This window comes from Dicentrarchus labrax, unplaced genomic scaffold, assembly GCF_905237075.1.
Source record: "Dicentrarchus labrax unplaced genomic scaffold, dlabrax2021, whole genome shotgun sequence".
NCBI lineage: Eukaryota > Metazoa > Chordata > Actinopteri > Moronidae > Dicentrarchus > Dicentrarchus labrax.
The window spans coordinates 4759882-4831970 of NW_026136713.1; the positions used below are offsets into that span (position 1 = coordinate 4759882).

At 39.2% G+C, this 72089-nt stretch overlaps 1 protein-coding gene across 2 annotated transcripts; it reads right to left on the reverse strand.

Moving 5' to 3' along the window:
- Positions 1 to 3811: 3811 nt before the first annotated feature.
- glra4a (glycine receptor, alpha 4a) lies at positions 3812 to 47291 on the reverse strand. Of its 2 annotated transcripts, XM_051420635.1 has the most exons (10): positions 46941 to 47291; positions 22302 to 22432; positions 20812 to 20879; positions 19175 to 19398; positions 17770 to 17852; positions 14327 to 14464; positions 13761 to 13975; positions 10814 to 10963; positions 7873 to 7983; positions 3812 to 4828 (listed from the first exon to the last, which is right to left on the reverse strand). In XM_051420635.1, the coding sequence occupies exons 1-10, from the start codon at positions 47006 to 47008 to the stop codon at positions 4532 to 4534; spliced, it is 1485 nt and encodes a 494-aa protein (XP_051276595.1). In that variant the 5' UTR covers positions 47009 to 47291; the 3' UTR covers positions 3812 to 4531. The 2 variants fall into 2 exon arrangements, with proteins under 2 accessions (XP_051276595.1, XP_051276594.1); XM_051420634.1 differs by lacking the exon at positions 7873 to 7983 and having other exon boundaries at positions 46941 to 47023.
- Positions 47292 to 72089: the final 24798 nt, after the last annotated feature.

Here is a 72089-nt window from a genome sequence, read left to right on the forward strand (position 1 = left end):
GTTTTCTGTTTTGGAAGGATCTCCTCGCTGACACTGGTGCACTTGTGTTTGTTTTTGCAACTTTTTCCTGCATATTTGCTGTTGACCAATCAGAAATCATGATGCACTGGAGAAATCACATTCCAGCAATGTGCCACCACCTTGTTTGAGACAAGGTACAAGACTACAAACTCCAGCATTGCTCTCATTGCACTGTTTACAATTTGTCATCACGCTTTTCAGTATTTACAGCCCACATCAGACCTGTGACATCACATCTTTTTTGGGGCTGAGTGTGGAGCGATTTCATTGAACATTAGGCTTATGTGTACATTAAGCTGCATCCATATGTTGAAATGCAAATGTTGGTGCTGCCATTTGAAAATAGCTAAGGGACCAAACATGGGGCCAATATAAATAGTCATCCAAATGGTAATCTGATTCTTAAAAGGTTTACAGACAATACCAAGAAGATTTAAAAATATGTACATGAACTCTAATAAGACTAGTTATTTATTAAGTTACTGCGCTGAAGACCAGTACTGACGTTGGATCATTTAGCACGGGATAGACAAGAAATTTGCATTAAACCTTTACGCCACCCATGTGGTAGAAAAATGTGTATTTAGAGTGCAAGGATATCCGTTTTCACATGCTGGGTGACATTCACAAGGTTTGCATCCATAATGCTGTGTGGAGCAAGCAGTTTCCTCTGTTTACACTCATATATTTAAAGGTGACATGTGTAACATCGTCTCATTAATACATCACTGTCAGAAGAAACCAGTATTTTCCCCTTGGCTGCTATTTCTTCATCCAGCACTCGTACCAGGCTACACGGATTCGATGCAGGGACATTTCTAATATGTGGTACTACAGATTTTATTCTACAATTCTAATATTTTTCGAGTTTTACCTGTTAATGCTTCTGGGTAGTCTTGTAAATGCCATGAATGTTAATTTGTTGTTAAATGATAGTTAAAAAAAAAAATTGTGTTCACATTACAGTTGCTAAGATGCTAAAGAACTACAATTTCCATGATAGACATAAGAAATGGTTTTCACTATAAACGGATCAGAAAAAAATCAACAAAGCAACCAAGGAGAAAAGCCAACCACTGAAACTGGACAATGTAGCACTGATTGCTGTTTTCATTAAGTGTGAAAATCTTACCCATATGAGTAATGTTTTTGTGTCTATGTGTGTGAAAGGGTAAGAAGCTGGTGCTCTAAGGGACAGTAGTATTGATTGCAGGTCTTGAGCTGCTCTCTCAAAGCTCACACATCAGTTTTAGCTCTGGCACCATTGACATTCAGCTGAAATGAGGAGGGGGGAAAGCATGTTGATTACCCCCGAGGGAGACAGCAAAGGCATGCCTTGGACATGATGACCAGGAGCTACATCAAATGTGCATTCCTATCTCTCCTGCTCATTGTATGTTCATTTCAATGTGATGATTTATATGTGTGTCATTCATCAGCAAAGCGTTCCTTAGAGGAGGTCTTCAAATAAGCAGCTACACACAACACAACGTCAGAGGTGTTAAAAGCTTGTGGGACAATGCATATTTAATGTTCCCATTTGGGTCCATCCTTCTGTTGGAGGATTGCTTTAGAGATGAGACCGTTTGATAGAATTGGTTATCTTTTTTTGGTGCTTTGTGACAGGAGACAGGCTGAGCATAGCGGGGGAGTGTCATCACATTTTTGGGATTTTGTGCGTGAATCCGGTCGGCCGAATGCAGAATCCTACGTTATTGGAATCCATCAGTCTTCCAGTGTGCTTGAAATAATATGCATTCTGAGGGGGCATGTTTTCTGGAGGAGCCGATGAAGCGTAATGTGCCAGAAATTGTGGGCCTATTTTGCGTGTGTCAGTCAGGGTTTGTGGATTTAGAAAAGCTTCTTATATTGCCACAAACGTGCTGTTTTTTGTCGTCATGACTGAAACGATCTCATCACTGAGTTAGTCACAGGATAGTTGCTAAGGCGATGTTACAACTAATGATACTACTTTTTTTGTGTTTTAAGTTGAAACATGTAAAACTCTAAATAGAAAAAAAAAAGTAACACTTGAGACATTTTTCTAAAGAAAACATGAAAATTTTAAGTTTTAAATTCTTAGTTGCAAAAACAAAACACCTGAAGATCTGAAGATAGAGCACGAAGACATTTTAGCTTTGACATTTTCCACAATTTACCGACATTTTAAAAATGTATCTATCAATTAATCAATCAAACTTTTATTTATACAGCACTGTTCAAACAAATCAAATGCAATTCCAAATGCTTTAAAAGCAATTTGGTTTCTTTTTGGTAATAATGAAATCATAATTTTTGGTAATCCAATAAGCCATCTGGTTAACTGCTATACATGCCAATAAGTCATTTATAATGCTCTTTTCCAGAAGATAAGTGGTCAAAAGATCCATTGGAAGTGTCTTCATGATGAACTAAAGAGATAGTAAGGTAAAGAAAGTGTCATGCTGGAGGAGGTTAGACACCACTAGATTTTTCAGAACCTAGCGACCCAAATGTTGCTGGTGTTAATGGATTATAAATGATAATCAATAAGATAATAAATGATTTATTAACAATTGCTGAAGTCATTAGTTATAACTTAAATCAACGAGTATTGGTATTGTTTTTTTACATTTGCATACAGATGTCATGTATGGTTTTTAGTGTTCTCTATGACAAGAAATGTCTCCAATCCAAGGTTTGGAGCTGTTATTTTTTTACAGTAGGGACTGGGAAAGCAGTGACTAGCAACAACCAATCTTTGACATTTGCATGCCCTCACATTCTGTTTTATAAATCTACATAAGCTGTCAGTGTGAGGGATTTCAGTGAATATATCAAGCTACTCCTTCGTTATCTGTGACAATAAGTGGGCTCGTCTTGTCTTTATTATTATTATTATTATGTCTTTATTTATGCTCCAAAGATATACCACCAACCCTTTCTGCAACAGAGCCCCCTTATTTCAGCTTTTACTCCAGTGCAATAGGCTGTGATTGAAAAAGATAATATGGAACACTGGATACATTTTAAAAATCTATATCAATATAACAGAGAGGATAAAATAGAAACAAAGGCATGCTTGAGAACACACATACACACCACACACACACACACACACACACACACACACACACTCTTTTTCATTACCTGGGGAACCATACAATACAGAGGGGTTGATTAGGATTGCCGACAAACGGACAGTAGGCTCCAGCTGCCTCTTTGAATTCATTGTCATTAGCAGTGGAACACCAAGCCCTTTTCAAACTCATTAGTTGATAAAACAACCCTCTGATTTCCCATTAAAAAACTCATTCGTCCTCCCTCGCCGGCGATGCCCCCCCCGCCCCCCCTCCACTGCAGCCCTGCATTTCCACACCTTCAAATCCACTCTTGAGACTGGGAAAGAAATGGCAGCTCTTATGTAATTTTCTCAAGAAGTTTGTCCAGATTGCTCCCAGTTTGATAATGCAAGTATGGTTTTACAGCAGACAATTATAGTCATGATCGAAGAAAAGAAGAAAGAAGAACCACTGATATGAACAGATTACTTATTTTGCATCTGCAGCTGTTACAATTTGCTTTATTGAAGAATTTGATTAATTCCACCTTCGGTTTAAGGTTTTGACTTTCCCCCTTGGGATTTGGACCTGATGGAGTCTATTAAAGGACTGAAATAGAAAAGTAATTGTGTTTAATGCAGTTATTCTGACTGAATTTCTTAAACACTTAAAAAGCATTCCTTTGCACGACCCCTGCATCCTTTTTCAAAGTAATAAACTGAATCTTCAGCTTAAAGAGGAACAAATCATTTCTGGTTTCCTGGCAGAATAACAATTTATTTAAATTTAGACAAAAGGAAATACATATTTGTGCTTTGTGCAATTTAATGAACAGCTTGTTTATATACACTTTATACACATGTATGTATGTATGTGTGTGTGTGTATATATATATATATATATATATTTGTTTTTAATTTTCTTTCTAAATTGAATTATCACCACCTATTGAATATTAATAAATATCAAAGACCCATTCCTCCCCCTGCACCCATAGGTACCTATCTGATAATCTAAAGGTGTAAAAAAACAACCCATTATCTTTTGAATTTTCAAAAACATTCATTCAAAGATGCGTAGTAAATTCAAGTCAGTATGTCTCATCCAGCCAGGATCAACATCGACTTCTCTGAACTCTCATCATCTCAAACAAAGGTCATAAACTCACAAGAACCAGCAGTGTTTTGTCTCTGTTGTAATCCAGACGAATCAAACCAAGAGAGAAACTAGAGGGCAATCACTAACAACACCAGCCTGAATCCATGCAGCTTAACCTTGTCTTTCTGCTTAATCATTCTTCGTCTGAGATCCTGAAGACGCACCTGAGCACAAAGTTTTTAGCAATGGTTTTAAGAAGCTGATATGCCTCTTGACAACATTTCTTCATTGTAATGTAGATCTGACAGGCAGTTTTGGTTCTGAGAAACAAAAACCTAAAATGTAGTAACTAGGGTTTGCAGAGAGCATTTTTACAAATTTGCATGAATGTCCTCGTGTCGCAGCACTTTATAGGTGATCCAGTAGAAGATGTTGAATATGAGGAAGCTCAAGGGAAAGACTGCTCTGGATATGGTGTCAATGCGTTTGGCCCGGTCCACAAAACGCTTATGAAGTACCTCTCCGTCGTACAAGGAAACTGGAGGAGGTGGTGGGGGGGCGAACACAGTGGCTGCTTCCACAGCATTTCCATCTTTGGTCTGCAGGCAGTGACCCAGTCCATAACCCCGGAAGTAAAAACCACGGCTCTCCCTCACCAGTTCCTCCTCCTGTGGAGTCAAGCATAGGGGAAACAGATTGGCCTCTTGCTGTCAACAAGAATTGGCTTACAGCTTTTTACGTCTCCATTTCCTTTAGTGGCGGATTCCTGAATGCATTTTGGACTGTAGCAGCACAAAAGGGCCACAGAGTGCAACATATTGAGAACATCCACAGAAGAAATACATTGAATTCAGGGATGAAGCCTATAAAATACAATAGATTTGTCGGTGATTGTGTGTTAAAACGAGCACTAGCCCCATTTTGTGCCTTTTGCGTTTTCATTAGAGTACATTAAAGTCACAGAGGTAAGCATTTGTTTTTTGGAAAAATAAATACCTGGCAATATTTGAAAAGCCCAGATGGTGTTTTAACAACACTTAGCGCTGTTCTAAAGGTATTTCCAAAAATTTCTAACCATCTGGATAAAATATTCTGTCCAGTGCACAAAAGATTTTTGACCTGTTTCTCAATATTTTCTAATCCAGATAGCTGGAAATCTGTCCTTGCTTTTTACAAAACAAGAAAATGTTACCACATTTTTTCATTAAACACATATGGATTGTTTATTATTTTTTTGTCGTACAGCTGAGGATTTTAGTAATCATAACCATAAGCATTGTTAAGCAACCATCAAACATCACTGTGTTTTTATTTTTAAGAGAACCGGCTGCTTACCTCTGTGATTGTAATAGTAACACATGATAGGCACAAACTGGGGCTAAAACAGGCACTAGCCTCAGATAAACTTTCTTTAATCAATCAAGCTTTTTGAAAGTGACACAAAGAGGGGAATCGGAGGGCATCATCATTAGAAGGAAGAAAGGAAATTATAATTCTTAAAGTTAATCAAAAAATTAACCTCCATCTCTCCTTTCCGGCTCTTTTCAAAGTTGCAGAATGATAGACCTTTCAAAATGCCTATTAATAAAAAGTCATGATCTCAACCCCACCAAAAAAAAGCTTGCACTTGGCATTATGCTTTGATGAATGGCGGGGGACTTTTTTTTTTTTCTTTTTTACAGTGAATGAGACACTGTTCCTGCCCTCTGAAGAGAATATTAATAGACATGCAGCTTAACTCTGACAGCCCTCTGACACTTTGAGAGATTCACTTTAGCAGGGGAAAGTGAAGACGTGGGATCTAAATTGGATGATTAGTAGTCAGTGTGAAGTGCCCTGAAAACTCTGATCCTTGTGTCCCCCCTTCTCTCTGTTTCTCTCTCACTGACCCTGGCAGCTCTCTGGTACTCTGCCGAACTTCACATCTCTGTGCTGGACAGACTTGGCTGTGAGACCTCACCAGCTCCTGTCAAAGGTTCAAAGCTACTAATGTATTTCACACCTGTCGCCACCTGTCTCTTACTGTTAAATTTCTCTTGCACAGTATATTCATTTAAACTTCCCCTACCTCTGATCTCTGCCAATTGCCCTTTGTTTGCACCTTCACCGTTTAGCTAAAGACTAAGCCACTGACTTCACTTACTGCAAACTTCCTCCCTCATACATTTGCCTGTTTGTGAGTAACTTTATGGTTAATACAGTATGTGTTCCCAATGACAAATCGCACCATACAAAAGGGACACAGGGAGTTGTAGCTCTTCTAGCACAGCTTAATTATCCCTCCTACTCCTTCCTGAACGATACAGTACATCATGTGCTAAAGTCTAATGGTGCGTTTCTCTAAAGATAATAGGTGTTCATCGTTTGTGCTCTGTGCTGCCAGCAGCAGCTACATACTGTGATTTGTTGGAATAAGATCAGTTGAGACTGCTCTGATTATCACTGTTGAGAATAAGTTACTGTGGAGGTGGCTGTTTTCAGGGAGTGATCAGTGACAGTCGAAGAATTTTGGTGAAGGCTAAACTAAAACAACTGTAAAAACTAGAAGTAATAATTTGACATTTTGGAAAATGTGCATGTTCTACTTCTTGCTGAGAGTTGTATCAGAAGATTGATACAACATTTTATGTTTGGAAAATATGAGGCTATTACCAGCATCCATTTAGTTTAGCTTAGCTTAGCATTAAGACTGTAGACAGTTGTCAGTCTTAATGCTAAGCTAAGCTAATTGGCTACCAACTGTGTCCTGTAGCTCCATATTCATGCACAGACATGAAAGATATCAATCTATATCCCTCAAGAAAGCAAACTAGTTCTCTTTATTAGACGTTTTCACAGCAGCTATTTTGAAATAGAATAGTAGGATAAACACAGATGTTACTGATGATACTACTTAAGGTTCTGTTCCATTCGGGTCAAACCGAGTCAAAGTGCTGCTTATGTGCATGTTGGCTTACTGGGAAGTCTCTGCTGTACTAAATGGAACCTTAGTGTCACTGGTAACTGCTGTGTTTACCCTACTATTTCAGCATACAATATGTAATTTCAGGATGTTTCTAAAAAGTCTATCATAAAATGTGGCTTAAAACTAGATAAAAAGTCAACTTATGACAGCTTTTGGCAAACAACCACAACGCTGATGCATGCTCAAAGCCGTCGACAGGCAACTGGTAAAACCTGAATAAAGATTTCTTTGGGTTTGAACATTGATGGAAACCTTTTGTATAAAGTAAGTACAACACTCAATAAAATACAGATAACTAGTGTTTATAGACTTTTTAACGTGAAAATGTGACATAGCTTTCCTGTCAAAATGGCTGCTGTGAAAAAGGTCTATTAGATGATTGATAGCTAGCTAGATGATGAAAATTAAAAACAAAACTATTTCTCTTCCTTTAGTAAATTCCTGGGGGAAAAAAAGGAACTAAAAAATTGGATGATGAGGAGAGAACAAGGGGGAAATGTATGTTGAATTTAAATTAGCCTTTAAAAACACATTGGGAAAGGACAAAGAGCAAGAATTTCAAGTTAGGTATAAAGGGGCAGAAGGGCAGAAAGAGAGGGCTCTAGTGATGGAGCAAGATCAGCACGAAGCGGGTTGCGTTGTGGGAGAGATGCCGGGATGTATTCAGGTTTGAAGGACGGGTAGGGGGAGGGGCCTGGACAAAAACTGTGTTTGAAGGTCAGGGTTGACATAGGGTTCAGTTTTTACCCTGGCACAGGCGCTGCAGTGCTGATTCAGATTCCTGTAGGTTGAGATGTTACCAGGGATGTCATTCACTTTCCGCAACGACTCAACACTCCCAGGCTGACTGGCAAACACCTCCAGTGGAAAGGAAGGTAGACAAATTGAAAAAAACCATTATTGCTCCTTATTTTATCTTCTGTTGTAGAACAAGATATTGGTTGTCTTTTGTAAGAGAAATTCCTTAGTGCTGAATTCATAATTAGTTTTGGACATGGGCCTTCACATTTAGCTGGGAACAAGAATTCCCTGTGTTTCATTTACATGAAAAATCTACCTGTGCTGTGCCAAAAATAAAGTGATTAAAGATGCAAACTTCATATTTGAACAACAAACTCAGGCAGACGTTCTCAGCTTTTAATTAAAGAGGAACTGTGAGTGTGATAATACAGGACATTTTCTACGGCTGTTAGTTTAGGGAACTGGCTTTGAAGATGAATGAAGGATCCTCAAGGAGCCTGTTCAAGTTATTTCTGTAAAGACTATAAATGGAAGCTCGAATTTTTATTTTTGTATTTTTTAGGCTGTCTTGATATACATGCATATAGCTGTTTGGCTAACACAAAGCTGATAAAGTGGAATGATTAAAGCTGCTCAGTCTGGGATTTGTACTCTCCATCAGATTGCAAACCTCTAGTACAACACATCAGTTCATGCATCGATACCTCTCAAAAGGATAGTTTGCAACCTCAAACTCCCCAATTGTGCAACTGATGTGGACAGGGAAAGTCCTTTCCTCTACAGACCATCATTTTCTCTGTCTTGTATTGATGTAGGAAGGCAGACTGCCCAGTAAATCTGCTGGACTATTCTGCCTTTTCAGGGAACTTTGCCATGAGTCTGGGAAGCTGCCCAGCCTGTGAGCTGTTTAATGGGATTTTCAAGATGTGCCGTCTGTTTCTCTTGAGACAAACCTCTCTGTGTCACAAATGATCTCACACCTTTCTGTAAACACTTTTTCAACTTACAAGTGTGTTTCCTTGATAATTGTTGCTCAAGATAGGATCCAAATTAGGGGATATTTGTTTGGAAGACAAATAATGCCAAGATAAAAAACAACAAAACCCTTGATTCAGATAAGGCAAAAACTCTCCCTAAAAACACTTTTAATGGGAAAGAAAATGGAAGAAACCTGCGGAGGAGCAGGAATGGAAAAAATTATAGGTAGGTTGTAAACATATATGAAAAATCTGGATCTGGGAAGATGTCAAGAAATTCCAGGGGCCGCCAAACGGATAGAACCTGAAATACACAACCTCCTCTAATGTTCCTGAAAGTCAGGGTGAAATAATGTTAATACAAAATGTATTAATGCTTTATATATCCGTAATAAGACATTGATAAGAACCACTTTTGGGTTGACAGGATGTGAAAAATCTTTCCCTTTCCAGACGTGGAATATGTAGCATTATTAGCGTCATCTATCTGTTAAAGTGATGACTTTTTGTCTTTCAGACATGACAGCGTGACTTTTACATTCATGTTTCTCCCAGCTTCATTCAGACATGACAGCAGATTTACGGAAAGAGCTGCATGCTGACGTGATATCTGCCACCTGGTGTACAAGAGGGAGTGGGAAGCAGAGGGTAAAGGGGGGAGAGACAGTAGAGTTGAAAATTTTAGGATATCAGGGCAGAAGAGCGCTCTCTGTTGTACATGCTGCATCACTCTGCCCAAAGTGGAACAGTATTGGTTATTTTATATAAATTTTCTTTCTGTGCTGTTTTTGTCTTTGCTCTTCTCTTAAAGTGGACAAGGCTCTGTTGGAAAAAAAAACGGTCATACAGTCATATGCACCAATCAAGCTTTTGCAATGTAGGAATCAGGGTGCAGACCACAGGGGAGCCAGCGGGAGCTTGGTTCCTCTTAATGACCATGAGCTCCCCTTAAAATGTGATTTGGGAAATTTCTGGGGATCTCTAAAATATTGAAAATATACTATTTTTGCCATGCATTCTATTTTTCTCTATCTTTATGGATCATGCGTAAAATTAGGCTATTATTGACGTATGATTCATGCATGAGGGTGAGCTAAATCACTTTAAAAAAAGAAAGCAGCATACATGCTATTCCTGCCTTCGCCACTAAAGTTTAACAGTGCAATATCATTAACTTCACTCACTTTAACTCAGAAAAGATTAAAAAAAAATAACTTTCCTACTCTCACTCAGTCTGCATGCTGAATCACCATTATTCTTTTCTCTGTTTTACATTTGGCATACTGTGAGTAACAGTCAGTGACCTCCCCCCATTGTAGAAATAAGAGCTCCCCATGAAAGCCATAGTAGGCAATGAATATTCAATATTACAAAGAAAGATTCTTAATCAAGTTTTTGTAAGTACATTAATGCATATCTTATTTAAATATGTTACACATTAAAGATATCCCCATATTTACTAATCAAAATGGATATGTTATGGGTAAGTTATGTTATACAACAGCAGTGACCAGTGCAGTCCAAGTGTCTCACGCTGCCCACAACAGGTCAGAATACAGAAATGTATCAGTGTTGCAGTCTGAATGCAGGGTTAGGTATCCCACTCCCACAGGCTTTTGCTCTGTGTCAAATGTAGTGACAGAGGGAAAGGATCAGAAAGGCTCTTCACAGGTCAGTGCACAGCATGGAAACGAGCTGAACTGAAATGAGCAGATCTCCCTCATCTAATATGACAGCCAGCTGTAGCGTGTTGATGTTGTCAGGTCCTGAATATACAGCATCCCACAATAACAAGAGGCGTAAGTCAATGTTATAGAGGCTGACAAGGACTGAAGTGGAGTATGTGCGCTCCCTGTGCTTACTTTTTTAGAAACTGCTACACACAATGTGGCACAATGTGTGAGTGTGTGTATGTTTAAGTGCATATATGTATATAAGCATGCTTTAGCTCGTGTGTGATTTATACTTACTATCCTTTGCTGCCGCTGCTTTTTCCTCAGCCTGATGAACTCCTTGTGTTGCCTTGAGACAAAGTTAACTGCTGCGTATTCCAGCAGGGCAGCAAACACAAACAGGAGACATACTGCCATCCAAATATCAATGGCCTTCACATAGGACACCTGGGAACAGACAAGGTCACAGTCATCAATGGCCAATCAATGAAGCTAATGGTTAATCCGTGGGTTGCTCACAAACTACACATCCCTCAGCTTCCTCTGGCACATAATGACACACATCTTTGGGATGGCCAAGATTTATAATGAGTCAGTGGGATGTGGGCAGTTGACACATAGCCATGAGACAGGTCATGGCTAAGACTTGAGGAGAGCCCTGGCCGGGTCGTTCATGAGAGAGGATATGTCACAGCAAATCAACAACGCCCACTGAGCAAGCATTGTGTGGAAACTGTACTCAATTGAGCAGCAGTTTGCTGACTGTTACCGCTGTATCTATAACAGTCGTCAAACTGCAGGGGAAAAAAACAGGATACAACACATCAGTAGGGTACAAACTCGTACCTCTTGTGAACACTGGAAGCCATCTTTTAATCAACACTTCATTACAGTCTCATACTCCAGCTGTAACACATCGTAGTCAGTTTTCACCGTCTTAACATGCAATTTAACACCCACTGACTAGGTTTTCTAATAAGCTTAATAAAAGTATTTAAATTAAATGAAAATATCAAATCTAATACCCATTTCCCCCATGGTTATCCTTTTTTATTTTTCATATTTCAGGCAATTACTTCATTTTTGGCAATCACGGGTGCAATCAAGGTGAATTTCATATACAACTTTATTTGAAGTACATTTGTAGTATTTATATATACTGCAGCAGGAAAGGCCAAGTTCAAGCCATGGTTAAACAAGGGCTATTGAAGCCTTTGTAGCCTTAAAGGACCAGTGTGCAGGATTTTTTTTAGCATCTTGCGATTAAGTCGTCTCAGTTTCAGGTGATTATACAGTAACAAAAACATGTCTATGTATGAATATTACGTGTATTCCTTTTCTGATGGTATATTCTCCTAAATCTTACAAACTGGACCTTTTTTTTTAAAGGTTTTATGTTATCATGGCTACATGATTAAGCATAAAATCAATGCGTATTGACTGCATCTTGCCAGTGGTGACTCAACAAAGTGGAACCCCAATGGGTCCCCAAGAAAAGTAAATCTAGAAAATAAATATACATTTATTTGCTTCCAATATTCCAAAATATTTAGGCACTCCAATTCTGGAAGCAAGTTGATATCTATGCCTCTTCGGGCCTCCAAAAAGGGGTAGGCTATAAGTCACACCCACATTAAGGCACAAACTGTGACCATGGCTCTGGTTCTCAAACCAAAAGATTCAGGAACCATTACTTAAATCTGTGTGGAAACAGTGAAAGAACACCCCCCCCCCCAGTTACCACCACTTAGTTGTCCTAGAGCAAGGCACTTAACCCCCAACTTCTTCAGTGGAGCTGCTCAGTAGCAGATAAGACTGGTTGCAGTGGGCAGAATGTGTGTAGAATGTGTTCAGCTGTGTGACTGTGAGCTGGGCGTTCCTGAATAAGAGTCTGGCTCTCAGCGATTATTCCCCAGCTAAATTAAGTTTAAAATTTTTTTTAAAAATTCTTCCTCAGGGTCAAAATGTAGTCTCTACAACCATCAGTGAACGTTAACACCAGCTGAAGTCCTGTTGCTATGGTTACCAGTAATTTTAATATACCTTGTGCACTGATTTAGAACGTCTGTTAAACTGTATGCTGGAACTATCATCATGGTATTTTAAAACACATTTTTAATGGACACCTGCCAACCAATCAGGAAAAAAGTATTTACCGTCATGATGGTATAATGCAATATGTCTCTCCCCTGCTCCCTCACCTTCTCCCCAGGTATGGTGTGCCCATGTCTTTCACATGCGAGTGTCCTCACCCGACCTGGCCCTTGTTTGTCTGCTCCCAAGTGAGTCTCTAAATCAGGACATGCCTTGTGCAAAGTCAGCATTTCATGACTAAGTACGCTGTAGTAGGTCGTCCCATTCCAAAACCCCCTCCAAATGCCTCTATTACCCAACTTTAGTAAAAGTACACACTTTGCAGTCCAAAAATCCATTGTGCGCCTGCCACTTTTTTCATAGAGGATTTTGGTCGGGCTTGTCAGCTTGTCTGGAAATATCAGATATAAAAGGTAATGGTATTTCTAAATCATGTATCACTTTTTTTGGGGATATGTCAGAGAAAAATGTTTCAGGCCATCTGTTTATTAGATTTTTTTTTCTTTCCCTGACCTTTCTTTTGGAGCTGATAACAATAAGTCCCTTTTCCATTTCCTCTCATACACATTGCTTATTGAAGGGAAAAAAGCATACAGTATGATTACAGTTACAAAATATATTGTTTTCTGTGACCAATATTTCAAGTTCTATAGCAGAGAACTTGTTTTATTTGCTTCCCATTGATTTTCAGACATACAGTAAGCAGGACATGTCTTAAAGGACCAGTGTGTAAGATTTAGTGGCAGACTGCAACTCTCTCACTTCTCCCTCCCCAATCTAGAGCCAGTGTTTGGTTTGTCCGTTCTGGGCTACTGTAGAAATAAATGGTAGTTCAACATGGCGGCATCCATAGAAGAGGACCTGCTCCCTCTGTAGGTAGAACCAGCTCATCATAAGGTAACAAAAACACAATGATTCTTATTTTCTGGTGATTATACACAAATATAAACATACCTATAAGTATTATATTACAATAGATCCTCCTAAATGTTACAAACTGGACCTTTAGTCCAACATCAGATTTTAATACTATAACTGTATAAACTAAACACACTTGTTGATCAGTTTGCTCAGTAAATAGTCCACCTACAACAGAATCCACCTTCCCCTACAAACATCATACATTTTGGTCTCTAGTCTCCAGACCTACCTTGGGCAGTGAGGCTCTTGAACCAGAACTCTGTGTGGTCATCGTCAGAACAGTAGTGATGCCCAGACCCACTCTGGCTGGTGCAGCGTCCATGTTAATCCAGAAAGACACCCATGAAAGGATGACAATGAGAAGGGAAGGGATGTACATCTGGATCAAGTAGTATCCCATCTGACGTTCCAGGTGGAACTTCACCTCAATGCATGTGAATTTACCTGCAGACACATTAAAGGTACATTCAATTATCTTGCTCTAAAACATTTTTTTAATTACACTGTGGGGATAATGAATAAAAACTGTAGATGTATGATAAAAAGTTCAATAAAGGTGTATTGAAATTCCATTTTGGTGAAAACAACTCTTCTTTTAACCTTCCAGCAAGTCATATGTATATTAAATCAAGAACCAACAGGATTCAGTGTTGTAGTTGTTGAATCTCTATCGTATAACAAACTCATTTTACATTCCTCTGGAGAAGAAATCAGCTGAACCAGTCAATTACAATTTAGATTTCCAAAGTGGGAGTTCCTGGTTTCTCTACACCTTAAATGGAATTCATTATGTACCCGTGTTGTAATGCTTAGTGCAGTAGCCCAAATCCTTCTCCTCTTTTAGCACAAACTGGGGGAGGGTGAGATCGTCAGCCACCTGAACGGGGTTCTCAGACAGCCACTCAAAGATCAAATCGTTCATGGTGTAACCAACTGTGAAAGGAGAAAAGAGGGGAGAGAGATGATATTTAAATAAGGGAGAAATGGTAAGAAATGTGTCACTTTAGCTCTGATTATACTGAACAGAATCAACCATGAACACTATTCCTTCCATACATCTGTCACATCATTACAGACTAATTCTGGCAAACTTTGGCAAGATATTATTCATCTCGTTATTTCATCATGGCATACTAGTTTACATTTTCTGAATTACATTAACTTGATAAAGAGGAGGATATCTTACTCATTTCTGCCTAGACAGTCTCTAATGTACAATATCTCAGACATGTCAAATCCTCATAAAACTGTGTAAAATTAACTTATCACCAATGTATTTGATGAGGAAGAAAAAAAATGACCATACTATGTATGTAGTACAAAGGCAATGCAGTTTATTGTATATTAAAAAAAAACTTTAGAAGAACAAGTGCATCTCTGCACAAGCTGTTAAATATTCTTTTCTTGTTATCACTATTGTTGTGATAATCACCCCCTTCCTCCTTCTTAACCTAATTTCTTTCCAACACCCCAACTCTAACTGGGATCTTGTTACCATGGTATATCTGTGCATGAGAAACACAAGAAACCTTGGCAAATGAGACGAGAGCGAGAGAGAAAGAGAGAGAGAGAATGAAACTTGGACAATTGTGGTGATGTAATGTCGCTTTTGCCCATCTGTCCAGCTACCAGCTACCCTCTGCCATCATGTTTGTCACAGTAAAGGTCACCCACCACAGCTACATTCATGTTGTTGTGGTTGCTTGAAGGTTACAGAATAAGGGGGGGACATGAGGGGCATATCTGCCTATGACAGTGGGAGATACTGTGCTAACACAGACTGAGCCGATTAGTATATGTAATCTTTCCAATGCACACTACCATCCATGCGCACCAGTAGTGATATACAAACTGTATCATAATGGAATATATACTTATTTGCAAGTGAATATACAGTTTAGTAAAGCACACTCACAGCAGCTAATAATTATTTAGCGTCCACATAGTTGATTTGCCTGCTCCTTTTTGACAGTTGCACTCCTTCACCCAGCTGTGCGATCATAGATGTATTAAAAATGCATGACACATACAACAACACAGGATTCCTTTCACATCTGAAAAACACTGGTGTCTACTGGGACCCTTTAGGGTCTGAGTTACAAAGATATCAATTATTCAAGATGTTATTACCTATCACCGTACCACATGCCTGAAAAATAACACCACCAAAACACGTATCTTCTTCATGAGGGGAATTCACTGTCATTCACACATCCCACTCTAACAAGCAAGGGGAATACCAATGCTTTCTTAAGATAATTAAATATTCTACTGCCAGCTACAGCAAAGAGTCAAACCATCAATGACAGTGTTCAAGGTGCAATAAAATAAATTGAATTCATGAGGCAAAATACCTTTGTAAGGCAGAGTAATGACTGTTACATGCTGTCTTCTTTTCCATGTTAAAAGCGGTGCACCTAATGAAAGCCATTATCTTAATGCAGCTACAGTTATGCTTTAGATTTGCTGTCTTAGTCTTGCTTTGCACTTGCAGTTCAAGTTACAAAGTAGATTTGAGGTTACTGGACACTAATGGCTCATGGCAAAGCGAAGTGGTATAAGCTGCATATATAGGACTTTGATGTGTCAGAATAAGGCAGAATCTTATGGTTGGTTCTATTTATATATCTATATAAGCCTGTGGCATGAAAGGCCAGAAAAGAAGATTGGCCTTGGCTCTCTCAAACCCCAAAGATAACTCTTCTCTTTCTTTTATCGCCCGCTTCTCTCTCGCTTTCTCATGTTGAGCAGACGGTGTTTCCACAGCTCCAGCAGTGGCAGTAAAACCTATGATGTCCGCTGATGTACACTTAACATCGAGCTGTAGCCAAGGTGATCACACCCTTGGGTGTTGTACTAGCACTTGTCAACACAAGGCCAAGTATCCTCACCAGGCCTTTAATCAGAAATGATTACATCTCCTCTAATGGGAGTGTGTTGTGATACACTTCCCCAAACACAAACACTGTGCTGCTTTAAGCACACATTTATCCTCCCTTACACACCTAAAGGGGGAAATGTCTTTTATATTTTTGTTTTCATGCTGGCTGACGCTCTAAATGTATTGGATCGGTTTGTCCCTGTATTAATTTGCAGAAATATATCATGCTGCCTCCTGTACAAAGAGGGAGTAACTAGTTCTATACAAACAATACATTTTGTTCTTACTGAATGAGATAAGGGTGCAGGTAGAGATACCAGCATTCAGCTTCACTTATTTATTTGTGAGAAATGCTTCTGAAAAGGTGCAGAGACTTCATGGTACAAGTGCTCCTTCTGTTCCCTCCCTCTTGCTAGACTTAAATTCTTTTGTCCCTTTGACAGGAAATTAGGTCACCTCTAGGCACAAGGGGTGGGTCACATATAATAAAAGGGACAGAAAATTAAAGTTTTATTATTTATATCCTGGAAATTGGTTTCATGAGGACAGATAGGCCTCTGCTAAAGGCGAGGCAAGACTGAAAGGGGAGAATATTATTCTTCTCCTACGTTTTATCAATGTACGAACATTTTTAAAAGGTTTCAAATGAATTTTGTACATTTCTTGCACTTTCTTTTACAGACAACTCATTTTAAAACAAGAACTGGGTAAATCAGTATTAAATATTAAATATGGTTCACTGTTAACGTTACATGAGAAAAACATTTTTAGAATGTGGACTAACCAAAGTGTTTGGCAAAAGCTGCTAATGTTAGCTTAAACTCTGATCTTGTAACATCCATGACTGGCTGCTAGTAGGGCAGTATGTTCTTGTCGTGGATGTAGGCTTCTTTATTGTAGCTTGTAATCAGACACAATAATGGCTGTGGCATTGGAAGTCATGTCAAGAGTTGTCAAGACATGCTAATGTTTGCAGCTTTCGTCGGAGCAGACAGACACACTGTTTAGTCCATCCACTTTTTCACTTGTAGTTTTTTTTCCCTTTCTATTACAGTAACGCTCTTACTACACCACCTTTGATTGGATAATTGCTGTTCGGGGGAAAAGTTTAGCAAGTGCAACAAATAACCACCAACACATGAGATGCAATTAGAGAAGATAAGGATCCATTTTCCACATTGACTGAATATAATCCCAATAATGAGACAAATGTATAATTCAGATACAATTCCTATCTCTTGGAATATAGCAAGGTTAGACACTTTACAAGCCAGGCATAAGGTAGGAAATCAGGAAGAGGGGGAAATAAAAAGAGGAAAGTGAGATAAAAGGAGAGGAAGACAAGAAGAAGACTCACAGCTTTCAAGCTGCATGGTACAGGTCTGAATGTCCATTGGGAAATTCTTCAAGTCCATAGGGCAGGACAGGGTAAGAGTCAGCCTGAGATAGAAAAACAGATTGGGAAAGAGAAGAGGAGCAATAGGGGATTTCAAAAAGCACAAAAGGGCTCAAGGAAAAGACACCAAACACAAGGAGAAACGATTTAACAGATTAAAAGAGCAGTGAAATAGTGAGAAACTGCTTTAATTTGCAAATTATGAAACAGGAGGATTATACAATAAAATTGGACAAATGAAAAAACTAAGCAGGTTTTCCTTCAAAAAAACAGACTGGGAAACATATTGAGTTACTCTGACATTTGATTACTTGTCGCACCACATTAATGGCAAACTAATTGGTGTAGGCATCCCTACTTTTATTTGTTGTGGTGTTGATGCATTAAGCCTTCAAGAATCCTCAAAGAAGAGAGAGAAAGAGCTATTTGGGAGTCTGTCTGGAGGAAAGCTGTGTAATTACCTGCTGTAATACATCGCCCAGAGGCGAGACAAGAGCCGCCAGCAGTATACACACAGGCACCCATTTGCTACTGTTATGATGACACAATATCTTTTTCACCAGCTGAAGAACAAATTACAAATACCCAAGTGATCGACTCTCCGAACATTGCCTAAATTGTGTCATGTATTTAGAGCCATAATGACAAAACATAGTAAGTAAATCTAGAGGACACAGCAAATCAGTGGAATAAGGTGGTGATTATTTGTATTTGCAATACTCTGAGTGTGAGTAACACATATGTCTCTCCCTCTTCCAAAAGCTATCGCCATTTTTAGTAAAGCAAACAGAAAAATAATAAAATCCTATTTAATTTTCATAGGCAAAATTACCAGTTTGGAACCACAAAGTGTGTTCCTCTTACTTTCATCCCTGAAATGTGCAGACTTACTCAACTGCAGTTGTGCCTTCCCAAGTTGATTTATTTACATTTCCACAATCAATCAGTAAAATGGGAACTCGTGTCATGCAAGCACGGACTAAAAAGGTGTTGTCTCCTCCTATGTTATGGTTTAATAAGTCATCTGCAAATTTCCCATCTAGTGTAAAGTGTCATGAAACAAACAGACTTTAAATTCGCAAACTTGGCACTTCACATTTTTGTACGCCTGCAGTATGTTGGAGACTTGCTGTCCACTGAAGTTTAGGTATGATTGGGATTTGTTTGCCATCTGCTTGATTGTACCAGAACAAGTTGCACTCATTTTCTTCACTTTATAATGTATTTGTTATTTATTATGGAGAGAATTGTACACACCATACTGTAGCTACATCTTTATTAAGCCCCTGATATCATTCTCCAACTGGCCATATTGGTACCAAATGGCTCCAATCTTTGAGTTTTGGGAGTGTTATTTTTTTGTTACCTGATGCTGTACAGAACGCTGCCATCTTGGAAAATCCTTAGCAGCTTGTTATCGGTAGTGACCTCGTGGAAATTGGCTCCTTTCTCGTTTGCAAAGAATAAATCAGGTTTCCAGATAGAGTCCAGCATGGATGGATCCAGATCAAGAGAGTCATCTGGGTATTCGCTGTACGCCAGGCGAGGGTCATTCCATTTTTGCCGTAGAAATACATTGAGCCTGTAGTCCTGTGGAAGAACTCGGGCTAGTTAATGGAACATGTATCACCAGTGAAAGTTATAGTATAGATGGCGAGCTTGGATCATTCTGCAGTACTGATTTCATGGGAATGTTCTATTACTGGTCACTATTGGAGTGCACTGATCATGCATTTAAGCTGATCAAAGCTGTTGTGCTCTATGAAAAATTAAACTATTATGAAACCTCCCCTTTCTTTCTACATCTATAATACATGAACATGTACATAATACTTGTGAATTATATCATTGCATGTGAAACAAAGAAATAGACTATGTTGTACAGTCCATTATGCTTTACCAAACACTCAGTTCCAGTTTAGCCTGGCAGCATCATGATGTAGGATTTAGTGTTCACAGTGAACAATTGGTCTTGGAGGATTTGAAACCAAAATATTCCTGATTTTGTAAAATGGCATTTTCTTAGACAATAAGTGCAGTACTTGACAAATGTTTCTGTATATAAAAAATAATGTTAACAGATCTCCAAATCATAATGAGAGTTTTTATGGCTGATGCATCTCTGTATAACTTCAGTGGTTGAGTTTAATAAAGGCATCACTCTTGTTGAAACACCCCTCGCTTCAACATATTCATCAGATTTTATTAAAGTAACTGATTGAATAAGATGGTGTTATGTTTGTTCAACCATTGCAGCCATTTGCTGCTGGTGAGTAGAGGGTTGGCAATGCAAGCCAGGCCAAGGACAAGTACTGAACACATCCACTCCTGCCTGCAGCCAGCATACATGAGTAATTAAATTAGAATTCTAATCTGCGCAATTAATTCAGAATCCATCTTTTGGCATTGTAGATTCTTGCTTTTCACTTCATTTATCAGAATAAAAAATATGCTTCACCGGTGCATACAATGACATCATTAGTGTTGGCGTTCTCTGGGCTGACCTGACTGGAGGTCTGACCCTCTGGCCCTCCCTCAGACACCCTTAAACACTCAACTGCTATATTGTGCTGACCCAGCAGCTATAACACTGTAAAAGCGGACTTGAGGACAGACATTTCTCCCTGAACCCCTCGTCCTCTCTCTCATACCCATTTTCATTCACTTTCTCAATTTTTCATTTTAATTGCAGAGTGGACAGTTCATTATCAGCACTTCAGTGACCCACTGGTGTCTGAAGGTTGCACTGTTATGCTCCAGGAAACCCAGAAATGAGGGAATAGCTTCAGCACTGAGTGGATTAGCAAATAAGTTGGTAGGAAAGAAAGAGGATGGAGTGTTTCATTTCTATGTGGGGATACAAGTAGATCATGCTTCATAATCATGTCTAGAAACAAATAAACTACATTCAGATTTTTACACATAATAATGTTGTTATAATGTAAAGACATTTTGCCTCTTTAACATATTTAAAACTTTTTTATATCTCTAAGGTCTACTTACCATTGTGGTTTCTGTGATGGACCCAAAGCTGTTGATGAAAATATTACAAGTGACATTCACAGGTGGGCCTGGGGGAAGAAAAACAGGATTAACACATCTTTCCCCATCAAATGAGATTCATGAGATCACACTGCTGTTCACATAAAACAATACCTATTATTATTATTATTATTATTATTATTATTATTATTATTATTATTTATTATTATATAAATCCTATGGCTTTTTAGGTTTTACAAAAGTTTCCTTATTACTTTTTATCCTTGTGCAGTAACTGTGATTGAAAATGTTGCTACAACGGAAGTCATGCGAGCGCCACTTCGGTTGTCGAAGAGCCTGCTGTTTAAAGGCACTAGGAGAAATTATGTTTTTTCAGGCTTGTCACTTCAAGTGTAATTACAGCCAACAAAATCTCATTTACTGAAACAGACTTAAAGAAGAAGAAGGAAAAAAAACTGGGGAATCTAGGGAAATGTTGGCATTGTTAAAAATAAGAGCAAAGAACACAATAGAGGGGCGTCTGCCCACATTTTGGGGTCATTAGCATGAAACCCTTTTGAAATTATGTTGACACCATGTTCATATGCTTCTATGTGTACATAGCAACATTTAAGGAGAAACATCACCTAAATTATGTTTTTATCAACATAATGAGGAAGCTTTTTTTATTTGTTTTCCCTACACTATCTTGGAAGCATCTGATTATTAGCAACTACAGCATGGCTAATGTTTTTTATGGTTATGTGTAGGCACTTAAAGGACATGGTTATGGTAAGGAAAGATTGTGGATTTTGTTTAATATTGAAAAAGTAAATGCTGACTTTTTATTGCTTTTAACATTTAACCAAAACCACGATCTTATAACCAGAGTGCTTTTGTTTCCGAAACCCAGAGATTTCTCGACTGTCAGGGAAAAAATACTGCTTGAGGTGAAGGGGACAGGTGTCTGCCAGTGTTCTACAAACAACAGGAAATTAGTTGTTGTACTTTGGCTCATTGATTTTGCATGCTTATCAACATGGTCAGCATTTGGTGCAGCAGCAGCAGCTGTGACACACAGCTCATGGAGGCAATTAAGGTACTTTAAAGCCCTTGGCACCCGACTGTTGCAATTTGCGTCAAAAATCATACTTGGAGTCATAACTCAGTCAAATCTAAACACACAGACGTGATGCACATAATTATAGATCCAACCTTACATACACATTCAGATTATATCATTATTGCTGATTTCCATCTTGCATGAATGTACATAAATCCGCCTGGAAATCATGGAAAAAATACAATATTTATGAGACAAACAGAGAATCATTTTTCAGTTTTTAAAGCCCAACTGAAATCATACCACAGTTTCTGACGGAGCAACATACAGCACATATAAGAATGGTACAGCACATATCCACTGGTCTTGTTTTGTTTTCTAGTTTTTGTGCTTTCTACTGGATTTTCTTGAGGGCTACTGTGATGGTCTGACTTGGCATATACTGTACCTTTGAAGTTGGGTCTGATGCGGGCATCATATCCTGACGTTCTCCCCATGAGCTTGTCCAGGAAGTCAGAAGGCGACAGCTGTGGTCCTGCCCTGCCGGGGGGCTTTATCTCCTCCTTACAGGAGCTCAGTCTGACATTACCCAGGGAGGGAGGGAGAGTGGGAACAAATACAAAGAGAAAGAAAAGGGAGAATATTTGGGAAACAGCAGTGGTGAGGTGTGTGTGTGTGTGTGTGTGTGTGTGTGTGTGTGTGTGTGTGTGTGTGTGTGTGTGTGTGTGTGTGTGTGTGTGTGTGTGTGTGTGTGTGTGTGTGTGTGTGTGTGTGTGTGTGTGTGTGTGTGTGTGTGTGTGTGGTGCTGGGAAAAAAATAATGAGAAGCCAACAGCTAACACCAAGTCAGTCATCAGCAAAAAAATACCCAGCGGTGGATGGGGAAATGAGGGTGAAAAATGATGACTGAATGGCTTGCCTCAGCTGGCAACTAAAAGCTTATCTATTTCACATCATGTTTGAGACTTATTGTGTTTGTTGGGCCCTAACTACAGAGAAGCAAAACAGACACAGAGGTAAACTTGTCCCTCTCCTGTGCTTCCCACTGCTCATGGCTTGGGGGGGTGGGGGGTAAGGCTTGACAGATTGATGGCTCAATTGTAATGCTATGAATGTCACACTGGGGAGAGGAAGGAGTTGATACAAGCTCGAGTGAGGCTCAGGCAGCCACTGACAGGAATAATCAACAGGACCAGGTGAAAGTAAAGAGAGGGAGAGAAACAGAGAAAATCTTAGAGAAAAGGCAAAGAAAGATGGAAGGAAACATGAGAAGAACACTATTTAAGCCAGGAAACCCTAGTTTATAATAGATTTGATTTCTTACTGGACCTGCTACAATTGTTAACAGTTCACCATCTGTCATGATCTGAAACTCCGGAGTACAGAGGACGGGTTCAATACCCTCCGAGGCACAGCTTTTGCTGATGCCCTGTGTTCCCATGAGTGTGTGTAGCCGGTCACTGATCCCCCAATCTTACGGCCTCTTAGCTGTATTTAGAGTCATATTAACGGCCTCGTCTGGGGCTGCAAGATTGAGGATATTTTTGGGACTTTGAGAGTAAAGCTGAGCTAATCCTGAGAGATCTTTCACTTGTGTGAAGTCACTAATGTAGGCAACAATTATGAATTGTTTCGACAATTTCACTGTTATAATTATAAAGCTATGGGAAAATATGCTGTTGTATGTTACAGTAAAATATCCCAATATGGGTCTCAGGTCCTACCAGCTAATTTCACAATAATAGCCCCAGTGGGGATCAGTGGTTCTGCTCCACTATCTGAGCCAAGACCTCCATTTGGCCATTCCCTGTTTGCTCAGATTACTAACTGACAAGCCTACATTACACCTTACTTACACAGACAAGAGGACAAAGAAGAGGGTCTGGAAATGAAACAGAAGGCCATGGTATTGTTTGGAATCAGTAATGTTTGTAACTTTGCGTTCACTCTGACAATGGCCAGTTACGGACAATGGGATGTTGACATTTTTATTCTGGCAGAAGCCTATAGCAGTTTCAGTTTAACTGACATTGGTAATTTGAAACAATTCAATCAGTTTAATCAGTGGCTGTCTGAGGCTAACGTGCTGCTACAGTAATACATGTTCAAGTAAGTAAGTAAGTGCGCACATATCTCAGTCAGATCAACTCTCACTTGTCCCCTGACTCCACTTCACTGCTTCTGGCTGAAGTCCACTCTGTAGTGTTGCTGATTTTATGGTATATTGGTACCCTTTTCATCCTTCTTTCTCTCCCCCTCTCACACCCAGTTACAAACTCACACAGGTACACAGAGAGAAGGATTTATGGTCAGACTCTTACACTAAGCCATTGATAACAAACTGTCTGTCTTGGGTTGTGCTTGTTTTACGGATCTAAACAAAACAATAAAATATCCTGTTAGGTCTCAAGTGAGATTTTCTCTGACAGGTGGTCACAGGCGTTCAGAGACAAATGATTTAGACAATAAACTCTGTAGTTTTCAAGAAATGTTGATGGAAAAAGAATGGGTCTCTGACACAACTGCACATACTAGCAGAGATTTATGAATGCATTTTGACTCAGACGGATCATAAAGGGGTTCACTGCAGTCAAAGAACTCAGTCATCCCAAGACAAAGCAAGTCTAGCATACAAGAAAGGGTTCACCCTTACGCTGTACGTTCACAAGTCAGTACTTGTCAGAAGTCAAAACTGTTAACCGACACTTGGTGTCCCAACCTTGGGGTCAGGACCCCCACTAGGGGTCGCCAATACTTCATGGGGGGTCATGAGGCCTTCTTGATTTTAAGGCGTGCTAAAAAATGTAAAAAAATATATACAGTAGGCCTATATGTCAGCATTTGGTACACTTCAGGGAAAGAAAAAAGTAAATTGTTTAAGTAAAAGAGCAATGGCCAAATGTCCTGGACAATAAAACAATGAATTAGAGACAAAAGAAGCCTTTTAAAGTACGTATGATTGTTAAACAAGTTATAAGACACATGAATAAATACATGACACATGACAGAGAATTGTATAAAAAGTTTCCTATAGAAGAAATAATTTGCTCAAAATTCATCCAAATCACTCGTTTTACACAAACGTCTTACAGTTACCAAGTTCACTATTATTTAGGTTCATTGTACAGTTTTAAATATAACATAAACTTACTCACTTAGTCAGGGGTCATCAGTTTACTCAATGATATAAAGAGGGATCCACTGATTGACAGTTCATGATTGGATATGGTTTTAAGGTTCCAGTGACAAAATATACTGTATACCTGCACCATTTTTTTGTGGTTCTGGGTGGGTTAAGATACTAAAGTTTGCACTAATCGTAATAACATTTACATCATAAATAAAACCTTTATCTTTAAATTCTTTATTTGAGAGCACTCTAATATTTTCCATGGCATTTTGAGGATGAGTTGGAAAATCTTTGTCAGTTGTAATTCTAATCAGTCTAAAGTGATCAAATTCAGCAACAGTTAGCATTAAGTGTCTGATACATCTTGGAGTATGAGGGTGAGCTGTGGGAGGAGCTGTGGATTTCTGCCCTTGGGGCCTACATCACCCGTCCGTCATCCCTCATGCATTTCTAATTGTACTCCTTACTATTGTATATGGTGTCATTGGTGCTTTAATACTGGCTACATTATATCATGGAGAGGGTGACTATTTTAATGTTTAATGGGGACCTATTATGGTCTTTGTCATATATATCATGTTACAGTTTCGGATGTTGATAATAAATGAGGCCAATGTCTCAAATAATGAGATAAACATATGAAGAAAGTGAGATTTCAGACTGCTCTGCTACTTTACCTTACTAACTGCTATAAGATTGTCACAGGGGTTAATAAATAAGATTTTTTCTGAAAAGTGAATCATGCAAGGTTTTTCTAGTGGAGTCTCCGACTAAGAATATATAGCTGGAAATTAGCATAATAATTCACCTTAAGGCACAAACATGTCTGAAATGTTTTCATCCAGAGTGATGTCCCTTAACGGAGGGTTTAAAGAAAGTGCAGCAGCCAAAAAAAAGCAACCCCCCCCCCTTATCAAAAATGGATGCATAATATATGTCTTATGCATTTGGATGATACTTTTTTTTAGGTTAACGTGCTGTAAAACAGTCAGTCTAAGAATTATATCTACAGCGTAGTGACTATAAACCTGGAACTGCAAGTGGCTCCTCAGAACCCTTCAAAGCTAAATTATGTGGTTCTTTGTCTGGATGATTCAATTATTAAGATGCTCTTTGCTGACATTTAATGAGCCTGACCTTTTGCTTCCCTCTACGTCCCTTTCATTTGAGCATCCGTGCCAGACTGCTGTTGAGAATACTCTCTCACACTTTCCTTCCATTACAGAGCAAGTTTGGCTGTCACTTGCTTGTTAGTAAGTGAGTTTATTTAGCTTTTGAAAGCAAAGCTGAAACGCAATTGTATACACACACTTTTATGTACTAGAAAAACAGAGATGGTTATACAAACGTGGAATTCAAACAGCTGCTCAGAAATGATTTGGTCTTCCTTTGAAATTTCAGTATGCCAGCCAGTACTAGTGCACATCTCTTCTTTCGCGTTAATTAATTTTTTATTTCGTCTTTCTGAGGAGAGGCCTAAAAACACCATTGAAAACATGGTTTTAATCTTGGCATCCTTTCAGATATAGACCTGCAAAGTAATCACACTGATTAAAAGATTCAGTACTTCTACTCTGGATGAAGTTTGTATGGCAGTTTGTAGTCTACAGCTATGAGAGGGGAAACACTGTTACGACAAACAGCAGTTCAACCACTGGAAGCCACTGTATGTGCAACTCATTTGAAGAGCTACTCTGCATTTCATTGCTGTTCCACCCCACCAGGCCTTAAGCAAACGTTTCAGTCAGCCATTCATTTTAATCAAAGTATGTAACACATGACCAAAACCGCATGTAGTCATTTTCTGCAAACCTGGATGCATTGGCCAATGTTGGTCATGGTTGCCTTGTTTTCCAATTTTTCTCACAGAAAAATGCTACTCCAGCGAGCTTTGTCCATCAATCTATCAGTCTAGTTTATAATAGGTGTTATTATGTCGAAAGTCCCAATTATGGTGGGTCCAGACACACCATGCATGTTTTTGACCCAATCCAATCACCAGACAAGAAGTCAATGACAACTTTATTTTTTTTAAATTCTCACTTTATACAATATCTGTGCATGGAAATTACTGTGTGGTGAAAGTTGGGGAAAAGACCATCGCAAATCAACTACAGTATCAGTTCTCAGCAAAAATATGTTTTCATTATAACGGTAGGTAGAGAGGGGTAGATATAGGTATATGTATATGGATACTGTTGCAGCTAGTGTTTGAGATGCATGTTGAGTTCCATGTTGATATAACGTTGCAAAGTGGGTAAATGGATCCCGTAAGTCAATTTGAGCAGTCAGAAGATTCAGTGAAGGTATAAAAAGTAGAAAATCCTGTAAACAATATCTAGTGTTGAATTTCAGTGACAAGACAGCTCAGATCCAGAATGAGAGGCTAGACTAAAGAACATTTTTTCCAGTGCACTGCATCATTTAGTTACAAGGAATATATAACCATACACAAAAGAAGCTGGAGCTGTCACTCTGTATACAGTACATGAGGGTCAGATGTATGAGGACATAAATGGACTGGGGAGTGGGGTGTAGGGAGGGTTAGCAAGAGACAAACATATCTTTACATCTGCAAAATTTACCACATAAAGCCTCAGTATAGACAACAAACATGGACAGACATAAATGTTGAATGCTTGCCTTTGGATGTACATAATAAACAATATATTCAATTCAGAAAACTGGTTGATTGGTTTTCACTTAGAAACAACAAGAAGCATTTTTGTCTGCAAGTCATTATCTTATTCTGTATGGCTTAAACCTTGTTGAGCCTCAAATTTGGAAAGTAACTGATAAAAATTATCTCTAATTAGATGGGATGGGATTCTGCCCATGGAGTGCAGACATATTCTGTTAATTGCTTTTTCATTAAGAAGCTGGTGATCGGAAGAACACATCATATCGCAGTATGGCTGTTCCCTGGTTTCCTACAAGGAAGCACTGGGGGATATCAGGGCCATTAGACATCCATGCATGAACATCCTAACTTTTTAGTCCCATTAGTATAATGGTGAAACAGAACAAAACTGCTCTCTCCGCCTGTTGAAACACATTGCTCTAATTTCCTACTTGTCTAATTGCCCTTGACGTCCACTTGAGCCTTAGGTATTGCTCTCACTGAAGGGCTCTCAATTTGAGGTTGAATGCAGGGCTTTCAGACAATCAACACAACTTTCTGTCAGTCACACCTAACCATACGAATTGACTCATCCCAGTGACAGGCCTTTGATCAAAATATAACCACATGCACAGCATGCTTTATGGTAATACAATGTCACGTCATTTTTTTTTTGTCTTTAATGACCTGTGTAGCTCTTCACACTATACTGTATATGATGGCCCATGGCTACTGCAGTCCCCTTTTGATCAATAGGCTCATTGGGGAATGGGATTTGGAGCACACTGCAATTTACCCTTTTACATTTATCTTCAATGACATAAACACTGCCACTCCTGCACAATGACACCTCTAGTCATAGAAACATATAGACAGAGCTTCCAGCAGTAGAAACCTTCTGACTGGCTTACATTAACTAGAAAACCATCTGGATGTCCAGTGATAAGTGGAGACAGGGATCACAACTTAAACTTTGTGAAATAAACGCAGTCAGAATGTAAGATTTGGTGACAAAATACATACTGGGATACTACAATATACTTTTTGTGCATCAGTAATAAGCCAGAGTTTAGTAGGACTGAGGTGAAATGAAAAACCATGGGCAGATTAAGCATTCAGCACAGAGGTCCCCTTTACAAGGCAGATTACAAGAAATAGATCCAATGGGTTTATGATGTCATGGGAAAAACCTACAGGCCATACATGCATATTCAATCTACAGTAGATACAATATATGATGGATGGATTTGAAATGACTCCTGAATTTTTCAGACAGATAATTTTTGCGTATGACCTCCATCTGTAGAGCAATACCTGTCATTATGCAGGAAGAGGTTGATGAACAAAAGACTGTTAAAATATTGTCTGCAGTTAAAAAAGACAATTGGGCCACATGCCATTAAGTTGCTTTTGTCAAAGGATAAGGCAGCCAAAACTATACACAACAATAATAAATAAATACAATAGGATACAAAAATCTTTTCCCAGTTTTGTCTCCTGTTTTGTAATGTGATTTTTATTGTAAGTATGGTAATGACATGAGCAAAATTAACTTCTCTTTGGGGACTATAAAGAACATATGATTGAATCCAATGTAATCAAATACTACTGACTTACTGTACGCAAATGTATTTTGCACATATTTTACAAAAAGACTAAAACATCTGGGCACTGCAGTGTTTTGCAACTGTTAGTATTTATGGCACCAGTATGATGAATGTGGAATCAATTCAAAATAAATCACAGCACCCATGTTCGTTGTAATGAAGGAACATGTCAGCCTGTGTGGCTCATTAATGTGTTTTTAACAGTGGAGTTAACAATGGATGTCTAGAGTATAGAGAAATACATTTCAGGCTTTGGTTATACATGCAGTACTAATTAGTGGGATCACTTGGTGTCTTTTCAAGGTTTTATTGACAATTAGACAAATGTAGAATGTTATAAGGCTTGTCCTCCGTATACATAAAAGATATAGCATATTGTAATGTATATTACATTGCTTCAGCAAACTTATCAGTATTTTTATACTCCCAAGTATAGATAGAGGGGTTATACATTTGAAAGAACAGAGGAACAATGCAGATTAAGCAGGACTTATTCCCATTAGATTTTGTGGTGTTTACTGGGCTTGCTTTAAATTCCATCCCTATCTTTGAACTATTTCTATTTTCCTCAGTGTTATCTTTGATCTTTTGTTTAGTAGTAAAGCATAATTAGTTCAGCCATGAGCCAATTCTAATGGTAGATTCTATTTCTTGTTGAAATATATTTAGCTGTCTCAGTGCAAACCCCAGGGTTTAATGATTTAGATTAAGCCATGCTAACCAAGAGTAAATCGCAACTCTGTGCCATTGCTCATGCGTACTAATTTGTAATGCAATCTTTAATCTTGTGGGAGTGAGACTTGACATCTCTGGAGTACCCAGCAGAAATGATGTTTCTACAGTAATGACAAGGGCACAATGAGCTGCGGCTTGATGACAGATTTATGTTCACGATGGCCGGTTTCTACTACGCTGAACTCAAACTACCACCCCAGGCTTTTCCCATGCAGCCTAAACTAATCTTCAGCACTCTACTATATTCTTGTCCAGTGACTTAAAATTCATATTTGTGTGAAATATAATATCCCTCTCTTTCTGATTGAATTCTTCCGCTGGGTTTCTCAACACTGCGTGATTAAGACTGACGAAAATGGTCCTTCACTTTCTCCAACTCCTAATTGCTACATCTGCTGTCAAAATGTCATGACAGAATGAATTGTTCAGCCCACACACATTATCTAGCAAATATTCTTTTTTGAGCTCATCTCAGAAAATATTTTTTCAGTTATAACTTGAGGAACATTAGGAGCCAAATTGCAGCTTATAATAGACACATGTTAAAGATCAAAGATCCATGAGAGTTCTGCAATTAAACTGTATGTTTACTTTAGATTACACCGAATGGGAACTGTCAAACAATACTGATACCAGGGACGTGCTGGTGCTGCTCACAGCAACTCAAACACTCAAAAAACTCCCAGCTGGGCGACATGGGGAAGTTCAGAAACGTTTTGACATCCTCATGAAACAGAATCAATTAGCTGTGTTCTCCTCCACTCAGCTTTGAAAAAGAAGAAAAAGATGATTATCATTGTCAACAGCTTCCCAATTCTTTACGATGTAACTTTAACAAGCTACTGAGAGTGGAATAAAAACCGTGCATGGAAACGCATCACTCAGGGAATGAGCTAATTGATTGGGCACTGGTAAAGAAGAAAGAAAAATGGGTATATGTGAATAAGGAGTTATGGTAACTTGGTTGGCTAACCACATACTAGTCTTGGAGAGGAATCCTTCTTGTTTAGCCCTTTTGTCCCTCTTAAATGTGTATTATTATTACTATGCTACACAATCTGATATCAGATTCTTAACTAAAACTTGCAGTCATCAGTGACATTTGAATCAATTGTGACTCAACCAAGGCTGTCCCCTTTCCAACTGTCCATTAGCATTAAGCTTTTAAGGAAAAATATGTATTTAACTGCATATGAAGTGTTCAGGATTACATCCTCTAGCTCTCCCCGAAGCTAAATCAAACAAACATGAGGTTTCCAGCAGTGACAGTTTAAATGACAATCTCTGTGATAAACCTGAGGAACTGACCTTTCCCCACCAAGAGAGATGAATCTAGCATAGAGCATCCTCAGACCTACCCATCCTCCAGATGTCTCTCCAATCCTCTCTGTATTCAGGCCACCTTCTCAACGTCTAAGATCTGATATCAGCACGGATTGCATCCTGTCAGTCTGTGAAACAGAGCTAGCAGGATTTCTGATAGAGAAGGGACGATACTGACTGCAAAAGATTGCTTTGATGTGTCTGCTTAGGGCTTGAGATGGACTGCAGCTTTATCCTCATACAGTAGCCAGCTCCGCACCACATAAGCTTTAGGTTTGTTTTGTCATGTTTCTGGGCACTGTAAAGCGCTAAAATAACTGTCCATTTTGTACTCTTGGATCAAATTCAAAATACAGCACATCTAGAGTCATGCAAATGGAACCAAGCCTATATATACACATCCCTCTCCTTATCATCTGCACATTCAACTTGTGGTTTCTTTAAGGTATCATAGCTGAAGCATGCCTGTATGCCAATTTATGCTGGCTGTGTTCACATGCGAGGGGGTATAAACATCATGATCAAAGCAGGATGTTTGTCTCTCTCATCCTCCCCATGTACTGTAGTCAAGGTAATAAAATGCAGTGATTAAAGAAGAAATATTTGATTTTTTGATGCAACCTAACAAGGATGGTAATTGCATGAGATAATGAAGCAGTATGGAGTTTGTGTGTGTGCGTGTGTGTGCATGAGCATTTTCAGTACATATTTTTTTAAAAAAAGGGTCTCACCAGCTGTATGCCTCCAAATGTTGGATTCTGCATCCCCCATCCCTCCCATCCTTTTTTACTTTTAAAGGCCACTGGGAAATCTCTGCAGCTGGATTCTTAGAGGTATAGTCAACCTTCTGTGTACAGTGAACATGTAATTAGAAGCCATACACTACTTGACTGTCATGATTAATGTCTTACATTTGCTACATGCACCTATATGAATATGGATACAGGTGTCAGATCCCATCAGTCGTGGTATAAATCATATTTTCTAATGGCATATGCTTGTTTTCCTGTTACCTGCAGATACCATAATGCATGTTCTATTACCCATTTGCGAAGTGCTTTAAGCGGCTTATGGTATGTATGGTATTAGCCCTTGGTTAGTCTTCCACAGCTCTGACTTTCCTCTGGCTACTTCCTCATGGCTATTAACTGCTAACGTTTGCTTCTTATGGAGGAAGTAAGGTTTGGTGGCTTTCTCATGTTGCCCCGGGGATCGTAGCACCATAGCAGTTACCGCTTTAAAAAGAGCGACACGAGAAACCCATGGTCGAGTGGCTGAGTCAGTGTGCGCTTGGCCCCAGTTATGGTCCACCTGTGCCTTAAACCAAAGAATAAAAGCTTCTGGGGTTTAACTGTCAGTCTGTACAGTGAAGTGAAGTTTCCGCCCAGCAGAAGTAAAACATATAGACAGTTTCCACAAACACACACACACACACACACACACACACACACACACACACACACACACACACACACACAGCCAATGCACTCTACATGACCCATATTTTGGACATGACAGTGAGGGACGAGGGAAGTTGTAGGCATAGCCGCTGGCCTGTTTCGCTTGATCAAGCTTCTGTCTGGAACCAACAGCGTCATGACAAATCCACCATGGAGCTGGGTCTACCAGGGATTTTCTGAATCGTTCCCACAAAGGAGGCAGCCTAACAATGCTTTGTGAAATGCTCCTTTCTCGTTTTACTCATGCTGCTGGTGTAGAATTTCCCTCTGTCTTAAGGTAGGAGTTGTGTTTTTTTATTTTTTTATTATTTTTTTTTATTATTTTCTGCCTCTTTTGTAATTTTTGCAAATGAAATAATTCTTCATCATTGCTAAGCAAAAGATACATGTTTTTACCTGCTTCAAGTCATTTAAAGGACATTAATGAGGAAAAAAATCCTTCACCAGGAGGTACTTATTATCCATAATAAACCGGATGCACTGTTTTCCGTCTCCTTCCGTGAAAACCCATGCTGGTTTTAGTGATTATAAATAAAGCATTAATTGGTATCTGCTCTAATAAATGAAAAGACCATTGGTAAAATCATCAAATGTTTTATGTTAATGTGATATGTTATTGTTGCACAACAGTGTGTCAGTGCACCTTTCCCCCTCCTGAGCACCTAAAAAAGACCCAATCCAGACAAGTTTTAAGACATACATGCAAGTCGTCTGCTTGGAACAATAATGTGAGTTTTTTTTCACAAGAAATGTATAAATTTCACATTAAAACCTACTCTTTCTACCTGATTAAAAATTCCTGAATCTATGAATATGTAAATGTTGTTCATTTGTAAAGTTTTCCTGCTGGACACAAAATGTCTCCACTGTAAAGTCCATTCTCATTGTGTGTGCACTGGAGGCTTCAAGTTTCTACATCACATCTTCTACATCCCACACACACACACACACACACACACACACACACACACACACACACACACACACACACACTCAAGTTGCATACTTGACCAGGTTTGACTTCCAAACTACTGTATATGTGATGTCACAAATCATGCAAGTAGGCCCAGCCCCTTAAACATTTTCCACAGAGCACAGAGAAACTTTCTACTTCAGCAGATGAATGTGAAAACATCCTTCCAGTGTCAAACTCTGCACATACATCAGTCTGCACAGTGAAGCTCAAACATCAAACTGTAGGAACAAGAACAAACACAAACTTCTTCCCAGGTGGTTCTTTCCACTACTACTAATACTCCTTTGAGGACAGGAGTGTAGAAAGAGTCTTGTAAACTGACAGCCATTTGAAAAGCATACTTGAGGTGGAACTGAGAATTGAATAATGGTCTGTTTTTCCAGCTCTTGCAGCTAAATACTTTGGCCGACTTGATAAAAGCCATTTACATCAGCAATACTACCTTGAGTTTATCTATTTAAGTACATATTTTTAGATATTTACACATGTACAAATCTAATGCACATTAGTATGAATTTGTAGATTATTTTACACATTTGTCAAGCATACCACCCATTTATTGAAATGCAAACATTTATCATCCAAAGAGAACCACAGGATTTGACACATTTCAGGAAACAATATGGGCGTCTTGTGGGGACATACAGACAAAGGAGGGAGACTCAGTGGTCAAGCGCCAAAGTGAGAGAATACATTCAGGACTCTGTTCAGCATGATAAAGAGATGTGTCTCTTGTCCTGTTATGGATGGTTAGGAAGCCTTGAGAGTAGTGTGTGGCCTGAGATAACTATGAACAAAGTATGGCCATGCATGACTGATAGCGTGTGTCACCTGCTACAAAAACACGATAAAATCACGTCTTTTGAACATCAAGCCAGACATCCAAATTATGTCCTCCAAACAGTCTTGATAAAATGAGAGAACACATTCTTCTTGACCACAACGTCTACATTTTTTTTTTTACCCAATGTCAATGTGTAACATCTGACGTCATTAAGACCAGAGCATTGAAATATTAGCTGGATTACCTTGAAATGACCGTTTCAGCCGTTTACCAGAACAAAGGCTTTTATTGAATTTTACTCCAAACTCAACACACGAGCTGTTCGTGACCACTGAAGCCTCTTTTGTTACTAAACCGCAATTAGGTTCAGTTTTTTTTTTAATCAATCGTGTATGTGGCAGTAATGATGTGTCCAAAATCAGCTGAACTTCACTAACTAACAAGCCTCACCACAGGGAGGTACAAAGGAAGGCAAGTCAAAGAAAATGCAAATAAACAAATCTTTTCATTTGCCCTCACAAAGTGAAGTGCATGCATGAAATCCTGTTTTTAAATCATTTTAACGTAGAAAAGTAAAAATGACGGCCTAGATTTACATATGAACTCTATAACATGCTATCAATGCTGCTGTTAATTAATAAAATGTATAAATGTGATGATTATCAGCCTGGCCTCACTAACATGATTTCAACAACTAACAACAATCTGTCCCTTCAGGGGACAGGGGACAAATGCCTGGTGGGTCATTGATTGAATCAAGAAAAGGGGGAAGAGTTAATTAAAGGCTCATGATAGGATCTAATAGACTCCCATATGGCTCAAACTGCTTTCAGCGTCAGTATCCTTTTTCCATCCACTTAATTAAAAGAGAAAAAACAAAGGGCTTTGCTTCTGCCCCAGACATTTGCTCATATATTGAACCAATCATAATCATTAAGTGCAATAGAAAAGCATAGAAAGAATTCAGAATCTTTTTTACAATGACATTGTCTTGCTTGTCTAAAATAACCCACAAACAGCCTGTCCTATGTAAATATATATAATAAAATAAGCTTACTAGGTTTACTAAATTGGTTTAACAGTCCTTCAATGAGATGCATATTAAATGGTCTTTGTCCAAAATGAGGCTAACTCATCTGTTTCAGTTCTAGGAATCCACAAAGATTTTCTGCTTCAGTGAGAGATAGTGAAGTAATAAGACTGTGTGAATGAATGTCTAACATTTTACATCTAAATAATATTTTACAGCAGTGCTACTTGTTGTAAACTGCAGACGGCAATTATTATGAGGAAAACCTCCTTGGTAGAGTTATAGTCAAAAGCTGCATCCTTTCGAAATAATTCTCTCTATGAAGCTGTGCACCAATGCTACCCAAAATATCCTCAGGCTTAGCAACAACACTTTTCAAAGCTCAAACTGTTGTTTGCCTCTCAAGAAAAACTTGGTTTGGCTACTCAAGTTTTTTTTTCACTTGAGCACACTATGATATCATTAATACTGCACTTCACCTGTCAAGGACAACTAGTCATCTCACTACTGTGTGGAGAAAAATCTGCAAGTGAGCGCAAGGGATATGTGGTGTTTCACCCTTGAAGCAGCTTCACACTGTATATAAAAGAGTGTAGGCTACTTATGGCAAAGAGCCCACTTATATCACCAAGTTTCAGATAATGGACACCTACAGTACTGTTATGTCCAACCATCAATACAGATTTCTATGGAAACAGATTATTGGAGACCCTATTGGATATCTTGCTGTGACAGTGGAGAGAGCAAAATGTCAATAAGGTGAACATTTTATTGCTCTTCCTCACGCTATTCACAAAGTAACCCATGAACATCATCTGTTTACATACTGGTGGTGAATTAGGGCTTGGGCATGTAATTTGGCTCTTCATACAGTGTTTGACATTCGTGTGCCACTAATTCATTCATTGTGTAGAGGAATTACACAGGCTCCTGCATTGTATTCCAACATGGACCACTCTCATTTCATGCTCCTGGAGAGGAGAGACCCTCCTGCTGCCATTGTGTTGGTTTTACGAACACAGCTGTAATCCCCCTCAATGACCCTCTTCGCCCCCGTTACCAACAAATACCGACAAATTCTGCTTCACTGGTCATCTGTGACCTCGGCTGGAGTAAAATGGAGGAACAATCAGTCTGTTGTTTTGGCTTTTATTTCTACTGCAGTTAGGCCTCAGTTTCCTCATACGAGTGATCCCGTGAGCTGTTGAATTACAGTGCGCCAAATGTTAATAGTATGAGCAAACATGTTTATAATTCCAACTTTTCTTTTTGTTTTACCTTTTCTTGGATTTATTGATAGAGACAGCTGTGGATAGACAGGAAAGGGGGGCAGAGAGAAGGGATGACAGATAGCAAAGGGCCACAGGTCAGATTTGAACCCGGGCCGCTGCAGCAACTCTGTATATGGGTCACCAGCTCTACCGACTGAGCTAACCAGGCGCCCCAATTCCAACTTTTTTGTTGTATTGTTACTTAAGTTGGCATGCAAGCATCACCTGTATGTAGAACTTTTACAAACCACCGGTACTATAAAAAGTTAAATTTTCAGATCTGGATTGGTGGCGCCCCTCCGTCAATCATTGTCTAAAACTCTCTTCATATTAAATAAACTGTTGTGATTGGCCTGATCAGATCCAGGACGGATGGAATTCAGTTTAAAAAGAAGGGTTGCCAGACTCATCTACCAGAGCAAATGAAACATGAGCCGTACACATTTGTCTGGTTCCCGGTTAGAAGAATGTCTTACAGTTACAGTTGAGTATACAAATGAAACACAATGATTATTATGTGTCTACCTTCAAAGCAGTCCAAAAATGAAATAGATTTTTGAAAATGTTATGTCCAAATTCATTGCAAGGGTCTAACAATAAAAAAGTAAAATACATTTAATTTAGGCGGACCACCCCAAAAGAGGATGGGTGTTAGAGTTAAAGCTGGGTCTCCTTTCTCTATTTTTTTTTTTACCTTTTACTTGTCTAATCCTGAGTCCTGTCCCACCATATACTGTATATACTGTCCCTAATGATTGTAATTAATTCAATGTACTGTAGTACACAGACTATTTAGGATAGATGTAGCCTGTCGAAATGACTAAAATGAAAGACAATGGGTTTGGTTGAGGTGTAAATTTTACTTTGAGTTAATGATTAATAAGTGTAGCATGCTCTACTACTGTTAGCTTTCGCCTGCAGTATTTGGCTGATAAATTACATGCCTTTGTAATTACTGATTGATTGCAGCGTGGCCGTTGTTAATGGTTCAGTTAATGTGATTTTGATTCAATTACAAAGCAGAGCTTCAGTTGGACTCCACTGCCCACTGTTTTTTTGTCCGACCGTAGATTATGAGGTCTGGTTTTTGTAGACCAGACTTTTCCATCTCCCCAAAAGTGTAAAAAAAAGTGTAATCAGCATGGACTGTATGGAAAAAAGATAATGACATGATGGGGGGTTTCATAATGTCCCTCCACTTCATGTTCCTAATTGCAGAGAACATAATGACCTACGGCAAAGAACCTCAGAGCCGAAGTGCTGCTCTAGTCAATAAGTGGCCATTTTAATCTGCCAGGGCAAGAGAAGAAGAGTGGAGAGGTCCATTTAACTGCATTACTGTACAACTGTCACTTATTTTGTTACCTGGTTTTTGAAGAGACTCACATGGTATGCTGCGTTGGTTTGAAATATGTTGAAACAAACAATCCCTTGTGTTTGCAGGCTCAACTGTGGTTTTATAACCCCCGTGAAGCCACCTGAACCCTTAAATTCATTTTTGACTATACTTGTGACTATAGCTGAAAGGTATTTTTCCAAACTGGCAGTCTATAGAGTTTGGCCATTGTCAGTATAACAGACAAGTTTACAATACAAAAGTAAAAGCTGTGGTATGGGACTTTCTTTGACAGTGTACACAAATATATATGTCTGTATATATTTAGCTCAAAGCTTGTCAAAGACAAAGTCTATACATCCTGTACCAAACTGATCCAACATCATTTGTGTTTTATTCTTTAACAAAGCCACGTGAGCCATGTTGCAGGCTATAAAACCAAAACTGAAAGGTGCTAAAAAATTCCATTTATTTTAGGGGAACTTCAGAGTAAGGTGATGATTCTCTGTGGGTTTGTCACTGTGAGTGAAACCTTTCAGATTATACATTATTCATATAAAGATATTGATTAGAATATTGATTCGAGTATCTTTAATTTCATGATTTTTTTTTTGCCACAGCAAAGACCTCCATCACTGTCCTTTTCCATAATTTCCCTAATTCTTGGGTTAAATTTAGATTAAATGACCAGTGAATAGGATTTAGTGGCATCTAGTGGTGTAGTTGCAGATGCTTCACCCTCCCCTACCAAGTGTGAAGGAGAAACTACAGTGGCTGCGACATGCAATAAAAACAGGAACGGCCCTATCTAGAGCCAGTATTTGGTTTGTCTATTCTGGCTTACTGTAGAAACACGGCGGTTCAACATTGGCGGACTCCATGGAAGGCGACCCGTGGCGTCTATAGATAGAAACGGCTCATTCTCATGCAACAAAAACACAACAATTCTTATTTTCAGGTGATACAATAATGAAAACATACCTATGAATATCATATTTCATTTCTGTCAGTAGATCCTCCTAAATGCTCCACACTTCACCTTTTAAACCTACTTGCCTTGCAATTTACAGGTTAGAACAGTTTGTAGCCATGAGGTGATAAATCCACTCAATGCTTTCTTTTACCTCTGGCACAACCTTTTATCCTGCATGTGTGTGAAGCGAGTGGTGTGCAGGAAGCACAAAAACACATTTGATTTGAACTTCTGTGAATGCATGCCTGAAAGGATTCGGGGGTTCCCTGCATGACCAATGGACAATGTTAAATTTGATTGCTCTTCCAGCTTAGTATTAGCTTGTTACATTTCTGCAGAGATTAAAAGTTTACCCTGAGCTGATGCTCATCAGTTACACTTCATGATGCATTTATTATTCAGTGGCTTGGGGGGGGGGTTGATTTCTGCTGGCAGCAGAGGCATGTCATAGACACATGGTTTAATGTGGGCAAGGGAGGGACACTTATGAGTGACTGACATATTACAGGCGATATACACCTTATGGACACAACTGCTGCTTTGACCCTCCAACATCAGGATCTCAGTTAAAATGACTATGTCTTCAGATGTGGTAAAGGAGGTTGTTATGCACATTTCATATAACTGGAAAAGAGAAAGGTCATATGTGGTTTGATTGAAATGGGCAGAAAACCATCAGTCACATCTCTCAGCCCGAGGTGTCAGCCTAACACTGAAGGCGCTGGCTTACTGCAAGAGACCATCAGTAAGCTGTCACCTGCTACCATATATCCAAACACAAATTTAATGTCCACTGAAGCAATGGGCAGATCTGTGTCAGACACTGCTTTCTTGTCAGGGATTTTAGATTAGACTGTGTGGCCAAGTATGTGTACACACACCAACTCCCTTTTTTATTAAAAGTTGCTCATGACAAATATTTATGAGGAGGAAGACTAGTTAGTCTAGCTTACAGTGAATGTTTCAATTACTTTTTCTGGCTTCAGACACTTGCAATGCAAATTAAGACAGCTGTAAAAAAATAAATAAAACCAGACATCCTCTGATAATGAGCGGAATAAATAATGACTTATTTTTGAATTTTTCTTGACAAGCTACAATTAAACCTTCAACATATCCTCAATGGAATTGAAAGCTTACCAGTGCAAAAAATATAAACTCTTTGTTTATCTTTGATGAATTTTCTTTGTATCCTTAATCTTCATATTTCATTGATAAGTATACCACTACTGTTGATGGGGGTGGTGGCTGTGGAGAGCAAACCGTCTGTTTGACTCTTGTCTCCAGCTTGGCTCTCATTTTTTAGTCATTAACTCACGTAAACATCCCATCTGTCCTCCTTTCACGCTTCCTTTTCGTCAGCACTCCTTGCTGCTCTAGTCTGTGTGTAAGCCAAGTGTGTAGGGATTTCCTATGTTTTCAGAAAGGATAAGAGAGCCCCAAAAGTGTCTGTGACAGTCTAATTCAAGGTGAAATTTCAGTAATGTTCAGTTGATACTTTTTTCATATTGCTGCGTACAAACAAAATTAAACCTCCATTTTAGTGTATTTTTCCTCTTAGTTATCTGCAGCTACATGCGACACTTACTGATTCAAATGCAGCATTTTTAAATATATTACTTTTATTAAAAAGTTATATTTTTGTTTCAAGCTTTAATATTAAATTCACAGAAGAAGAATTCACAAAATGACATTCTGTCACCCAAGTTTTTTCTAAAGGACAAACCACATTTCCAACTCATCGTGGGTTGTGAAACATTTAAAATGAAGGCACACAATGTTTGCTTTCCTCTTCCCTTTACTGTTTGCTAGCCTCCAGATATTACTCTGCTGTGCTGTTGCAGATACTTCTACACCAGCTGGGACTACCATCAGAATTTAATTAAAAGCTATCACAGAAAGATTGTGTCCTTTCCCAACAACTGAGCTTTTTAAGTTTGGACTTATATTTACTAAATTGTGTTTACTTCCCTCCTGTGAGGAACACAATTTTTCTGTTGTTTAACAGGTGTTTCCACATTTTGATACAATAAATGTGAATGAAACATACAACAATACTTGCTTATTTAAATACATACTTAAAGTTACTTACAGTTTCTTCCCGTCTGCAGCTGGCCTCATTAACAAGGCCCAGACCCCCAATGTCACTGACTCTCATACCCACCCTGTATATATGCATTACATTAATGCACTCCCGTCTTCTGTACAGTTTTATTATCTTTTTTTATCTATATTTTTTTAAAAAGTACTTTATTCTTGTGTGATTTATATATTTATCTTTTTATTTTTTTGTGTGATTGTATATTTTAAGCACCATTGCACCAAGACAAATTCCTCGTATGTGTAAAATCCTACCTGGCAAAAAATCTCATTCTGATTCTGATTAAAATGCAAATTGCAACAGTAGCTTAAGTGCTTGATCAACAACTTTAAGGTCCGGTCGCACCAGAAAGGGCCCAAACTTTATCTGTCCAGTTCTACAAGCTTAAATAAAAGTGGATGGTGCAACAAAGCTTATAAGCTACATAGCTTAATAGATTTGTCAATGTTGCTATTGGTCAACTACTTAACTTTGCATGTCAAAGACAACAAAAGTTGAACTGCAAAAACTATGTACATGAAACATTTGCGTGGCTTTACTTTGCCTCGCTGATTTGGCAACCTTAATAAAAATCTACACATAAACAACTGTGCCGTCCAGTGTGTAAAATTTAGGAGGATCTATTGGCAGAAATAGAATATAATATTCATAGGTATGCTTTCATTAGTGTATAATCACCTGAAAATAAGAATTGTGTTTTTGTTGCCTTAGAATTCATCTAAAAGGGGAGTGAGTGGGTCCTCTTGTATGGTGTACAACGCCATGTTTCATTGCCGTTTCTACAGTGGCCCAGAAAAAAAACCAACCATAAACTGGTTCTATATAGGGACTTTCATGTTTTTCACCAGTTTCACAGCCACCGTAGTTTCTCCTACAAGCGTGGAAGGACAGTGGTATTCAGTTGGTTGCAATCTACAACTTCACCACTAGATTCCACTAAATCCTACACTCTGGTCCTTGAAGTTCTACATAAGTATCAAGTAGCCTGCCACCGTATGTTATTCTTCAATTTGTCGGTAAATGTTCTACTGCTCTTAACTTTTTTCCTGAACACCAACTTAACTGTGTTCAAGGACAGTTGTCCTACATTTGGTACAAAATGTTAACACCCATTCCTCTTCACACTGACCAGACATAATCCCAAATCTTCTTCCCCTCCCTGCACTTCATGCCATCTGACTTTTTAAACTGTGAAGTAGCTGGGGAAAAAAACTCAAAATGGGAGCAAAATAAAGTTATAAGATGCCACTCATATAATGCCTGATAACTGCTACAGGCAGCTGATTTGGGCGTGCATGGACCCTCAAGGCTCATCATTGTAGTTGTTACAAACTTTTACTGAATGTATTGAAAGCTGTTCAGCTTCCTTCTGCAAGAGGACACTGCTCACCACAGTTTACAGTAAACAGGGATCTGAAACTGAAAATAATGAGCTCTCAGCCTTAAGCACAGATTTTTGGAGAGTCTAGAAACCTTTGTTCTTTGATTCTGATATTTGACATTTAAAGATGGTCATTTAGAAAGCTGAGCGTGTTTGTGTTATTAAACAAAACTGCAGTAGCACTAGAAGTATCTCAGTGGCATATACAGTACATCATCTTAATTGGGCATCCACAAGAAACCTGCCACCAAACAACAAAATGGACCCTGAAATGCAAATTTCAAGTTGTTTTTTTTAATGGTGATTTTCAACATTTATAGTCTAACAGCAATTCCACATATTTAAAGCCAAAATAAGAGAAACATAAGACATCTCTGCAAAGAAAACGGATGATTTTCTCAGTAAAGAAGAAAATAATTTTCCTTGTTATATCCCTTACTGGATTAGAGCAGAGATTCTCCAGAGATGAGTAATTCTGCTACTGACACACTTTCTGAAGATGTGATTGTTTACCTCTCTCTTTCACATACACACACAAACACATGCATCCACACTATCAAGTGGACACCCAATAAACAGGCTTATGAGGACCCAGTTAGTTGCTTTCTGATATTTCCAGTTCTGACTCATGATCTCTCACTGACTGGAGGCAAGGGCAGGGGGATCCTTGGTTCTCTGCCCTTCACTACAATGCAATTCACTACGCTTTACACTCAATTTACGAATGAACAGCCACACATCAGATGACCAGAGGATGTGGATACATTTGCACAATCTTTGTGTCCACTGTTGTGATCTGCACATACTGGTGAAATCGGCGTGTGATCATTTTGAGCTTGATAACACAACAGCAAACTCAACGTATACTTGTTAGGGCAGCAGTGTACCAGAAACAAAATCGAACAAACTGCTGTTTAAAGCCCCACTGTGAACAAATGCAAGTGCCACAACTTGTTTTTACATTCCCAACTGGCTCATAACTTCAACTGGGGCTGGCTAAGGCACCTTGATACATTTTTTGGTTCTGACCAAAATGTGGCAGTCACATTTAAAGCTTGGTGTTTTGATCTTATTTTATATTTATATCTATTTTATCAGATATTTCCAGATTTTTAAATTAAATATTTTACAAGTTTATTTTTTTTTATCTTGTATGGCATTTATGTCTTGGTCACACTACATAACTTTCTTTCTTGTTATCGAGGGCCTTGAAGTCGTTTGCCCAACACTTGACTGCTCAGGGGGTCACACATTACAAGATCTGTCTGATCTCCATACTACACTTAATCAGCAATCATTAACACCATTAATAACAAAAACATCATGTTTAATTAGGAAATTAGTTTAAAAACATGCACATAAGGCCAACCATTTAAAGCATACTGCCATTAGAAACAGAGTACAATTAGCTGATAATTAGCCTGATCAACCAGTGTCTGTAATCAATACACAATTTATTAAACCATTAAGCAACCAATAACTAACAGCAGTTAACATTATCATACTTAAGCAGTTACTTAGTGTTTCTGTAGTAATGAAAACGTTTTATACATATTATACAAAATATACATGTTAGCAGTTTGAATTCAATTAAAAGCTCCCTGTGACAAACTCCCTTAAAGAAATATTATATATTAACAATTCCTGACGTGTCTGTTCACAGCTTCCATAATGATCGTCCCTTCGGGAAACTCTTGGCAAGTGGAAAATCAGAGCTAAAATCATGTAGTGTGAACACTGCATTAGGCAAAGCAACTCTACAAAGCCTCCCACTGCAAATGCATATGTGTTGTGCATAATAAGCCTTTTTCACAACCAACATTTTGACTTTTCAGAAAAGCACAGGTGTTTACTACAGAGTTTGTTTTTTATCTGACAAACACTGACCTGAAGCACATTACTTCTTGTGGTGGGTTGCAATTGGTTTGCAGAGCCATGGCCATAAAATATGACTTATAGCACAGTCTTGCAGCACATGAATTAGGCCTTACGTCAAACACACCAACTCAAAGTACAGGTGCTTATTATATTGCACATTAGTGCCATCACCATAATCATTTTGTTGTCCTCTACTGACCTGGTGTGAAACTCCAGCAGTGTAATAAACATTTAACATTTCAGAGCTTTGACTTCTTTTGTTGAGCTGACAAAAAAAGGTTTTGTAGAAAAACACAATCTCTTAGTGTAAGTATTTCTATAGTATTGTGCGATACCAAAACTTGGTTATCAAACCAGCACTGATACCAAGCCCTAACTTCAACTCCATCCAGCCTCAAATAAATTAATCTCTGAAAACAAAAAGGAATATAACGTAAACCAGAAATATGAAGTCCAACAACACTGCAAAAATGCAACCAATCAGGAACATTTTTAGCAGCTGCAGGCAACTGTAAACTGGAGAGAAGTAAAAAATTTTCTCCCTTGGAAGGACCCTTTACAAAACCTGCTGAGAGAACCCACATGCAACAAAACTGGGTGGCAGAATAAGTTCAGGAAACCAGATTGTGGGTTTCTTTCAAGCTCAAATAGACCTGAAGTGTAGCAACAATACAAGATGCTTCTTTTTCACACACACACACACACACACACACACACACACACACACACACACACACACACACACACACACACACAGAGAGATCTCCTAACCCCTCAGCCATCACCCACTCAGACTGTGATATGAACTTTATTTATTACACCTTTCGTTCTCATTTCCTCTTGTTGACGACCATCCAATTCGAAACCTATCAGCTTCACCAGCTTGTTCACTATTTTGCATGACAATCTTTTTCAAATCTCTTACAACACTTCCTGTCTCTCACACCCACCGTCCCCTCTCTCTTTCTCTCCATCTCATCTCGTCTTTCCTATCTGAACCATTTCTCTCCATCTCCCAGCCCCGTCCTCCACTTTACTAATCTCCTCGCCACCTCCAGCTAAATGAATCACCCCCTCAATTTCTTGTTTGCGTTTCTCTCCATTCATGTTTGCTCCATTCCCGTTTTCTCTCCCATACCTCTCCACACCTCCATCAGATCCTGCCCTCTTCAATCCTTTCCTTTTCCCTCCCCCTATGTGGCAAGCAGAGAGGCTGAGAGCATATCATTTCTCAGAGGAGGTGCTGTCAATTGACTGCTCTCCAGGCTAAGAGCTGCTCTCCTCGCCCCTGGGTTCACAACGTCACAGCTCTGTTCCGCTCCAGGATTATGCAGATCTTAATTCCCTTCCGCTCACACCTGAGGTTGGCAGGGCATGAAATAAGGAAAGTGTTTGCTGCAAATAAAAGTTTGTGCCACCAAGAAGGACAGAGAGGGGAAGGAAGTAGAGGAAAGGAGGTATGTAAGGAAGAAGGAAGAGCATGGTTGTTCTGAGGGAGCCAGTGAGGGAGGAAACGGAGACATGAGGTGTTGTGGCAGGACAAGCTGAGAGAATGAAGGTGGAGGTGGCATAGGGTTGGGTTTTGTTTTGTCTGTCCCCACACACACAACTGACTGGAGCTCTTCCCCCTTTTTTTCCTTACAATAATTAATCCACTCCGGACACTGCCAAACACTTTTCATGCTGCTCCTGAAGACATGTCTGATGCATTCTTAGTATACATGCATGGCATCTCCCAGTAATGAATGGGATGTTTCCCAATTCTTTGTTCACATGTTCTTACTGAATTGTTAATCACCTCATGAATATGATATAATACACTGGAGTCTTAACGTTATACACATCATCTCCAATTAAAGCCACCAGTCAATCCTGCAACACAAGCCTAAATTCCACAGGTAGTTTGCGACCAGGACAGGTTTTCTCTGCGCAACAGGGTTTGATATCCGATTTTTTTTTCATTGTAAACAGTTTGAATGTCAGCTTAATTCTACATTTGTATTTGCTGCCTGTTTTCCAAACTGCGACGGTGATATCAAATTTAGAATGATTTCACAGTTGGTGACCAGAGATCGCAGTGTGCTCTGCGCGTAAAATACTGGATTAGGTTTTTGTGAAATCATGCCCACGTCAGCCAGCATGCACAGCTTTGTGACGGGCTTTTTCCTCGTTCAATTACGTTTCATTTAAATGACAGCAACGTCTGATAAATGGACAGTTAGTTAAAGGCAGCTTAAGACCGTTCATTTGCCTCAAAAACCAGAAAACAAACAATGGATAATTATAAAAAAGAGGGCTGCATACAAACCAAGTGAAAAGTATATAAGATGGCAGATGTGATCTGAACAGCACATAGTGTCGACTCTAATGGTCTAGAAGTTAAAATCAAGCAAAATAAGTCGCGCAAACACACACACAGAGAGAGAGAGCGCGCATCGGCGCGTCTGACTGGGGCTGGAATCTTAAATGTAAGTGCGCCTCACCTGATAAAGCCTCCTTGGAAAACGCAGAAAGACAAGACATACAGAATCCGAATGACCTGTGGGAGCATCCTCTGGCTCAAAATCTCTCCTCAGTCCCGTTGAATAACTTGCAGAAAATAATTTCGGAAAATCAGCAAATCCACTGAGCGGCTTGTGAGACTGGGATAGAGGAGGAAGGCATCGTCTCTCTCAGTGATCCAAGCTTGCCTTTGGGGAAACTTCTCCCCCTCCCACCAAGTCCAGAGGTCTGCACACATCCACACAGCAGGCTCTTTGCTTCAAGCTGCTGGACAGCACTGTTCAGTCACTCAGTCAGTGTGTTGGTGCTTGTTTTTTAAAGGGGAGTGTCGGTTTGTCAGTGTGGTTTTGTGACAGTGTGCTTTCCCCCCTCGCTCCAAAAAATTAAAAAGGGGTGAAGATTTAAAGGAACAGCAGCTTTTGTTTTGATGGCTGCCTCATGCGTAATTAGGCTTAATTAGGCTGGAGGGAGTGATGGCTGTGATGATGAGCTAAATTGCAGCAATGAATACATTGTGGTGATGACCAATCTGAAACCAATCTGAGACACTAATATAAAATTCAGCTACAGTAGAAGGAGACATAATGTTGGAGGGTAAACTGTGTTTATGTGTGGAGGAGTACAGCCTAGAGTAGAGTTTTTGTAATGTGCTGAAAATGCTGTGAAAGTGCAGGAAAGTTTCTGAATTTTTTTCTTGATTGAGTGCACACTGAGTCAGCTTCTCTAAATTAACCTAACTTTTGAGTTTTTAGGGGTTATTGAGTCTTTTCATTTTATAAAGGCTCCCAGAACAGACTCATCGTTATATAATCACCTGAAAATAATAACTGTGTGTTTTCGTGTCCTTACAATGAGCCGTTTTCCCCTACAGAAGGAGCAGGCCGTCTCTACGGAGGCCGCAATGTTGAACTGCCATGTTTCTACAGTAGCCCAGAACAGACAAACTTAACTCTGGCTCTAGATGGGGCCTTTTTGTGTCCACTGTAGTTTCTCCTACACGCTTTGAACAGGAGGGTGAGGCGAGGGCATTGTAATCTGCAACGGCACCGCTAGATGAGCCTATATCCTACACAGTGGTCCTTTTTAAAACTGCTCTTATCAATATTTCAAATAAAACATGGATCAAAGTTACCTGACTGCGCCACAAAGAACCAGAACCAGATCTGTTAAAGCAGAGTTAAAATTGGACATAAATTCACAGTAAATAAATGCTAATGTTTTGCTCCATGTTTGCTGAATGAGTAAATAGGCTTCAATCCCATTATTTTTCATTATCTGACTTGTTTTAGTTCAAATGTACTGTAGTTGTTGATACAGGGATTTAGTATTTGTTGTTTTTTTTTATTTAATTTGATTTCACCTGTGTATCTGTTAAACCAGACAGAATATAGTGTCTTTTTTTTATATTATCACTCGTAGTCACCAACATCAGGAATCTTCAAATGCTATAGGGGCTTTTAAGATTGGGCAACTACAATCACTATAATTTTAAAAAGAGAGTTGTAGGTGTGACCTATCCACCACCCTTTTTGCACTGAATTATGGCATATTTTCTGTCAGAGAAAAGACACACGTCAAATTTAGCTTTTTTTTATGACTCTGACAGTAAGAATTCCATTAGCTTACTTAAAGCTTTGTGATGTCTCAAATACATCACACTGCTTGTGGGAATGGGTTCAATCTTCCCCATCAGAAAATAAATCTGTGTCTATCAGATACCTACTAGGTGTCTTTCAGATGGGCAGCGTCTCAGGTTATAGATCAGTGTATCCGCACTTTCAGGATCCATTAAAGTCTCGGTATGTTAGAGATCACAGGGCAGTGGCACAATGTGACACATCACTCACAGGGTCTGACCATCAAATTGCTACTGTTGCAGTCATTCGTCTTCCCAAGTGGATTCGAGAGGCACAGGTGTCACTCTTTTCTGTTCTCTTTATGTGGGGAAACACAGCAGATTAACCTTTGCCTTATACAATTACTCAATCTCCTTGTTCCTCCTTCACTGAAGCATGGGTATTAAAAATGCACTGGATTGCTCTGTTATGAAGGACTGAAAAAGCATAATCCTCTTTGGATTTTCAGTATGATAATTAATTTACACCAGTTTTTATCAATACAATTCTGTCTTTGGTTCTGCTATATGAGCTGGCTGGCAGACTTTCATTGCTGTAGTAGATGTCAAGACATTTCAAATATTATATTCATTGACACATTTTATTAGAAATGCCTCCCTTGGTTTCTCATGAAACTGAAACAGTAAATGTGTCTGACACCGGTGTAACCTTCTACCTCTTCCCTACTATCATGCATTACTTTTTGTTTTCTGCCAGCTGCAGTAACCTGAGAAGAAAGCTCAGGGGGTGTAGCAAGCATGTGAGAATGTGAAAGGTGGAGATGGGGTGAGCAGATGTGGAAGCAATGGTGGAGAAACAGAGGAAATTAAAAGATGAGGGCTTCTGTTGTTGGCAGTTAGTTGTCACTGCTCTCCCAGACAGTTGGTTTGCAGTGGAGGTCTAAAATGAGAGCTGACATCAGGGACCTACTAAAACACCACCATCACCCACCAGATTTTCATGCAGGACAGCAATGAAGTTATGAATTTGAGTCATTGGAGTTAGTTTGTAAAGCTCTATACTGTATCTACACTCAAATGTTCAATTGATTTTTAAATTCAAGCTTGGTCATTCAATATATATGTTTTTTGTCAATAAAGTTTGACACCAATATCCATCAAGTAAATATAAGGTTATGGCCAGAAGCTGCTTAGCTTAGCATACACACTGGTCAGTTTAAAATAAAGATGCTGTCTCTTTCTGAAGGTACAAAAATCCAAGAAATAATACAACATAAACGTAAAACCATAAAGTGTAATTTCTACACTTTTTTTATATGGATCAAACCAACAAGATGTAACGTAACATGTTAATTAATGATCTTGGTATCAATCTTCTCCTCTGACTCTCAGTAAGACAGTGAATAAGAGTATTTCCTCAAATTAGTCCTTTTATAAAAGGCCAAAAAAATGACTTCCTTATCCTTTAACATGAGATCCAGACAGTGAATCAGTCAAAAAATATGAATCAGTAGTTATTTAATTATCTGCACTAGTACAAAAATCCATCTGTGTACCTTCTGTTTTTTAATGTTACAAAATAAAAGAACAACTCTGCTGAAAGAAAATAAGCTACTGATAAGCCACCTAAGTAATATGTGTAGCTGAAAATGCCAGCCCTTTTTATCTTGCCTTTCGTCACTCTGTAACCTTCCACCCTGCCCTGATCTCAGCTTTGTAGATTAATGGGTGGCTTGCCAATGAAAGGTCAGACTCCAGCTGCGGTGATCACTCCGGCTTTCTTCCCTTTCACCGATGCAACTGAACAGAAAGTGTTCTTGACCATCCCTTGCTTAATATAACCATGAGCCATGCTTCTGTTTTATTCATGGACACATACCAAACTTGAACTTTGACACATTAGCTTAAGGAGACAGTGTTTGAGATGACATGATATCTTGTTTCTTTACTTGTGGTCGAGAAAGAAAGGAAGAAAGGAAGGAAGAAAGGAAGAAAGGAAAGAAACTACTCAGACCAAGATATAGACTAGAAACATAACCACAGAGTACAACATTTTGTGTAATTCTACCTCTGTAGTCTATCCATTATGTTGTCATCGTGTCCTTCATTCTTACATTTGCTGTAAAAGTGTTTTTTAGCTGCCTAAGTTGTACCTCAGAGGTTTTTCACCCCCTTAGTCGCTGAGAAAATGGCTGCTCAGCCTGGCACAAAATCCTAATCTAGAGCCCTCCCCTGAGGGACTGACCTGTGGCTGGAGGAGCCGGTTTGTGGCCTAACCTCTTTCTTATCCTCAGCTGCAGAGTAAATAACATTCTGCATGGCTGTTGGTCTGGGTGAAAACAAAAGCTTTGTGCAGCGGTCCATGCTGTTTATGGCCTAAAGAGGTGATTATCCTCAAAATATTTAGAGAAACTTACATGGAGACAAGGTTAAGGTGCCATCCTCTCTGGTTGTATCTCAGCTGTCTGGATTTGATAGTACTTTGGTCACACCTCTTCCATCAATGTGTCTGCACCACAGGTTTCTTGCTGTCATTAGAGAATATTACAGTGCGGTCCAGAATTGGTGGTAAGATGGGAGTCTTGATAAAGCTGAGAGAGAAACACATTTGCATTATGTACAAATTATTTGTCTATATTGTCACGGTGTTGTTATTGTTGTCCAGGTGGCAGATGTACTTTTTTTTACCATATAGTACCATATATAAAGATGTTTAATTTCCTCAATACAAACGGTTAAATAACAAGAAAGTTTCAGCAATAATAAGAGCAGAGAGCGAGGTGGGCGGAAGGCTCCACAATTGATTGTTTAATCTTGAGTGTATCATGCTGGATGATAACCACTGCCACATCTGGGATGCCTTATGTTCTTACGGAAAGACGAATGTGTCAGAATTAGTTTGCCTTCTCATACTTAGAATGACAAATTCCAAGATGCGGTCCGAATATTGACCAACAGGAGAACAGGGCGCACCTCAGAGCACAACTGTAAACATAGCAAAGAGAGAGTAATAATGTTGACGCTTGGAAGCAGAGGATGAAGTGAGAGAATTTTAGTCTGAAACTATCCTATACGATACTGCTAAATCCTACACACTGGAATTTTAGTTACACTTTAAAAACCATAGTAACAAAGTGCTTTAAAAGACATATAAAATGTAGTACAATAAAACAAAGCTTTACTTTTGTTTGATACAATCTTCTGTGTTCTGCTGTCTCATTTTGTCAATGCTCAGACCTTAAAATCAGTACTGTCATTCTGTGTGGAATTGTCCTTTATGAATTTATGCCAAACAAAATAACTATTGTAAATTATCAGCTAACAAATTGTGTATGAAAAACATTTTGATAAGGTATTCTAAAAGCAACAAGGATAAACCTATTCAAGAACTACCCACCTTTCAATGAAGAACGTGCTTGCTCATATCTAACCTCCTCATACATAAATATAGGACTCAGCCTATTTCAGCCTAATCCTCATGGCCTTTGCTGTTTGCTCACTCATGTTTTCAGCTCCAAAAACTTGACTTCAGACCAACTTTATTCAAGAGAAAAGTGTGTGTAAATATTTTATTTCAAATCACTTGACTACATGTATGAAGCTGAACACACAGGTATGAATCATTCTACACATTTATATTGACATAAATATGTAGAATGAGTCAACCCTAACACTCGCCAGGTCTTTACAGATGTATAAAATGAAGAAATAATCCAGACAGACATGACCCTCAGTCTGCATAAAGCATCCATTCAATTTGTACAGGCAGCCAAAGTAGACAGCCAATCCAAAAGAAAGCTGATAGGCTTTGACAGACGGACATGGTCGCCACAAAAAAGATGACAAGGCAATACAGAGTCAGTCAACCAAATTAATGGAAGATTACAATGTCAAAGTAAGTTTAACACAATATGGGCTCTACATGTTATTCATATTGGTGGTGGTGAAAGACTCTTATGATTCCTGAGCACGTAGTTCACTGGAGCACCGCAACCCTCCATTCAGAAGCAATCTCCCTCAAAGAACTTATGAGAGGAGAAAAACAATATAAAAGGGGCTTCCACCTGTACTATTTTGAGGTTAAAGGTTTAAGGTTTGGTTTGGTTTTGGTTGAGTCAATTTCTATGATGTTTGTCAGGCTGACAAGACTATCTTCACAAACTAATCAGACACTGACAAATTTAAAAGTGACAATGCAGCATTGCATACCTCTAGTTTTAAAGTTTGATCTGTAACACTTTCTACTCTAATGCAGCCATATTTGTATATATTCTCTTATTAAGTAAAACATAACATAACATAGATGTGGTGGCCATATGCCAAATGTTTCTGGTGAATGTAGCCCTAAAAAGGTGATATAAAACATGCATGTAATTGCATACATTTAACATTTTGGGAAATACACTTTATTGAATACATATATTTGCTTTCTTGCTTGCTTAGTATGAACACTGGTAGTAGCCAGCACCTTCATAGCTCACTCAATAACATATTCCATCTTCTCAAAGCTCCAGTGTTTGTGCCAAGCTAAGCTAAACTTCTAAGTCCAGCATTATATTCACAGTAACATACAGACATGAGAGTGGTATTAATCATCTCATCTCTTTGGCAAAAAAGCATATAAAGTGTTTTTCAGACTTTTTACAGCATGTATTTTTTTTCCCTTTAGGTCACCTTATCAGTCTCTATAACATAATCTCAAATAGCTTGAAGACATACAGGGACAGAAACAACAAGAGATGTCATGTGTACAGAGTACATCAGCAACAATATATACATATTTTGATGCCAAACATAGAGATAGCTTTGGATTTTGCCAGATAGATAGAACCTGAGCCACACAACCTCCTCTCAACCCTGACAGGTCAAACATAGAGGAGACAGATCAGCATTCACCCAGATGGGAAAGGCTCAACTTTGACCTTCCTTAACATACTTTCCAGAGTTTTTAGAGTCTTATTTTTCAAATGGGTATACCGTGTGAACTCGGTTGTAAAACTATGTTTAGCATGTCCATCATGAAGCCTGTGAGTGAATAACAGTTAAATATATCAAAGAAAGACCCCATGACACAAGCCTTAATGCATTAGAAAAGTAATTGATTATTGCAGTGCAATTCTCCCCACTGGCTCTGACACAAGCTTCCACTGAGGCAAACTTTATCACTTTATCGACATGTAATTATAACAAACTCATAAAGGAGTGAATTCTCTAGACTCTACTAGAGATGAATTAACCCAGATAGAATAAAAACAAAATATATGATGCTGTGTGCCTGTGCCCTTCTATCTGACCTGCTGTATGCCAGTCTATGACCCCTGTCAGGAGGGCACGGCATCTCCTGATATTGACAAACAACTGTACAGAGCTGGTGGGCCTGTAATGTTTGACAGTAGCATAAATATCTCAACAGACTGAAATAGAAAGAAAAGGTCAAACTTAAATGACTTGAACAGTTTTGAATAATGGTGACATATGATGCAAAGGTTGCTAGTGAAGGTCTTGGAGGCCTGATCAAAGATGGTTTGTATCCCCTTTCAGTGTTTTGCATTCCCGTGTTGTCCCCCGTGCATGCTATAGAATGCATTCACCAAGTGATGATTTGTTTCATCTTTGCTGTATTTGTTTTCAACATAGCCTGCCGTTTGGTAGAACAGTTTCTTCCCAGCAACATGGCCAACACTTGTGTTTGCTATGGTACATTCCTCCACAGACGCTGGTGCTTTGGTCTCTCACACAATTGTGAATTGAACACTTTGCTCAATCCCAGATAAGAGCTTCAAACTTAACAGCAGCTCTCTTCCATCTTTCAAACAGGAAAAGGCCACCCCTCTACCTTTTTACACTCTCACAGCCTTATTTCCAGCTTCAGGAGGAGACTTTCTCTGCCGCTGATAACGCCCTTTTTCCCCAGCCACATGTAGGGTAGGACCAAATGACAAGCTGGACACCATGTAACTCCTCGCACCTGCATTTGCATTCCTTGCAAATCACAGCATCAAGCAGCTTTCTTCTGTTTTTTTTTAGTTGAAGACAGGACCGGCAGGTGTGACCTACAGAGTTAGCCTGAACTTGTCATTCATTTTGTCGATCTTTCCCCCTTCAGCCATACATCCCAGCTACTGAGATGGCCCACACATGAACACACATTCTTCAAAAAAAAATCCTTTTTTACAACTGTAGTAAAAATCTCAACATATGACTAGAGGTCTTAGGACTAATATACTGACTATAATGTAAATTTAAATTATATCTGTTTTCGGATGCTTTGACAATGAGACTGTCCTCCCAACAAGAACCACAGATTCTGTCATCAAATTGAACACACTCATGTAATCTGAATAATACTCAGGAGTGTATGCAGAGACCAAGAATAAGCACTTTGTGTATTAGGTTCCCAGTCTAATGTCTGTTCCACACACGACTCTCCCACCATTCTCAATAGATCAATTGTAATGATTTGTGCACTAAGCAGATTTAAATTGGTGTGCTCTGAGTCATGTTACAACAATCATGCAGTGGGTTTTAATTGCTGCACAGTTTTATGACACACAAGCCACTGTATCAAAGAGTTGTAATCATGAAATACAACTCTAGCTCTGTTGACTTGAAAGTGCAGCTGTGTGCAGCTATATATGTGCAGGTTTATGAGGCAGAAGCATGCAGCAGCCATAAATAAGGTGTTCTATACTGTCTTTGTTCTTCTTTTAACTTACTGAAGCAACATGTACTCAATTGGCTGTGGAACCATTTCTTGGGGAAAATATTTAGATCTCTGTTTTTTATTTAATTTGAGACGGCTCATAAAAGAAGTTTTTGAAGATTGCAGTTTTGAACAGCGTCTGTGTGACTCATTTCTGTTAGTGGATTTTGAAGGAGCATTCAATGGCTGTCCTATTTTCCATGTTATGCCTGTGACACTCGCAGGGCTCGAAACCATAAGAGACAACAATACTGTGCCCTGTGGCTTCTTTTATGTTGCTGTTGTGAGTATGTAATGGAAATGAATAGGATGCAAAGCAATGTGGTTATGTATTAAATTTTAATTAGCTAACAGAAGCACTGAAGAGTTAAGAAATCTGCCTTTTGGTTGTAGTTTTCCTTCACAGCGAGGAAGCTTTTGGTCTTATGGGAACTTCAGTAACATCATTTTCTGTGGATATTCTGTAGAGTTGTGTTGAACCTGTGCCCCTGCATCTTTTTTTAAATTAATCATGTAGTCATAGTCAATCATGAATGCTCTGAAGTTCACAGCATGAAGCAGAGACAGAATAGTACATATCCATTTATAACCTCTACTTTTCTTGGAAAGTCACATACTATACATTTGTAATACTATACTTTGGAACTCAAATTATTCCTGTGCATACCACATAACTACAACATTCACGACTGGATCCCTGTAGATACCTTTCTTGCATGTCAGATTCCTCTGCATGTCCCCATGTTTTATGTCTCTACATTATTGACTGACAATAATCTTTTTTAAAATCTAATAATTCCTGATGATTCATTGTACATTGATACGAACACAAAATGCTCTGCAGATCTGATTCAGATTCTTATTTTAAAAATTCCAAATTAAGTTGTAAATAAATTGGTGCCTTTTTTTTTTGTTACCTGACAATAATATTAAAAAAATTATTATTAGTTTGACAAATTAGTATTAGTTTCAACCAATGTGTTTCCATGATCAAAACAATAATCTTAAGCCCAATAACTGTTCCCAACAAGCACTGCTTTTCTGTGTTTAACTACACTGGGCTGGGTGGAGGCAGCATTCATTGTACTCATAGTAGTGGCAGTAAAAACAGACAATAAAGACAAATGAGGGAGACTGATATGATGCAGGTTCGATGTCAAAATCAGAATCAGAATGAGATTTATTGCCAGGTAGGTTTTTACACATACAAGGAATTTGGCTTAAAATATACAATCATACAAAAAATAAAAAGATAAATATATAAATCACACAAAAATATACAATTCACACAAAAATCACACAAGAATAAAGTACTTTTAAAAAAAAATAAAGATAAATAAAGATAAGAAAGATAAGAAAAAGATAGGAAAACTCTACAGAAGACGGGAGTGCATTAATGTAATGCATATATATAGGGTGGGTATAAGAGTCAGTGTCAGTGGGGGATCCGGGCCTTGTTAATGAGGCCAGCTGCAGACGGGAAGAAACTGTTTTTGTGGCGAGAGGTTTTGGTCCTGATGGACCGTAGCCTCCTGCCAGAGGGAAGAGGTTCAAAGAGTTTGTGGCCTGGGTGGGAGGGGTCAGCCACAATCTTGCCTGCACGCCTCAGGGTCCCAGAGACGTACAGGTCCTGGAGGGATGGCAGGTTGCAGCCGATCACCTTCTCAGCGGAACAGATGATACGCTGCAGTCTGCTCTTGTCCTTGGCAGTGGCAGCAGCGTACCAGATGGTGATGGATGAGGTGAGGATGGACTTGATGATGGCGGTGTAGAAGTGCACCATCATCGTCTTTGGCAGGTTGAACTTCCCCAGCTGCCGCAGGAAGTACATCCTCTGCTGGGCTTTCTTGGTGAGGGAGCTGATGTTCAGCTCCCACTTGAGGTCCTGGGTGATGATGGTACCCAGGAAGCGGAAGGACTCCACAGAGTCAACTGGGGAGTCACACAAGATGATGGGGCAGGTGGGGCTGGGTTCTTTCTAAAGTCCACAACCATCTCCACTGTTTTTAGAGCGTTTAGCTCCAGGTTGTTCTGGCTGCACCAGGTCACCAGATGGTCAATCTCCCATCTGCAGGCAGACTCATCTCCACCAGAGATGAGCCCAATGAGGAAGGTGTCATCCACGAACTTCAGTAGCCTGACGGACTGGTGACTGGAGGTGCAGCTGTTGGTGTACAGGGAGAAGAGCAGAGGAGAAAGAACGCAGACTTGGGGGGAACCGGTGACATTTTTCCCCAGCTTCACTTGCTGTCAGACAGGAAGTCTGTGATCCACCTGCAGGTGGAGTCAAGCACAGTGAGCTGGGAGAGCTTGTCCTGTAGCAGAGCTGGGATGATGGTGTTAAACGCAGAGCTGAAGTCCACAAACAGGATCCTGGCGTAGGTTCCTGGGGAGTCCAGATGCTGGAGGGTGAGGTGCAGGGCCATGTTAACTGCATCATCTACAGACCTGTTGGCTCTGTAGGCGAACTACAGGGGGTCCAGGAGTGGGTCTGTTATGGCTTTCAGGCGCTCAAAAGACTTCACGACCGCAGAGGTGAGGGCAACAGGTCTGTAGTCATTTAGACCCGTGGTCCTTGCTTTTTACATGATGTGATGCTAAGCAGGCTGCACATGACATGTCTCCAATAGGTGTTGAAAATGTCCGTGAACACCGGAGATGGTCCGTGCTTCTAGAGAGACAGAATCTGGTCCGGCTGCTTTGCCTCTTAAAGAGTTTGACGCCCATTTGTATCCAGAGGTGGGTCTGTGGAGTGGCCCTGGCTCCGCTGAGCTGGGGGGGACTGAGGTGGGGCTGTTGAGGGATGTTACGTTTCCAGAAGTATTTGCATCCACGTTACTGAAACGACCCAAAAGCTCCAAAAAATAAAGGTTTGGGGGGGTGGGCGCCCCCCCCAATCACTAAAACCGAAAGAAGCAGGAGCGTGCGCTGTTTACAAACTAGTAGGCCCTCAGAGTACTTTATTATGGAAGGGGGTCGTTTAGCTTCTCTCACCCCCTTGCTAAACTTGTACTTAGACTCCTTAAACTTGTCCCTGTCTCCACTCCTAAACACTTGCTCCTTCTGCAACCGTAACTGTCTGAGTTTGGCTGTGAACCAGTGTTTGTCGTTGTTAAAACTCACCCTGATACGTGATGGTATACAGCAGTCCTCACAGAAGCTGATGTATGATGTCACAGCCTTTGTGGACTCATCCAGACTTTCAGTAGCAGTCCTGAAAAAATCCCAGTCAGTAGAGTCCAAACACGCCTGGAGATCCTCTGCGGCTTCACTGGTCCACTGCTTTAGTGTCCTCGCAACAGGTTTACAGAGTTTTAATTTCGGCCTGTATGAAGGAATCAGGTGGACCATGACGTGGTCAGAGAGGCCCAGTGCGGCGCGGGGGACAGCGTGATAAGCTCTGCTGACTGTAGTGTAACAGTGATCCAGTATGTTCTTCTCTCTGGTCGGGCAGTTAATAAACTGTTTGTATTTAGAAGTTTGTGACTGAGGTTTCCTTTGATAAAGTAACCAAGGACAGTAACTAAGGAGTCAGGGTTAGTCCGCTCCACACACAGTATCTGGTCGGCGAGCATGCGCGTTGGCCTGCGGTGGAATGTAAACACCGACCAGTTTGTCCTGGGCAAGAAAAAAAAAGTTTGTTGAACTTGCCTGCCATGAAATCTCCATTTTGCTAGCTGTTTTTATGCACACAAACACACACGCTGTCTCTCGCTCAGTCACCTTCCATGGAGTCGCCATGTCAAACCGCCATGTTTCTACAGTAGCCCAGAACGGACAAATCACTAGCTGTATATAGGGACTTTCGTGTGTTGCTCTTACACACTTCACAGCACATTCTCATTCCCAGGTCGTCAAATAAGTGTTCAGTTACTTCCAACCTGCAACTTCACTAAATCTTACACACTCGTCTTTTAAAGTCCAACATTTTGGAGACCCATTTAACCTCTCTGAACCCTTTCCTCTTCAGACCTTGTGATGCTATAATGTCACACTTTTCCTCCTCTCCTCCTGACAGACAAGGGTCATAATTTCTACAGCTGCTAGAGGGCTTTGTCACTTGAATGTAAACATTTTTTGTTTGAGAGCATTTGCTTTAACAACTGATTCAGGTTCAGTCTCAAAATTTCCTTTGCTGCGCAGGGCTTTTATATAGATTTATATATCAACAGAATAATCTGGCACAGTCTGATTGAGCAGCTGTCTTGGCAGGGCATTGGGCTGTGATGTTTGAACATGAATAATGGTCCTACTTGGCCATGTTAACCTGCACAAATACAGTAGGCATCATCTGACGTTTGAGTAAATGCACCTGAAATTGGTTTAGATCCATATACTCAGTGTCTCAGAATGAAGTACAAAGACATGAGTGCTACTCAGAGGAAATATCTTTCTTTCACAGTGACCGGGGCACAATAACAGAGTAACAGGAGCATTTGTAATGAACACGTCTGTTTAAATGTAAATTATTAATTGGAATTCACAATGTATATGCTCCTCTTATTCATATTCTGCCATGGTTGAAAGTGCATTTGAGTGCATGCATTCTGAAAACATTTTCATAATTGATCAGCGACTCTAAGCTGCAATACAAATTAGGTGCAAAATTAGTCAGCGTGAAAATAGAGCCAATTAACATACAGTTGATTGACCCCTTTGTGGTCAGGATCCTTGAATCTTAACAGGTTAATTTGTCTGCTCTCAGCTGTTATTGATGCGATGGGATCTGGAACTGCTTCTCCGAGTTAATGGGTCTGGGAGGGATTTCAGTTGCATTACATAAAGTAAACAAGGCAGAAGCTCTTCTCATCTGCCAGAGGTGTCCAGACAAAGAGGCGATAACCTGCAGTTCAACAAGACATTTCTCTGACATAAGTTATGATGAAACTGGGAGCAACTGCATCATATCTTTTTATGATGGAAAATGTTGATATTGTAGTCTTCCACTTAAGCAGGTAACTGACCCCACTGAGTGTAAAGCAGGTTTATTTGGGGGGGAAAAAGGCTGCTAACTAATGTTCATTTTGGAATAGTCTGAGGATTGAGGGGATAACCAACAATTGTGCTTGCAACAAGAGAACAAGAAACCAAGTGCAGAAAAGGGGGGAGGATGATTCATGGTGCAGTATCAGGAATGTGCTTACGTGAGGTGGCACGGGATGTACCAGCCCCACTCTGAAGGTTGTAGATACACTGAAAAGTTGTTTTATAGCATTCAGATGATTCATTGTCTTTTATTTGGTCACGTGTGGGGTCATTTCACTTCCAGCAGTCAATTGCAGAGGAAAATTCAAACGTTCGCTTTTTTACCCTCACCCACTCTCACTGGATGTCTCCTGAGGTCAGACAACCCACACATTTTACCCCTGTTTAGTGTATATATGATGGTTCTTACAGTACTCGTTACTGAAATTACCAATCATGTACTTAACCTCTACTATTATCTGTCTCCAAAGCTGAAGGAAGTCTGTGCTTGCTGCTTAAAAGATGAAAAGCTTTGAAACATCTTTAGCATATTCTAAACAGTACCTTGAGATAAGATACGGATCTCTCAAGAGCAAAAGCAAATATTTCATTGTGATATAGTATCCGACTGCTTTGAAAGTGCAACAACCAGCAGCTACCAACACAGTTACTGTTTTGCTTTCCTTAGTCATTCCTTAAGACTCAGAAATTTGTGTAGATTTTTGTAAAATTTTACCATTAATTAAAAAATAAGGTTTTTCTTATGCATGGCTCAGGGCTCAAGTTGGTGTATGAATATAGCAGTCTGGAGCAGCCAAAAACAGAGGTGGGTGAGGTGAGATACAGTTAGCCCTTTAAAGGTGTCTCTAAAAACTTTTAAAGGGCAATACTAAACTGTACACAAACTGAAGTAACTTAGGTTAAGGAAAGTATGAGTAGTTTTTTTCTCTCAGACAGCAATGATGAGCCGATGAGCGACCACTTCTGTTGAATACATACACATCTTAAATATTCTTAAAGTATTGGGGGGCCTGACCTTCATCTGTCTCAGCTGCATAACAGTGTTCTCACACTGGCATCTAAATAAGCCCACAGCTGGAAAACAGCAGGAGATTCAACAGCAGTGTAAACAACACAAGTTTGAGGTCTTTTGTACTCATGACCTCTGGTATTTTAACAAAAGGAAAGAAAACCTGGAGAAGAATTTACTCTCTAACAGTGCTGCTGGGCACTAGCTGCCACACATTCAAAAATAAAAATTCAGGAGGAGTATGTTTGGACCAAGAAGTATACTTTCACAGAGTATACTTTCACACATAATGGGTCTCATGGGACCAGTTTAATATATTTTGTTGCACCATATAGATGTCACATTAGCATTCTTTAGCGTAACGTAGTGGGAGACAACTACAGATAACTGTTTAGCGGTCCATCATGTTTTTAGAATCTATTGCAGAAGGTCTGAGAGGATTTTTTTTTTGTCATGTTTAAATGTTTCATAGACGGTTGCTTTTGTCTGTGAAAGTCCATCTCCTCTTCTATCCAGTCCAGTTGTAACATTTAATATTGAGTCAGAATTGTATTTCCTCAGCCCAAAAAATCAATAGATAAAGTCAGTTGAGATGGGTCATAGAGATCAGTTCAATACCGAATTCTGACCAGTCACCATGGTGGATCATGACGACTGGTCAGTGTGTCGATGTGGAGGAGGTAGGGACGTGTAGAGGATGATGTTGAAGTGAAAGTTATTTTGTTACTGCATTAGCAACAAGGTAGCAACAGTTTTTTTTTCTGATTGTGTGATTCTTTGCTCTCCTCATCAGTTTCCCCCCTCTCCCTGGTTATGAATATTTAAGAGAGCTTCAGACCAACAGCCGGGGGCACAGGAGAGGGGGGGAAGGGAGACTCATAAAGTTATAGTTTGGGACAATGGTAGAGGAATTAAAAAAGCTGCCACCAATGCTTTTGTTTGGATTAAATATATTTAATTTCTGCCAGTAGATCTTCCTAAATGTTGCAGACCGGACCTTTTGAATAAAACGCATTCTGTCTTCTGATAACCGTGTATGTAAACTGTTTTTTGTTTTCGGCATATTATGCCTTTGTGAAAGAAGTGACGTAAGAGACATAGGAGGAAATGAGGAGAAAGATTGATAGGAAAAGACATGCATCGGCCCCTGACCGGAATCAGGCAGTTTTTAGCTGGATTTGCTCAATCTGACACCCAGTGAGACTAAAGAGGTTTGAACTATTACACTGAGCAACCAACTGGCAGGTAGATCCTTAGAGCCCTGCACACGCACTGAAAGGGGCAAAACACAGTCGCAAAACACATACACAAGAGTTATAGAAATCAGAATAATTTGGTGCTCCGATTTCTGTGGCCGATCACCAATCGCGTGTCACTGGAAGGAGTAGCAACTCATACCTATCACAGATCATGGGGTCTATTTGAAGCCTTCTTGTGTAGCATTATTTAATCCTATTCTTAACGTCATTGTACATTAAATATTCAAATTATTAGACAAGAAAGCCTCATGGATTCACAACTGTTTATTTATTGGCGGGCAACATGTGCAACATATTCAATTCTCTGTCTTAGAGACAGTTTAAACCAAAGCAGCCTATATCTTGGTTATTGGGAGCAGTTTCGAGCTTAACAGATATATTTCCTGACGAACAAAATAAATCAGAAATCTGATTGGCTCATCTGTCCTTTATAAACACCACTGACCACTAATCAAACTATTTAGAATGAACACTGGCCAATAACGATTAGTTGCTGATCAATCGGGGCACCCATTTGTCATGGAAACGGTAATGTTATTCTCAGAAACTTTACAAGCTCAATAGAGTCTCAGTGGAGTAGATTGCCATTGACACTGGAAATCACTTTCTGCTTCACTATGAACTGATAAATTCACCTGCATCTTTGCATCACAGCAGTTTTAACTGCAGCAGCTCTGGAATAATGTAGGCAGCCTCTTCTATTTCTTCTCAAATGGAACTCAAGAGCTGGAGGGGTATGGATGGTAATTGGTTTGACTGGTGGTTCAGTCAGCAGGAGGGAGGGGTTTTCCAGTTGTGCTAACCGCATCTCTCTTTTGCAACTCCGTCGTCATACATCACTGAGTCAAATTTGAATAATTCATCAGCATGTTGTGGGTTTATTTTGTCAAAGCATCCCCAGACATGATGGAAGGCAGGGTTTGGGTGTGGGAGGAAATGGAAGCAGCAAACTCTGAGGGAATGATCAACACAGTTATTAATTCTTGTCAGAAACTTGTCTAACATCCATCATGGGTAATTAGGTTTATGACATGCAAAGGCACAACATCTTATTTTGAAAATTAATGGGGAGGCAAGCCAAATGCAAAGCAACTTCTGGAAATGAGGAGTCACTTTCTGGACCTCAAAAATGATCTCAGCTACACATTTCAGATTCTCTTTCTAAGCTACTTTGGTTGCTGTCTCTAGGATGTATAATTCACCCTGTTGTGTAGTATGTAGTATATTATACTGATGAGGGGGGAAATAAACTTCTTCTTTGCGATCTTTGGTATCCACAGATCAAACAAGATGCTTAGTCTTATGTATGACTCCTTCTAATCACAGAGTCTATACATGAACATTTAGGTCACGCTTCTCTGGTTAAGATGTCTTTGGTGCCCTGCAGCAGCTGTCTCCATTGTGGGATACACCACCCACTCCAGAGGGACCACAAAGAAAATTGGCACATTTCCCTTCACTTTTCTTTTTTGTCTTGTGTTTATGGTCTATTAAAATTCATAAGTGCGCACTCTTGTACTTTTGCCTCCTGACATAGATGTCTTTGTTAATGAAAATCACAATATCCTGCTTGCCTGCACGTTTGCCATTTTGTCTGCATCTTCATCATAATTATCATCTTCCTCCTTTCAAATCCCTGAGCAGTGGCTTTCATGCCTCAAAAGAACCTTTGTGTTTTTTTTATATCACATAAATGACAGTCACCCTTGGGGACTTGTCTGACTGTAGTCTTTTGTCAAATTTGCAAAACACTTCTCAGTTTCCAAGTTCCAAGAAGTAGCACCTTTAAATCTATGTCTCTGCTTGCGGCGAGATGGTGAGCCTAGGCTGATTTGGTGTAAAAATACCCTACTATTTTTAATTTCTCTCTTCTCTTTGCTTCTATGAACCTTTATGTCAGCTTCAATTTTATGGCTCACAAAAACTCCTCTGCGACTTCCTTTCAGACCACAGAATTGCATGATGCCCTACCTAGATACGACTTCCAGCCAGGGTTTTGCTGGTTTGTGCTCAACTGTCTTGGAGGCCTTCTTTAAACAGTGTCCTGCTGAGACACCTGTGGGATCTCCTTTTCAGAGAGGCTGACATTCAGCCGCGTCTCTCAGGCTCATGGCTAGCTCTCCGGGGAAGCTGAAGAAACAAAAGCCCAACGTGGCATGGATCCTGACAAAAGCAGCCGCTGTAGATTGGCTCTGGCCTCCCTGCTGAGATACACTGATAAGGCCATTGAGCTAACTGACAGCATCCTCTTTCTTACAAAGAAAGTGTGGAACTTTCTCTTAGCTCTACCCATGTTGTAGGAAATAATAAAATAAAGACTATTAAAGGTCTTAAAAGTGTAGGTAACTGTATACCTGTACGTATATGGGGTGAAGGTTAAATGACAGATGCCTCTATTCTTTTGACACATACCAGTGATGCCTCAATTGTTTTTTTACAGATTTGATCAAGTTTACACAGATTTTAGTAGGTTTCAGGTGAGCTGTGAGCAGTGATGAAGGCTCTATCAAATTTTAACACATTCATCTTCCTTTTATTTCCCCATAAGTAGTTTTAAGTTTAGTAAAAAAGGTAATCTTATTCCCCATTGTCGGATATTATGATAAGCTATATTCTGTTGCAACTACACTATATTAACCTGACTGCACCATATGGTTTGTTGCACAGAACCATATAGGAGGTAATTCTTCAGAACCTTGGAAAAGCACTTTCAACAAATACTCAGCAGGGGATTGGATGAACCAATATGTCTATCACAGTCTATCACAAGCGAACTTCAACCAATCAGATCAACAAACCATATAACATAGTCAAACTCTTACCATCAGGAAAAGCCTTCAGTGCCGTTCTTTGCTTTTCTTTCAATGAGGAAATACTCTCCAGATCTAATATAACTAATGCTAGCAGCATCTAGGCTAATCTCTTTAGCAGATATTGTTGTTTTCGACATGCTGTAGCTACCAGTAGCTTCTAAAAGGATGCTGATTTGTTCATGATCACTGTATTTGGACACAAGCACACATCTTGAAGCCTGGCAAGATGGATTCTTGTGTGATCTTGCGAGTCCAGCTGCCTTGCAAGGTTAACAGTACATGATGTCTACACTGATTATTGACAATGCCGTGCATTCTATCAAATGGAAATATAAAATGTTTAGACGTTTTGTACACCATTTTTGTAAAAAAAAACTCCCTAACGTATAAGCTATAAGCTTGTGCTGTCATTGGGCCAGTAATTGTGAGTGAGTGAAGACAAATTACATCTATTGGAATTGCTCTCCAGGTTGATACATACACTACTCACAAAAAGTTAGGGATATTCCACTTTCTGGTGAAATTTATGGAAAATGTAAAAAGTTGATGCTACAGTGATATTATATCATGAAAGTAGGGCATTTAAGTAGAAGGTCAAATTAAGATCACCTGGAAAGGTTATAGTGCATTTTATGTACATTCTGAAATTTCATCCGAAAGCCGAATATCCCTAACTTTTTGTGAGTAGTGTAATTCTGATACAACCCCACATTGGCAGGACAACATCATCCTTCTGTGGCTTCCAGAGCTTTAGCAAAACTAAAAAATAATGGTACTTGGTTCTGTCTTTTGTTGAACCACCCGTCCACATTATCCTCCTCCCCCCATGGAGCTGTATAATTGCATACTATTTCCTCCTTTACTCCTGACGGACAAGAGCCATAATTCTTTCAGCTGCTTCAGTCACTGTCACTGGAACCTAAACGTGTCGCTTTTGGGCATTTTCTCAAATGACTGATGGGTATTCATGGGTTATTCTAACATGTTTGCAATATATCATGAATGTCTTTTGGTATACAGAATAATACAGTTGGCCCAGCAAAACTGTAATTCTCAAAGGGAAGTATATGAAAGCACAGTACAGTGTAGCGTATTCAGAATATATCATGACTGACAAACTACCTCATGCTCCCTGACCCTGCAGCCAATGCAGATTACAAAAATACAAGAGTAGGGATGTTTACATGCTATATGAGTCAGTCTGGATGCCTGCCATGCTATCTTTGATGGAGGAAGAGTCAGAAACATTTAGATCGTAATGCACACAAATACTTTCCGATCAATGCTCAGGCGGAGATACTTAAACTCTGCGTGGCATTGTTTTGTATGCCCACTGACTCTCCCTGTTGTCATGTAATGAATACAAACTGCAGCATACAATTTAATAAAACAAGACAACACAAACGCAAATTCAATAAGAAGAAATAAATGGGGCTTTTTACAAGACCAAGGAAGTGTATCTAATCCCTTAATTAGACAGAATGCCCACATGGTGTTTTTCTTTTTCTTTTTTTGTGATGGCCATATAGATGTAGGGGACAGAGAGAGGAATACAGTGAACAGAATAATTAAAATATAAGAAAATAAGGTTGGATTGACACAGGAGCTCTAGATTTGACATTCAGCTGAGGTCCTTTAAGAGAAACCACAAAACTCGATTCTGAGAGTTCTTTTGAAACCTCTGTTTTCCATCACTTATTAATAAAAGCAGTGATTTAGTTCCTTGTTGATATTGTGTGCTTTGTTTGCTGCCAAATAGAAAAGCCCAGCTTTTTCTTTGCTTTCTATCTCTTGTCTCTTTGAGAGTAGAACTGCACAAATTAGACCTGCAGCAACAGACGGTCACTGCAGCACAGAATATTTAATCTTAAATCCCACTTTCATCAAAACTTTGATAAGAGAGGGGGGATGTGAGGATGGAGGAGGGTCACATAATAGGTTTCACGTTTGCTTGCTGGTATTACATTACAATGAAACCAGTAGGCACTAATGGAATGATAGCAAATGACACAAGGGAACGCGATATTGCTCCTCCCGTCTTGAGAGTGAGGAATTACACCAATAAATATGGTTAATGGGAACACGAGTAGGTCAGCGTCAACAGAATACTAAGCTGCGTGTAAAACTATAAAGCAAAAGATCTGTGAAAGGTGTTTAGAAAGTCCCGGAGATGCATGGAGGTCATTTCTGACTCAGAGCATGTTGCAACTGGAAGACAATGAAGGAGGGAAGGGAACATGTTGGAACAATAACTCCACAACCAGCGGTGATGTCTCCCTTAGCGGCTGTTCCACCCCTAATTCTCTATATTGGTCTCTATGGCAACCACTGGCTTTTGAAGCCCACCTTAACACAGACACATGGACCAAACACAAACACACAAATACTGTACATGGCCACAAACCCATGCTGTATTCTGCACTGGCAGGTGATTTATGCTCGGAGTATAAAAAGGTATTTTTTCAATTTTCTTTTCTGTAGCAAATGTAAGATATCTGTAATATAGTTTTTCAAGAAAGACATTTAATTGGATTTAGTGAGCATTCAGGTGATCAATCATCATTAATTTTGCTCTTAATCTCTGTGGAATATATTTACTGCTTTGCTGAATTATAAACAGAGAAGCAATGTAATTTATCTCTTATCCTGCATCCGATACAAAAATGTTCGTTTTTCAAAATGAAAAATAATATCACATTATAGTTAACCTTCTTGCCATTCTCTTTTGCATCACTTGTGTAATATTACACAAACTTGGTTTAGCTTGCACAAGACTTTACTGTTAACTTGGATTGTGTAAATCTCAGCTTGTCTTTGGATTTATATGCAACTGAGGGAATGCGAGAGTCATGTAGGACACCAGCTCAGAATAACATCAACAGCCACGCTGGGGGAATAAAAGCAGTAGGAGCGAGATGTAATCATGTAATAATTGTGTTTCGTTCATGTGTGTGCCACTCCAACAATCATAATGGAAACATGGAAAGGGATGCCCAATAAAGCTTTTGCCCTCGACAGTCATGAAATGGGACCTGCAGATACCCAGAGGTAGATAGTAAATAAGGTTATGCGATATGCTCACTCCAGAGGTGATGTTAATCTTGGAGGATGTGTGTTGAGGTTGGCTTCTGGATGTTTTTGTTTACGTTTGCATCTCTTGCATTGTCTTGTACTGTAGTAATTCATGATTTGACTATAAAGCTCCAATAATTAGAGGCCGGTAAAACTAAGAAGTCAAAGTGTAATTCATGTTTTGTTTGAAGAGTGCATTTTTGGAGAAGGAAAATGAGGGGGAAAAAGGATAAGGAGGAAGTTGTAAAGAATTAAATATTTTCTCTGTTCTCATGTTTTATAATCCCTTTGGGTTCTGGTATTATAATAATCATCCTGCTGACAGCTTTATTGCGTTATCATTTCACTATGAACACCTTTATTATAAATCAGTGCTTCTGCCATTGCTGTGTAAAATAACTGAAATACACTCAAGCTAAGATCAGCTTCAAAGCGAGGCACTCAGGTGTTGTTTATTCAGCCTTGACTACTGTATATTTTATGTCATATTTATCTACATTAACACCTTCAGTTTTGCACCATAACCCTTTAAAGCTTTTTTCCCCCTAAAATACCTATAATAGCTGCTATACAACCATTTCAGTGCTCTGTAAAGCCCAATACAGGGTTTAAACTGTCAGGTTTTAGTGGGACATTGAAGTCACAAAGCTCTTTTGGTCCATGACATGGATGTGATGCATTGCATATACATCTACCATTTCTCATAAATCAGACATGTCCCCATCAAATAAAATGTATACTGTATATATTTGAGGGAGGGGGGAAAAAAGGTTTATAGGAAGCATTGTAAACAGTGTTGAAGGAGAAGCTCAAGGTTGTTTGTGTGTTTGTTGTATGTGTGGATGTGTGCTTTTATTGAGATACAGTCTTTATGTGCAAGAGTGTATTTTTCTGTGTGCCTGTGTTTACTGTATATGTTTGCGAATTAGAGAAATATGTGTATTACTGATGTTTTCAGGCTCCCTCTTACTGCCTAAAATTATGGTACACTGACTTTGATATGTAAACATTATGTTTGCATGGAAGAATCGTGAAAAACAATCACGAGATCCACATATACAGAGATTTTACTCAGAGTTTATACTTACAGATGGCCTGCAGAAAAAGGAAGGATTCCCACAATGCTGCTGATTGTTGTAGGTTACCGGTAAGTGAAAAAGTAAGAAAGACAAAATGAGAAATGACATTAGTGAAAACACAGCAAAACCACACACCAATACACACCACAAAAGCCAACATTACATTTCCTGTATGTTTACAGCCTACCAGCATGTCTCCAAACCAAGATTCAAAACCACACGCTATTGAAAGTGACACTGGTGACTAAATAGATTAAAACGAAACCAGTCAGATGTGTGCAGCGTCCAAATTAACATGGACCTACAGCAAATGTGCCAAGGCTGGTGCACACAATTAAAACACAGCGCAGAGGCAAAATAAAGTAGTTTCCTCCTCCACATTAACTCAGTACTTACTTGCATAGATGAACGAGCAGCGAGCCATCCACTTTATGTCACTTTAATTATCACCTGGAACAACACACAGACCTGCATACTCGAGGCAAAGTCTGCACCGCTGCCATCTATGCCTGTGCCAAATGAACAGGGAGTACAGACCCTGCAAACCACTGATATTGTACACAGAACTACCATTAACAGAGAAGTGGGTTTATCTAACTTATTATAGAGGCAACTTCCAATTCAACTTCAGAGTGAACAGATCAGTCAAAACACAAAAATAAAGCTGTTTGTCGTAGATTAAAAGTAACATTTTGAATAATGAAAATGCTAAAACTCTGAACTCCATTTGAACCACTCCATGAATTGTTTCAAATTCAAATACACTGTTTTACCCTTTGAGTGTCATAAGATAATCTTTTGCTTATTTTTTTTTGTTAGGTAGCAACCATTTAACCTCAAACATAATCCAAAAACATTCTTTAAGACATCATGTAGAGTAAAGTACATTTTTATGAGCATCACTGGCACTGGCTCCTGTTTCATGGTCTGATGATTGGGGACATTTTAAGACTTTTCAGGACATGCACATAAGGGACTGTAAGAAAATTGTTGGACTGTTTGGGGGCTTTATGTTTCACTTTAGACCTTTCACAGCACATGTAATATTTTCTGACTTAAATTGAAATGCCAAAAAATCATTAATTCTATTTAAGCCCTCTGTTAACGGAACAATTATTTTCACATAGTCACCAAAATGCACTAAAATCATAGTGGATTAGCTATTAGTAAAGTTGTTGTTTAATATTATAAATATAATAATCTGTTTGTTATAGTTATTACCACTGTTACTGAATGAGCAAACCTGGCCCAATGCCTGCACAATTATTGTCACTAAAGATAATGTTTTGGCCTGATGTGTATGAGTAGAATAAAAAAACTATTCTGGGATCAAATTAATTTTTGTAAATTTTTTGATTAGGAATAATTTTTGCTCCTGAAAGTCAGACCACCTTAGAAAAAGAAATTTGGGTAGTAGGAGTATGTTCACTTCCACTCCTTGTGATTTTCCTACAGTCCCTATAGTAGATGTTTGCAAATATTTAGAAAATAAGAAATTAATGTGGGCTTTGTGAATTGTGGCATGTTTTTTTGACATTTACAGTAAATACGTTCAAGTTAAAAGCAATTTTAAAAACCACAAACATTTATTTTTAATGATCAGGGACTGTACAGTAGCCTAATATATAATACATAATAAATCTATCTTTATCACTCAACCTCAAACACTCCAGGGACACAAAGATGTTTGCGCTTCATCTACGGTGCAGCAGCTGATTCTGATCCCACTCATACTTTTATTTGTTCGTAATCATGTTGCTCTGGGAGTAGCTTACTCCAGTGTTGACTGTAAGACTGTGCTTTATGTCAGTCTGGATAAGTGCTCAGCTGAATGCCAAGTTTGGAGGTGGGCTGCTAAACTTTGCATGACTTTGCAGACTGATCCTGAAACCTTAAAGAGGCAGTTAACCCCAAAATCAAAAATACATATTTTCCCTCTTACCTGCTATTTATCCATCTAGAAAATACACATCACTGCTCACAACAAGGAAAGAGACATTGTTGTTGAGTTTTCAGATGTATTTTTTTTTTTAGCCCTTTGAGCACCACAAGGATACAATCTTTGTCCATGGGGAGGGCGCTCTACCAGGTGAGCTACGCCGGCGCCCTGTTTGTTTTTATCCTTACAAAAAACAAATCATAAAACCTGTGGCTATACCAGAGTTGTGTGAGCTGGGATAGCTGTTTCCACCTGTTTCCTTATGCTATGCTCAGATAATCATCCCCTGGCTGTGTAGGATTTGGGGGCATCTAGTGGTGTAGTTACAGATTACACCCCCCTTGCCTCACCCTCCTGTTCCAAGTGTGCAGTAGAAACTGCGGTGGCTGCGAAAAACATGAAAGGCCCTATCTAAAGCCAGTGTCTGATTTGGCCATTCTGGGCTACTGTAGAAAGATGGTGGTCTTGTAAGAGGACCCACTCCTTCTGTAGATAGACATGCTCATTCTAAGGTAATGAAAACACAATGATTCTTGTTTTAAGGTGATTATACACTAATGAAAACATACCTATGAATGGTATAATTTCTGCCAATTAATGCATACCAGCCCTTAACAGATGAGAGTAGTATTGATCTACTCAAGTAACTTTTGGCAAGAGAAGTGAATAAACTTTAAATAGAGAAAATCTTGAA

Bases quoted from the DNA above. Each gene is read 5' to 3' on its own strand.
- glra4a (XM_051420635.1), bottom strand. From the start codon at position 47,008: ATGCTCCCACAGGTCATTCGGATTCTGTATGTCTTGTCTTTCTGCGTT. The intron at 14,465-17,769 runs GTGAGTCTTCTT...CTCCTTTCACAG, and splicing joins TACCATGCAGCTTGAAAGCT to TTGGTTACACCATGAACGAT. The intron at 7,984-10,813 runs GTAAGTATAAAT...TTTCCACTGGAG, and splicing joins AGCAGCGGCAGCAAAGGATA to GTGTTTGCCAGTCAGCCTGG.